The sequence below is a fragment of the Triticum urartu genome, chromosome 7A, assembly GCF_056163025.1.
Source record: "Triticum urartu cultivar PI428250 chromosome 7A, HENAU_Tu73, whole genome shotgun sequence".
Classification (NCBI taxonomy): Eukaryota; Viridiplantae; Streptophyta; class Magnoliopsida; order Poales; family Poaceae; genus Triticum; species Triticum urartu.
In genome coordinates, this window is record NC_141879.1 from 751,360,083 (window position 1) to 751,432,171 (window position 72,089).

The 72,089-nt window shown below is 46.6% G+C and overlaps 1 protein-coding gene and 2 pseudogenes across 1 annotated transcript; 1 reads left to right on the plus strand and 2 right to left on the minus strand.

Annotated features, from left to right (window-relative positions):
- The first annotated feature begins 8,365 nt into the window (after positions 1 to 8,365).
- LOC147962807 (uncharacterized) lies at positions 8,366 to 9,439 on the plus strand. The gene has a single exon (XM_087534315.1). It carries the CDS (start codon positions 8,366 to 8,368, stop codon positions 9,437 to 9,439), a length of 1,074 nt encoding a protein of 357 aa, XP_087390441.1.
- Positions 9,440 to 15,122: 5,683 nt separating this feature from the next.
- LOC147962808 (putative F-box protein At4g22165) lies at positions 15,123 to 16,665 on the minus strand (annotated as a pseudogene).
- A 1,112-nt stretch (positions 16,666 to 17,777) lies between these two features.
- LOC125525997 (disease resistance protein RPM1-like) lies at positions 17,778 to 20,262 on the minus strand (annotated as a pseudogene).
- Between the last annotated feature and the right edge of the window lie 51,827 nt (positions 20,263 to 72,089).

Consider the following 72,089-nt stretch of genomic DNA (forward strand, 5'->3'; position numbering starts at 1 on the left):
TGGAACGCAGGCAGACTTCGAAGGTTCTACGCCTAGTGCCAGACGCGGTGTTCGTCTCCTTACCTCTTTCAATTTTTTATATATTCGTTATCTGTCTTTTCTTTCTTTCTCTCTTTCTCCCCCTTTTTTCTGCAAGGCCTTCAAAGGCTAAAATGTGTCTTGACTACACAATCTTGACGCGCTAGCTACGCTCACGATACCTGGGGGTATACCTGGCCAAACCTCGGGCCGGGCCGGGCCTAGCCAAGCCCGACACAAAAAAACCCAGGCCTGGGCCCGGCCCGGCCCGGCCATCGGGCCTGTGTTTCTGGGCCCGAGCCCGGCCCGAGCACATAAAAGCCCGTCGAGCTTCGGGCCGGCCCAGCCCGACCTTCAGAAAAATGGAAAAACGACGGGCCCGGGCTCGGCCCGGCTCGGCCTTCGGGCTCAAAAACTAGGCCCGAGCCCGGCCCGGGGGCAGCATCGGGCCGGGCCGGGTCGGGCTTTTTCGGGTCAGGCCGGCCGGGCCGGGCTTCCCATTGCCAGGACTAACTGGGGGCTTCTTATACAGAAGCTTAATATAGCTACGTTCCGGGCTCTAGGCCCCACACATGTGTTACTTTTCACATGTACCTTTTTTCACCACCATATGCATTGATATGACTTAAGTTTTGGCCAAGCTGGGTTGCCTGGCTCTTGTGTTTATGCCCTACGTTCCCGTTAATTCGGCTAGGGCATAAGGGGAGCACCTCTGCGATTGTTACTGCCGGGTCAGCTGGATGTATATCTCAGACTGGGTGAAGCCGAAAGCTAGCGTTCTTAAGGGAATATTCGATCGGTGAACAAAATATGATTTCTATTTATTGTACTACATGCCCCCAGAAGTTTATATCCTGCGTCTCTTTTCGCAGTCCGGACATGCACATTAATGCATGCGTACCCAGGGAAAGGAACCCTTAACGGAACTATTCTCCCTGGAAGATGTTTCTTACTATCCATGTAATATAACATAGCTAGTTCGGTACTTGTTTGTTCAAGCACTTATGACCCCTACGCCTGGTTTCCGCGCATATCCCGGTTTTTACATAACTGAGCGGGTATTCAGATACACTCCAGACCGTCGGGGCCGGAGGTTGAAGCGAAAGGGTCCGCCATAACAAATGATTTACAATCTGGCTAGGGACAATATATGTCACTTGAAGTACACAGTCACTTAGACTGACTAAATTCTTCTTCTATACCATCCAACAGGCTGTCTAGCCTACAGTCCTGTTGATAATACTTTGCGGCTAATTCTACCTAGTCATAAACCAAACTGACGGGGATCTCTTTCCCGTCAGGCCCCATGGGTCCGACCTCGGCCATGTGGTTCGGGTCAGCCTTGGTATATCGCGTCTTCACCATGGCCCAGGCTTCCCTTGCACCTTGTCGGCAGGCTGATATCTTCCATAATCTGAAGCGCCGCCGCGCTCCCTTAAGCTTTTCTACAAGCCCTCTCATGCCTCCTGGCAGGGAGGCGGATGGCCACAAGGCTTGGGTAACGCCCTGCATCACCTGTCGTACTTGTTCGTGCAGTTGTGAGAGCTCTGGCATAAGATCGCTTGTAGACCCGGGCATCTCCTTCGCGGGACGACCCGTCAGCATACCTACAGATATAACTCTGTCAGCCGGTTTCTTCGCCAAACTATTTAAAAGTTCGTTCAAGCACATACTGAAAAATGCCGCGTTGAAGCCTCTTATTCTCCTTTACGGAGTCAGCGAGCTGGGCTCGAACATCTTTAAGTTCAACGCCCAGCCGGGTATTGGCGTCCAGGAGATCGTTTTTCTCCCGCCTAACCCGTGTAAGCAGGCGCTCGCCAGCCTTTAGCTGTCGGTTAGCATGTTGCTCATCCCCTCGCATGACCTCCGGATTCACTCAAGAGTCATCTGCAGAATCTACTGTTAGATTTGCACGCATGCCGCATACTACCTGATACACAACATTCTTTGCAATGAAAACAAGTGTTACCTGATGGGGCCTTCTCGGACTCCTTCACTGCGGCAACTGCGGCCTGAAGCTGGGTTGCACTCCTCCAGCTCTAGAGACAACTGGGTATTCTTATCCGTAAGAACCTATGCAAACAATGATCCTTAAATCAGTTGTGCCAACTGTTTCAAGTCTCAGGGGCTACTGATATACATAATTATTAGATTTCCTTACCCGTATATCCTTTACATACTGGTCCGTGGCTCTCGCAAGACCATTTTGAGCAGCTCGGATGTACGCGTCTCCTGAGTTGAAGGCATCGAACGCCTCTTGGGAGAAACAAGCGTCACGGAGTACGGCCCGGCGACGCCTGTGATTCATGGTGCTCTCCACTTTGGAATTTGTAGCGGATAGCCTATCTGCATCCTCTGTAGGAGGAACATCCAGTTTTCGCCCCATGTTAGCGTCCGCCTATATGTCCGGCTCTGGAGCCCGACTGGTGGAGGCGTGACCGGCAACCTCTCCGGATATAGTCCGGCGAGCGGTTTTCCTACTAGGAAACATGGGTGTTATTATGTTTTAAAAGACGACCACCACGGAGCAGGGTTCTCTTTCATACCTCTGCGATGGCGTCTCAGTCTTGACCGCCTTCCTTTTAAGCCTACCCGGCTTCGGTGCCCCTTGTTGGTGAGTCACTGCGGGTTCGGCACGGCGTCCCGAGGGCCTTCCCTATAAAACATCATATGTGTGCGGTAGGTGAAGTGCAGAAAAAGGGATCCTTCTAGGAAGTTAGGACTCCGGTTTTACTTACATGCGATGCAGGGAGTAGTCCCAGATAATCGGCTATGATGGCCACCATGGCACCGTCGCAGCTTAATTGATAGAACTTCCTGTCAATAAGCTCCAGAAATGTGTCTGGATCTTCTTCAAGTCCTGGGTCGAGGACCCGGTCAGGGTCCTCCGGTTGTGGAGGCGGGCTGTGGACCTCCCTTACAGCTTTTCGCAGTTCCTGCTAGGAAACAACAAGGTAAATACTTATGAACAAGAATGCGGGAAGGTTGGGAGTAAAAAGTGGCAGCTCACCCAGCTTGGAGGGTTGTACATGGAGAATTCATCCCGTGGCTTGATGCGGATGAACTCCTCTTCCTCTCCTTTGTACAAATCGGACATAATTTTTGCTAGAGCAGCGACTGAGTCCGGTCCCTTGAGGAATGAGAGTGACGCCATTGATTTGTCAAGTGACGAAGATCTTGCTGATGACGCTCTTGAGCAGCTGATAAAGAGCAAGCAAGAAGCGGAAATCTTCAATGACTTGCCTCTCTTTGATGTGGAAGTATTGAACAACTTCATTGATGAGTGGTTTGACACCCCCAATCTCAGCTTTGACGATCTACAACTTCCCATTGGCCTCAACGTCTCCTTCCATGGAGCATTGCTTCTGAGCTGGCTCTAGCTCAGAAAATTGTTGAGCTGAAGCATAAGATCGATTTTGAAAAGGCTCAATTCAAGAAGCACATGGCCAAGCTCAGCGTACAAGACGTCTAGAACTTCAAGGTCATGTTGCATGAGCTCAAGGAAGCCTTTCACAAGAAGCGTGAAGAAGCTAAAGGTTCTCATGAGCACATGAAGATTTTGGCTGCCAAGTGTGTTCAAGCTTACAATGAAGCTGAGAAGCGCAAGGCACTTGGGCGTCCTGGCATCGACCCCAAGATGGCTACCAAGAAGCAGAAGTCAACTGTGGCCCCAGCTGAAGCATCTAGGCAGGAAGAACCTCGCATTGTCTTCCCTGCCAGCATGACAGGCTCGAAGCCTAAGGTCCCCACAGTTGCTTCAGAACTCAAGAAGACAAGGGCAGCCGAAGCTGAAGCCCGAAAGCGCAAGACCAAGAACACCACTGATGATGCTCCACCCACCAAGAAGCGCAAGACCAAGAAAAATTGGGCTGCTCCCACAGAGCCCCTCGTTGTCGAGCCAATTTCTGTTGCTCGTCCTGCATCTACACAACAAGAACGTCGCCTGATTGTTCATGAGCCTGCTACCACAGAGGCTCCTGAAGGCATTCCAGCTGTCAACCCCACCGCAGCTGAAGACATTGGTCCCCATGACAATGTTGACGATGATGAAGTCCTTCCTCAGATCGAACACAATGTGGTATCATCGCCTGTTCTCATGAACAGCGAACTCATCAGCATTGGTCGTCCTTTGACGCCAATTGCTCGGGATGATTCATGGGCTGATCACCCACAAGACTCCCCCCGTCAAGCAGAAACACCAGTAACTCCCCCAACTCAAGTCACCGGTCCGGTGATTGAAGATGAAGACTTTATGGCCCAACCAACTCCGTCTCCACAAGTGTCGCCAGCATTCCGCAGGCTTCGCAAAGAACCAAGGCCTCAAGTCAATCTATCAAGTGTTCTAGAAGGAGAAGAGCGCCAATCTGTCTCACGCCAAGTCTTTCCTGAAGCCTCTCCTGCTGCGAACATCCCTGAGTCTGAAGCCAAAGCGGCTGAAGATATTTCGGCTGCATCAGCCGATGAAGAAAAAGAAGAACCAAGAGAAGCACGTGTTGCTACACCCCCAACAAACCAAGTCGAGGAGAACGTGTCCGACCCTCCAGCTTCTGAAGTGGAGGTTACACATACTGAGGCGTCCACCAACACCAACACTGAAGCCAATGACGTTGTCATGGCTGAAGCTAATGTGGCGCCTGAAGTCAATGTGGTGGCCGAAGTGATAGCACCTGAAGTGAATGCTGCACCTGATGCAAATCTGCAGCCTGAAGTCACTGCCACTGCCACTGCCAATGTTACTGCTCCTGTACCGCCTCCCAGGCCACACACTATTGAGCAAGCATACAACTATGGTCAGCTGGTCACTGTCAGATGGCCTATTCTGGTGCCTCCTCCTGCTGTTGGTCCTCAATTTGACTATCATGTTCAGCACAGGCCACAGGTCCAGAAGCCAAAGCCAAGACTGCCCATGTTTCCAGGTACTGCCACTTCACCAGGGTCCTTCAACGCCAATGGCTTCATAGCGCACAACACTTTATTCGATAGCGCCAAGAACCCCTATTCAAGGCCAAGGATTTCATCAGATCGGTTCTGGAGCTATCAGCAGCGCAGTTATTATTCATGTGTTCTATATGATCAAGGGCGCATCTTCCCTCATATGCGTCTTAACTGCGATGCCATTGCTGGATTACCATGCCTTGAAGAAGCCCTTGATTGCTTCCGTGATGCTGGACTGCTGAACTTTGTAACTGATAAGGAGCATTGGAATGAAGAGATTCTGCTGCAATTCTATGCAACCCTCCACATTCGCGGCTACAACAGGGATCCGAAGACACGGGTCCTTTAGTGGATGACAGGAAATGTCCATCATGAAGCCAAAGCCTTTGACATCATTGAGCTAACTGGCCTGCCGACTACAGGAGAATTATATGAACCTGGTTGTCAGCTTCACCGCGATGCTTTGGAGAGTATCTTTCAGAAGTCAGAGCCCAACATGAGCCAAATGCTGAGCATGATGAAGCCCTTTCCACGCGACGCTGATTACCCAAAAGAGTTCTTTGTCGAAGACCTCGAGTATCTGCCCCGCACTATCTATCATATCATCAGGCGAACTCTATGGCCTGTCAAGGGACATTCTTCATCAGCCAAACTTGAAGGAGCAATGAAGACTTTGGTCTTTTATATCTTCAACGGCATCAGCTTCAATGCTCAAGATTTATTTATCAGGCAGTTGGCTGCATCAGGCTCAGATCTCTTTGGACTTAAGTTCTACGCTCCATGGGTCATGCACCTTATCAAGCTTCATTCTGCTATTAACTATCAGCCTTCTGCTCGCAACCATCTGATATTTCTGCCAGAGGTTGATATGTCAGTTGAAGCCATATACCCAGAGCCTGCCAAATAGCCTGTTTATCTTCACAACGTTGATCGCTAAAGCTTCACTCAGCCCATTTAAGGAGTTCAGGCCGTCACTCGTGTTTATCCTTTGGCTGGCAACACTCGTGCACCTCATCGTGCCCAAACTGAAGCCACTGAAAGCACTATTGCTCAAAGGCCTCGGAAGCGATCTCGTGTTCTCAATGACCGAGAGCTTCTGGTTGCTCTACATAAGAAACAGGATAAGCATCACTTCTGGCTGAAGCGCCAGATGCAAAGCCTCTTGGTGGACGTCAATCGCATTCGCAATCTTGCCACCAAGAATGCCTTTCTTGCACATGAAACCTGTCGGAGGTCTTGGAAGAGTTTGACATTGCTAAGTGCTGAAGCAGATCTTCAAGACGATAGCTTCACTGAGAGATTCAAGTTTGACTCCACTCCTCCAAGGAATGTTGTCTTGCGTCGAACTCCGTCTCTTGAAGACTCTGATTATTCCTCCTCTGCTGCAACGGTGAATGCCAGAGTGATCAATGATCAAGATGATGCTACTTCACCACCTCCAACGCGTATCGACACTGCACCAAGTTCGTCTACAGCGCCAAACACCAACGCCGACCCTGCATCTTCTCCTACTCCTTCTGGGAACGAGTAGAGGCTCTATGTCTTCAAACCTTTTTGGTCCTTACTAACAAAAGGGGGAGAAGCATATGAGTTGATAGTCTTCAAGCAGGTCCATATGGGCGGTTGCTTTATATTTTGCCTAGTGTTTACAACTCTCGCTTTTGATACATTTGGTTCTTTGAGTTGTAACACTTAAACTTGATGGCCGTCTGCTACTTTTTCTGATATTGTGTGATGCGATGATAAATTCCGCATGTGCAACAACAAATTCCGCACTTAGTCATTTTGCAGACGTCCATTTCTCATTATGCATATCATTATATTCGTCATATCAAATTATGCATGAGGAATTGTCTTTATAAGTTGAAGTGGATCTCCACAAGTACAAGCTGCCATGTGCATTTGCATTCCAGAAGCAAATTACTTATATGCACATCTTCAGGGGGAGCCTTTTGCTACTTATGATGACAATACCTTTATCCTTTACAATTTCACATACTTTTATCCCCGTTGAAAACTTCAACCAGTTTGTCATCAATCACCAAAAAGGGGGAGATTGTAAGTGCATCTAGTGCCACCCCTAGTTGGTTTTGTAGTATTGACGACAAACCTGGTTGAGGGACTAATGTGTTTGTGAGAATTGCAGGATAACACAGGTAGTAGTCCCTCATTGATTCGGTTTACCTACCGGAGATGACCCCTAAAAATGTATGAAGACATTGACGACAATGGTGGTATATGAAGATATTCATATTGAAGACTATGACAAGAGAAGACATTGTGTGAAGACTATGGAGCGCGAAGACTTAGTCATTTTGTTGTTTCCTTTTCTTCTTTGTTGAGTCATAGGAACCACCGTACTGTTAAGTAGGGTCCTAGTGAACAAAGTCAGAGTGACTGAAGTGATGCTCAACCAAATCCTATGTCTTCGAGCGAAGACAATGAGAGCAAATCTTATCCAGAGATGGATGAGTCAGCTTTACTTGTAGCCCAAGTAAAGTTGCCGCGTGTGTTTGAAATCTGACCGTTGGAACACGTGTCAGTTCCTTAGTGACCCAGGGTCATTTCGGACAAATCAGGTCGGGTTGCCTAGTGGCTATAAATAGCCCACCCCCTACACCATAAATTGGGGGCTACTCAGAGTTAGTGCACGGCTTTTGTCGTTTGAGAGCAACCCACCTCCGAAGCATTTGAGAGAGAGAGATCCTTGCGAGGACAAAGCCCAAACACCCAGAGCCAAAGAGTGTTAGGCATCACTAAAGTCTTTCTGTCCGCGTGACCTGAAGACTTGTTACACTTGAGGACTGTGAATCCTCCAGCCGGTTAGGCGTCACGTTCTGAGCATCCAAGAGTCATTGTGGATCACCGGTGAATGAAGTCTGTGAAGGTTTGGAAGTCTACCTTGAAGACTTACCAGAGTGATTGGGCGAGGACTGGGTGTCCTTAGCTCAAGGGGAATAAGGTGAAGACGCGGTCTTCTGAGTTAAATCTCAGCCTCCCTAACCAGACATACAGTTGTCACAGCAACTAGAACTGGTCGAACAAATCACTGTCTTCCCCAAGCTACTGGTTCTATCCTTTCCTTCTCTTTCCTTACTGTTTTTCTTCGTGAAGTCATTGCCTGCTTGCCTTATCTGTTTGACTTCACTGTGTGACTACTTGTTCTGACTGGCTTCATACTATCTTCCATCCTGATCCATACTGCCTAGCTGCTATTAGTCTTTGTGCTCACTTCATTGAATACTTGACTATGGCTTGTCTAGTGTAGTCTACCTTCCGCTGCATATTAATAGGATCGGTTCTATCGTTTGTCTTTGAAACTTCATGTTTTGTAGACTTTCATAAAAATCGCCTATTCACCCCCCCTCTAGTCGATATATAGCTCTTTCAGTCGGAATTTTCTGGTCAGGCTATGGACGTGGTGATGGCGCTGGCCAATGCTAAGGTACCTGGGACTATGGCTACAGCGCCGACTTCGGTCGAGGCGACAGACAGGGCAGACTCGGATAGAGCATCCAATTGGGCGCGTAAGAAGGAGAAGATGATGTGTTATCGTTGTGGTGAGAAGGGCCACTTTATTGCTGAATGCGTGGCGGAGCTTTGTGATTCGTGTGGTAAGCCAACACATAATACGGGGGAATGCCCGATATTGAGTGATCAGATGCTGACTCTTACAATTTATGGAGTATATTGTGCTGAGTTGATGTTCTTTGAGTCTCCGGCTGCGAGAGAGATCCCTGAGGAGACAAAGAGTTTGACCACTGGGGTTGTGAAAGTTACCCAAGGAGATGTCTCTGAGACTCAAATTGTGCAGAGGCTTAAGGAGTTAGCTCCAGGTGACTTCCAGTGGGAGCTTGTCAGGCTTGAGGCCAGCATGTTCAAGGTTGACTTCCCTTCTGTGGAGGATTTGCAGAGACTTTTGAGTTTTGGGTCGTGCAGAGTACCTGGCACAAAATGCATCCTGGAGTTCCACGATTGGAAGAAGGTTGAGCCACAGGGCAAGCCGCTTAATCAGGTATGGTTACGATTTTCCGGGGCTCCCTCGAAGCCGATGCAGGATGCTCGAGTCGTGGCTAGCTTGGGTATCATGGTCGGAAGAACTGAGAGAGTGGATATGGCCTTAACCCGAGCTCACGGTGTGGCCCGACTGCTGGTGAGTGTTCTGGATATTGAGTTTGTCCCTGATATGGTTAAGTGGACATATAGGGGACATATTTTCAACCTCGAGATTGAGTTTGAGGATGCCGATCTCTTCGCTGAGGCTAACAATGGGACTGATGTAGATATGCACGAGGGTGATGACAGCTCGGGTGCCAAGGAGGCACCAGTTGATGATGCTGGACGAGAGTTGTCCAACGGATCGGGCCCCGTTACTCAGACGCCCGGGGAAGGGCCCGGGGATGGGACGGCACCATCCTCTTTGGTGCCTATGAGTTCTCTGAGGTTTGGGTCGTTTGAGCCAGCTTCTGCTCCTCCCAGACTCTAGAGTGACCGGGTGGAGTCCGATGACGTGTTTGAGGCGCACGCTACCTAACTTGTAGGTTGATGGCGTTGATAGCCCTGTGCTCGGAGGCTTGGAGGGGAGTATCTCGGTGACGACTTCGGTCGGGGGAGGGGAGGAGAAGTTTGGGCAGGTGGCTCCTCTTTCTCCCGCTCTCCCCACGGTCTCACTTCAGGTGATGGAATCGACTTTGGAGGCTGTCCCTAGGGGAGGGTGTCCGGGGCAGGTGGCCTCGGCTCTTTCTCCCACCCTCGTGGTGCCAGAGCAGCGGATGGCGGCTGTGCTTAGGGGAGGCGGTCCGGGGCAGGCGGCCTCGACCCCCTCTTCCCCTCTGGCGGCTAGGGAGGCCGCATCCCCTGTGGCGCCGGTGACCCCCTCTCGCCAGAGGGCTGGGCGGGAGGAGTGTACGGGCAGGCAACCCTCACGGTTCACTCTCTCGGCGCGCCGGTGTCCCAGGGCCTCGGTTCGAGGCAGACGTTAGTGGTGCCGGGGAGATCCCTGCCGCTTCCCCCGGCAAGTCCTGCCGACTCTTCGAGGGGTGCAACTTTGCGGTGTGCTGGGGGTGAGGCCGGTGGCTTTATTCCGAGTGGGGTCACTCGGGAGGAGGTCATCGCCTTTGGAGGGATTCCGGATCCGGTCTCTGCGGGGTGACGGATGAGCTGCCGTCTCCAGGATCATCCGGAGGTTAATGACATGCAGCAGCGGTGCGCCATGAGGGCGGCCAAGCTTCGTGACATTGAGGTCACCACTCGGTCAACACTTCTAATTCCATTCTGCATTTTTCTAATAATGATATTATTAATAATGCATATCAATTAGGATTTTCACTAGGTAGTTATGATAGTGAAATTTCCAACTCTGTTAATGATCTCATAGATTTGGAAGTGGAACGCGCTTTAGAAACGATTCGAAACTTAGCAGCGGTAAAAGCCATGAATGATGCTGATATCGATGCGTTGGGGGTCAGGGTGCTCGATAATTTTTGTGCGGATCTTGCACCATCCATTCCTGAGTCAGAGGAAGAGGATGACACTTTTGAGGCTGCAGTAGTTCGATCCACTGAGCCCGGTTGTGAGGACCGGGTGGAGGATCAAAACAAACCTAAACGCAAGTGGAAGCGGAAGATCTACCCTGCTTCAGCGGTGCGTAGGAGTGCTAGGATCCGTACTACTAAAAAATTTCATGATGAAATATGAAAGGAATCTTTTGGAATAGCAGAGGTCTGAAAGACTTGGCTAAAAGAAGGTTTCTTGCAGATGCGTCTATCGAGCATAAGTTGGATTTTATTGCTCTCACGGAAACTGATAGAGATAATTTTTCGTCCCAGTTTCTTAATACTTTATCGGGAGGTGTCGATTTCGATTGGCACTGCCTGCCTCCGAGAGGAAGATCGGGCGGGATCTTACTTGGAGTGAGATGCGATTCGCTGGAAGTCCGAAGTGTAGTGATGGGAGATTTCACAGTTAAGTTTCGGGTTAGGTCGAAAGCTGATGGGTTTAATTGGGCACTGGTGGCGGTTTATGGTGCCGCGCAGCCGGAGCTCAAACCAGAGTTCTTGGTAGATCTTGTTCAAATTTGCGGCTCTGAGCAGCTCCCAATTCTGGTTGGGGGTGATTTCAATATCATTAGGAGGAGAGAGGAAAAAACAATGATAACTTCGACGGCAGGTGGTCATTTATGTTTAATACTATTATTGAAAGCTTGGATCTGAGGGAGATAGAGCTTTTGGGTAGAAAATTTACCTGGGCTAATGCCTTGCCAAATCCGACGTTTGAGAAGCTGGACCGAGTCCTATCGAGCGTCGAATGGGAACAGAAATTTCCTTTGGTAACGGTCCAGACACTTTCGCGTGGAATTTCTGATGACACGCCTTTGTTTCTGGACTCGGGTGAGCCAACCTACATGGGGAACAAAAACTCCTTTTCATTAGAGCTGGCATGGTTTGGAAGAGAAGGCTTCTTGGATTTGATAGCCAGAGAATGGGCTAAGGATGCAGGATGTAGGACTTCGGTTGAGCGCTGGCAGAATAAGATAAGGCATTTGAGAAGTTTCTTGTGTGGGTGGGCTAAGCATCTTAGTGGGATTTATAAGGTCCAAAAGGAAAGCTTCTTACACTTATTCAGTCCCTAGATTTACAATCCGAGTCCACAATTTTTCAAGCCCCGGAGCTTCATGGTAAACTGGAGGCGGAGATGAGGTTGAAAGAGCTTCTCCGTGAAGAGAAATTAAAGTGGGCGCTACGGGCTAAGGTTCGCAAAGTTGTCCAGGGGGACGCGAACACTCAATTCATTCACATGATCGCTAATGGCAAGAACAAAAAGAAGAGAATCTTTGAGCTTGAACAAGATGAAGGAACGATTTTAGGATAGGAAAACCTAAAATTATACATAACCGAATACTGCAAGCAGTTGTTTGGGCCTCCAGAGGATAATTGTGTATCCCTGGATGTGTATAGGATTGAGGATGTGCCTCAATTTACTGCTGATGAGAATGCTATTTTGATTGCCCTGTTTTCGGAGAAAGGGGTGTTTGAAGCCATTACACAGATGAAAACAATAAGGCCCCAGGGCCGGATGGATTTCCGGCGGAATTCTATAAAAAGTGCTGGCATATTATTAAGGGGGATTTGCTACCAATGTTCCATGATTTATTCTCTGGACAGCTTCAGCTATTTCACTTGAATTTTGGAACAATAACATTGCTTCCTAAGAAAACAGAGGCTGCGAGAATTGAGCAGTTCAGGCCGATCTATCTTCTCAATGTTAGTTTCAACATTTTCACCAAGGTTGGGACTAATAGGCTCACGCAGATTGTGCATTCTATGGTGCAGCATTCCCAAACTGCTTTCATGCTGGATATGAACATCCTAGAAGGGGTTGTGGTCCTTCATGAAACGCTCCACGAAATCCACATGAAAAAACTAGATGGAGTTGTTTTTAAGGTGGATTTTGAGAAAGCGTACGATAAAGTCAAATGGCCTTTCCATCAACAGGCCTTGCGTATGAAAGGTTTTGATGAGGCCTGGTGACGCCAGGTAGAATTGTTCACGCAAAAAGGGAGTGTTGGAATTAAAGTGAATGACGACATAGGTCATTATTTCCAGACACATAAGGGCCTGAGACAAGGGGATCCGATATCTCCTATTTTGTTCAACATTGTAGTTCATATGTTGGCAATTCTAATAGGAAGGGCTAAGGAGGTTGGTCAGCTGGGTGGCTTGGTGCCTCATCTAGTTGATGGAGGTCTGTCTATCCTACAGTACGCCAATGATACGATCATCTTTATGGAGCATGACTTGGCAAAAGCGAGAAATATGAAGCTGGTGTTATGCTTATTTGAACAATTGTCCGGGTTAAATATTAACTTTCACGAAAGCGAATTGTTCTGTTTTGGAAGAGCCAATGAGGAACAAGAGGCTTATAGGCAATTGTTTGGGTGCGAATTGGGGACCTTACCTTTTATGTATTTAGGTATACCAATTCACCATCGTAAGCTGACAAACAGAGAATGGAAGTGTATCGCGGATCGCTTTGAAAAGAAACTAAGTTGATGGAAGGGCAAGCTCATGTCATACGGAGGCCGATTAATTCTGATTAATTTGGTTCTCACGGGTGTGCCTATGTTTCTCTTGTCTTTCTTGGAAGTCCCAGTTGGAGTTAGGAAAAGGCTGCACTTTTATCGATCCCTATTCTTCTGGCAGAGCGATGAACTAAAAAGAAAATACGGACTCGCCAAATGGGACATTCTCTGTCGACTGAAAGACCAAGGGGGTCTTGGCATTGAGAATCTTGAGGTCAAGAACAGATGTCTTCTCAGCAAGCGGCTGTCGAAGTTATCTGTCGAGACTGATGCCACTTGGGCGCAGATCCTCCGTAGTAAGTATCTTCACTTCAAAACTTTGTCCCAGGTGACAGCGAGGCCGACTGTCTCACCTTTTTGGGAAGGGCTTATGAGAGTCAAATTAGTCTTTTTTAATAGGACAAAGTTTATTATCGACAATGGTGCTAGCACACGATTCTGGAAGGATACTTGGCTCGGAGAGACCCCCCTTGCACTTCAATACCTGTCTCTGTATCATATTGTTCAACGCCGTGATACTTTCGTTGCAACGGTATTTCAATCAATTCCCCTTAATATCCAGTTCAGGAGGACGCTAGCCGGTAGTCGTTGGGAAGAGTGGCTCCATCTAGTGAGTAGACTGATGGAGGTTCGGCTATCTCAACAGCCCGATCAATTACGCTGGAAGCTTACTAGGTCTGCAGAATTTACAGTTAAATCAATGTATCTCGATGTTATCAATTCAAGCTCTATTCCAAGTTCCGAATATGTTTGCACAGTCAAAGTTCCTTTGAAAATTAAAGTGTTTATGTGGTTTGTATATAAACAAGTCATCTTAACGAAGGACAATTTGGCAAAGCGTAACTGGACAAGACCTACTAGGTGTAGATTCTGTGATCGGGATGAAACTATCAAACACCTTTTTCTTGGTTGCCCGTTAGCCAAAGTTCTATGACGGACGGTCCACATTGCTTTTAACATTACTTCTCCAAGTTCTGTGAGCACGTTATTTGGAACGTGGCTTAACGGGATAGAGTCCGAAACAGCGTGACACATTCGCGTAGGAGTATGTGCTTTATTTTGGGCAGTCTGGAACTGTAGAAATGATTTGGTTTTTAACAGAACAACAAATATTCATTTTTTACAGGTTATCTTCCGAGCCACTGCGTTGATCCGTATGTGGTCGCTACTCACTCCGACGAAGGACAGGGAGCGTTTGGTTACTGGATCTATCCGGTGGGAGATGGTAGCACGGGATATGTTCAACCGATTTGGATGGCGGTCATGTAATAGGATAGGCAATTAGTTTACCTGTCTTTCTTATGCCAGTCGGTTGTGGCTTTTTTGGCTAGTTTGTTATTGGCCTTTGGCTCTTTGTGAGTTTTCCTTTACTTTCGTTTGAGACTTTAAGACCTTATTGAAGCTATTTGCTTATTTACAAAGTTGGACGTATGCGTCGTTCTGATGCAGAGGCCGGGGAGCCCCCCTTTTCGAAACAAAAGCTATATTGCTGCCGTGTCATCTTCTGCAATCGTTCACTCTACGTGACCAACTCAGCGAATGGCGCAACCTTTCTTCCTGGCTCCTCGCTCTCACCCACTCATTTTCTCATCAACTTCACAAGCGCGAGCGGTTCCTTATCCATCCACTACACCCGCAAGATCCCACTCTCCACTATCCAGTGATTCTGGCCGAAGGGCGGCAGTGCAGCTGGTGGATCCCGGCGCGCGACCGGCGCATGGCTCAGCCGGTTGGCCCATTAGAATCGTTACCCAAAAAAGATTGAACATTTATGGGTGAAGTGCATCCGCTTAAAAATTAGAATACAAAACATTTGTCGAGCGTTAATTCCTAACGTACTGGATCAAAGGTTATGTATCACAAATATTGTTCATAATAATAGAGATAACATAAATAACTATAACCATACTGCACAATATTAAGTAATACTAACTATGTGATGAAACTGCAGGTAGGTATGAACAGGGAGGGGAAATCTACCTTTCATCAAGGTCTGATCGAATAGCTTCAGAATATTCTTAATTCATGAAACACCAAACTTTACAACGTCCTTGCCTTAGGTACATAAATTTATCTAAACACAAGAAAATTATGGCAGGATCCAAACCGGTGGGGGCCAATTCAATCTTGAAGAATGGGGAGCCAGTATATTCGTGAAACTATCTTCCATATTGAAGATGAAAACCTGCCGAAGGCCCTTGTCAATCAAAGCCCGTCTATCTGAAAATCTCTCGGGAAAGTATTATGATTCAAGTCATCTGTATGGTAGATGCTATTGGGTATTAATGTGGGGAAGTCATTCGCCGGAACTAAAAATGAAGTGTTGAAACCCGTGAACAGTGTGTGTTCTTTGAGATTGTGTACTTTGGTCAGCTTTTGTTTGACAAAGTCGATTTTGTAGACAACAAAGCGTGCCGTCACACGCTCTTTCTCATCGTCGTCCTCCATGGTCCGCTGCTCCACAAGAACATCTGCATTGTCCACCTCCACTAACACGTCAGCATTCTGCGCCACCTCCTCCTCCTGATCCTCATCCTCCTCCCTTTCCACTAACTCTTCCACACCCTCATCCACATCATTATCGTCGTTGTCCTCCGCCACGTCCTCGTCATCCTCAAGATATCGATCCCATCTCCATATCTGAAAGAAATCACCCCATGGCGCTTGTACAATATACTTACTGTTGGTGTGATAATCCACCTTGTGCTTGTAGACAATATTCACCAGTGGAGATGGTCCACGGAGATCAATGGTATGCACATCACCACAACCTCGAAGAGCATAGAACAAACCATCGCCGTTATCATAACAAACATCAACGTAGCTCTTGCATTCTTCGTGTGTATCAACCCAAGACCACTTGGTGTCCCCAACCCTAGCATAGGAGAGCAGGTTTTTAGGCTTGTGTACACGTACCACGACGCAATTTTTACTTGACGGGTCGCACGACATGGCTACAATCATGTAGAAGCAAAAGCGACCTTGCTCCATTGAAAGTCCATATGGCTCTATGTTCCGGTGCGGGACCGTGTCAACATAAATAAGATCGTAGGCATCCAAATTGCGGCCTTCCTCACCATAACAGAGCTCGACGTTGTGCATGGTTTCCGGTGGCGGCACGGTGACCTGAGCGCCAGTTATGGGGTTGACGAGCATGAGATGGGAGCGCTCGTCAGCGGTGATGAGCCAACCGTAGGAGGAACCCATGACGTAGCGGGATCGAAAGGAGGGCCCCAGGATGGTGACGTGGCAGAGCTTGCCGGTGCACAGGTGGTGCAGTGTGGCTGTGCCATCGTCGCGGTCCGCCGCGGAGTAGAGCAGGCAAGGGCTCTGGTGAGGCCGGGCGAGCACAGACGGAACCGGCGGGCTTCCAGGTGGCTAAGGCGCCATGAACAGCAGGCGCCGCCGGAGCGGAAGAGATCCGGGATCTGCAGGGTGCGGAAGATACGAACGAGCAGGTCCGCACGAAGCTCGGTCCTGTCGCAGTCCGTGCTTGAGGCTGGAGCTTCCCCGGCGACCACAACAGCAGTTTGCTCCACGTATGCAACATTCTCCGTGGCGACATTCTGTCGAACGGCCGTCGTGTGAGCGTGAGGCAGGTGGGAGCTGGCGACGACGACGAAGTGGGAGGTTCAGAAATGGAGGGGGCGTTGCGAGAGAAACCAGAGTGCAGGAGAGAGGGATACCGAGGTGGTGGCTGAAACCTGAAGCTGCATGTGTTGAAAATTCAGAATGTTCAAAGTTCAGTCGAGAAGCTACCTGCAAGTGTTAAGAATTCAGAATGCTCAGAACAAGGCAAAGCAGAGTAGAGGGGAGAAAGGAACCGCCAGGATGCAAGCTCAGTCCGATGGCCCACGATCCTGCTTACTCAATGTTCAGATTAAATGTACTTTTTTCCCACCAAAAGCATGTTGATTGTTCTACATTATTACAGACCGTAGGAAACAGATAAATTCAGGTTCATCGGTTCACACTATTACAATTCAGTAAATCAAATAATTCTTCATCATTGTCTCATTCTAGTTTGCCCAAAATAAGAAGGTACTGAACAACGGATGCACGGCAACAAATAAAGTGTAAAACCAAGCTACAGATTCAACACCGACATGGCCGGCTCTGTGCCACGTATCATGTTTCCAGCCTGCTTACATGCGCTGCAGTCTTCAGGCAACACCGACACAGCCGCCTGAACATGTTCAGATTATTCCACTGCTGGAACTACTCCTTGCTTTATTACAAACCACAGTGTCTTGCACACGGTGTATAGTCCACGTCTCAGGCAATGGAAACAAGCAATCAAAATAAATAAATACATAGCCTCCGAACAGCTATGACAACTAAATTCATAATAAAATGTCTTCGCTCGTACATTTGAAAACAACCACCTATCGTCAGTCCAATGTTGGATTTCAGATGATGATGTCTAACATTCACTCTTCATGCTCATTTGATTGGCTGTGATTATGAACACATCATCTTACTTGCAGCTATTGAACTCTGTTCTTCTTGCGGCCCTTGAGAAGATGTTGGGTTTCTGGAAGTGGAACAAAACTCCAGCTTCTGACAATCAAGAGGCCTGCAAATACAAGTCAGGGAAGTCAAAAATTAAAGCATGCTATTAGTAGTTTATGTTACTCGGTGAACAAAATGAACTTTTCAGGTAAACTCAGTGAACAGTGTAAGAAAGAAATGAATCTAATCCATCACTCGCAGCTTATTTAGCTTCGTATATGTACAGAACAGCCAATCCTTACCAGTAGTTATAGGTGGGACTGTAGCAAGTTTTCCAGTCACCGAATCCTTTCCTGCAAGCCATTCTTGGTTAGTACAACAGTAACTCTTTTGATGTGTCTAATCTTCCTAAGATAAGCAGTGCATTCCTTTGGTTCTCTCTTTTGCTGAAGCTTCTCTATGAGCTCTTCTGATGTGTCCCTCAGATATAATTCTTCAAGGGCTGCAAGATGCTCAACACCATGAGGAAGAAACTTCAGATCAGGGCAGGCTACCAACTTGAATTTAGCAAGGCTTGCCATTGCACCTTCTTCTATTTCAACTTGGTTGAGCTGTGGTGCATCCCTTATAGATAGATTCCGAAGCTTTGGAAAAGAACCTGCAGCGAAGTGCATCTTCTTCCCTTCAAAAGCCTTGAGAAGGGAAAGGTGACATAAACCATGTAGCATCAATAGACTGGAAAATGATTCCTCATCAATTTTGGAGAATGCCAGTTTCAGCCAAGTGAGGCTATTAAGGCGGGACCAAGATGAGATCACTTGAGGTATCGATGTCTTCTCGAGCTGCCCTTCTAGACCAACTACGTTAACAAGTCCCTCCAGCTGCAGCACCTCCTTCTCGCCCATAGCTGTGATCTGTAGATGCTGAAGATGTCTCATTTCTTTGATAGCATTTCTCAAGTCGGCAGAGTGCTTAGTTTCCACATTGCAGACAGCAAATGTTCTTAGCTGAGTTAAAGCTGCTACGCCCCGCAGAATTTCTGAGTTTGCTTCCACACATTGCAGAGCATGCAGTGAAGTCAAGTGCCTTATACCACTAGGCACCTTTACACCACTAAAAGGATTAAGTTCTCCTTGTTGGCCAACATTACATGCAAACAGGTATCTCAACCTCTGAAGTTTTACAATGTTGTTTGGTAAGCACGACAGTGCAGCATTGAAAGAATCCAAGACTACTAAGTTTTGCAGCCTTCCTATTTCTTCAGGTAAACTTTCTATATCAGTATTTCTAAGGCCCAAATACCGCAGATTAAACAAGTTGAATACCTCAGCTGGTAGCAGCTTGACATGAGTACCTTGCAGATCCAACGTTGACAGCAGATTTGAAGATTCTAAGATAGGCTTCAGTAAATCAATATCGAGATACCTGTTAAAAACATGGATTGCACGGACACGTGTAGCATCAGATTCACTTAGGCGCTCAAGGTTTCTGCTCTGGATTGATATGCGACGTGTGCGCTCTATACAGAATACTCCAGAGCCATCATACACTTTGCCAAAACATTCTTCACCAGCTTTATTGAGGGCAACAAGGCGTATGACATCATGCATCTGGCACCATTTCAACCGCCCAGTATAATTCCTCTTGACAACCTGTAGTAGGCTTCGGTTCACAAGTTCAGTCAAGTATCCCTCTGCCACTTCCTCCAGAGTTTTGTTCTCCTTTTCCTTGATGAACCCAGCAGCAATCCAATGCCTCATTATTGTCCTCCTCTTGATGGAATAATCTTCTGGGAATAATGCACAATGTAGGAGGCAATTCTTCAAATCATATGGAAGGTCCTCCAAACTGATTTTTAGAATTGTCTCAACACGAGGCATCACATTTTTTACCAACTGGAGCTCTAGCTCATCAAATACTTCTTTTCATTCTGCAACAGTTTGACCTTTTCCAGACAACAGGCTGCCTATGCATACTATAGCAATAGGAAAACCATCACACTTTTTGACAAATTTCCAAGCCAAGCTCTGTAATTCTGGTGGACACTTACTGTCAGCATCATTCCAAAAAACTGATTTGCAGAATAACTCCCAAGAATTATCTTCTTCAAGTGGTTCCAAATGAATTGAAGACATATTATTTGCCAACAATGAAACTTCATGTTTTCTTGATGTGATAACAAGTCGACCACTAGATGGAAAGACAGTCCTTATCTCTGACCACATATCAGTAGTCCAAACATCATCTAGAATTAAGATGTATCTTTTACCTTGGAGGTACTCATAGATGGCCTCGGCTAGGCTTCTGATCTGCATGTTAGGAACATCAACTGGTATGCCAAATTCTCTAGCAATCTTCTTCAGCAAGTCCTCAACATGTTAACTCTCTGACACAGTTACCCATGCAACGACATCGAAGGATACTTTTATAGTTTTGTACACATGAGCAACCAAATTTGTTTTCCCCATGCCTGGCATGCCCCACACAGTGGTAATCTTGCTTCTTTCCTCCTGCATATCACCTGTCAGCCATTGTATCAGCTGCTGCTTGTGCTCAGCAATCCCTACAAGGTCCTCGTCCCTTGTGAAATTAAGAACTTGGCTGGCATGAACAACATCATTTCTGCCGATTTCTGGCATGGCGTAGTGCTCCTTCCTCTGTTTTGCTGCTTGAAGCCTGCCATTGATATCTTTCAGCTTCTGAGCAAGTGTGCGCCAGATCTTGACATGCTTGATCCTCTTCTTCATCTTGGCAGCAAACCCTCCATGCTTATCCTCCAACTTAACACCTGTACACCATGGAGCACCGGGAAGGGCCTTAGTGCACGACGCAAAAGCTACTCGTAGATCTTTTTGCGTACTGAATCGTGTGCCCCTTAAGTTGATCGAAAACGTTTCCTCTTTGGCCAGCGACAACAAGCCTAGCCGCCGCCAAGAGAGTCGACCTTCCGGCGCCGTTTTCTGGCAGCTCCACTTCGCTGGCGACCTCTTGTTGTCGGTGGTGAGGGGGGTCGCGAGATCCCTTGTATGCGGATTGTTTTAGATTTAAGTTTTACAGCCCTAGTAGCTGAGGATTTTGGATCATCCGACGTCTTGGCTTCGGCGTCGGCGACGATGATGCTGAATAAAGAAGCTCCGGTTTTTTCTCCGGCGAGGCGATTGTCTCTATGGTCGGTGATGATTTTGGGATCCAGTCTATTCAAGCGGGGATATTGTGTCGGCGACGGTATTCTTGTGGTGAACTTGTGTCCTCGAGCTCCGCTGTTGCGACGGCGTCTGCTGCAGCATCGACGCGGATGCAGATTGTGGTCTGCATCAACGACATCTGAAAGAAGGAACGTGTGCTGAGCTCGTGGTTGATGGATGACATGTATGGTTTGCTCCTTCGGCGTTTGGTTGTGGTGGTTTGCCAGATTTAGAGGTTGACGGCGTGTTCAGGGTGTTACCCTGGTCTAATTCGTTCAACGTCGGAGTGGCATCGTCGACGATCAATGGTCCCTCCTCACTCTGGTTCACTCCCATCTTTCTCCAGGCTAATATTTTTTTCTTTCTTTCTCGGTTACCTGGACTTTTACCTACAGATCTACTGTATACAGCTGGCTTTCCATCAGCAAATCAATCCATCCATTTGTACAGACTGCAGAGTCGCACATGAAGAGTTGCTCAGTTCAGCCAAAGGTGAGCGAGGCATTCTAAGTAACATCGTTTTGCCTTCTATATATGCTGCCTTGATCTGCACTGTTAAGAATACTCATAATCAGGTTGCTTTCACAGATGCGTAAATTAATTAAAGAGAGCACGGCTAACATCTGCGTGCCGTAATATTGATTGGGTAGAACAGAGTAAATGAAGCTGCAGGTAAAATATAAACTCATTATCATTACAGTTCCAACTGCAGTTAATTACTGTAGTGGGTTACCAAAACCTTCCCTTTCCCTGCCTAGCAAGCTTCTGTTCAATCACTTGTAGAAATCAAGTACTAGTTCCGAACATTAAACTCATTATCATTACTGTAGTGGGTCTGGTGGATCAATATCCTTTATGGACTGGATTGGATTGGATTGGATTGGATTACTCTCGCGCGAGTTGTGTTAGCGTAATACTCCCTCCGTTCCTAAATGTAAGTCTTTATAGAGATTCCACTATAAACCGAATACGGATGTATATAGATGCATTTTAAGTTTAGATTCATTCAATTTGCTCCGTATGTAGTCTATCTAGTGGAATCTCTACAAAGACTTATATTTAGAAACGGAGGGAGTAGATCTGAACCCAATCCCTGGAGCTGTGCATCCCGGCGTTAATTAAGTCTTAATCCACCAGACCCCATGCTACTTTATTGGCTGTAGTGCCAGCTGTTGCACATGGACAAGGACGAGTACGACGAGTCTAATCCTTGCTTAATTTGGTTGGTGAGGTGATGGCACGCAGCTTTGGGCATCACGTTCAGATCGAGTTGCCTCATACCAACTTGATTCAAAGTATATTACAATACGTACAACCCCCTCCAAAATGTATAAGAGGCAATATAGTCTTTTTACTCATCGTATCATTTTCGTACGCATATTCTTTTTTAATGTTCAAAAATTACCACATTGTATTCAGACAGTGCGACTAATCAACTGGGAGAGCGTGTACTGGTGTACATGCTGCAACTTTTCTTTTTCTTATGCTAAAACACTCGTGAGCAACCTATGTACCCATGCGTTCTACAAAAAATGTTTCTCGGCTGCAGCCGTACCGTCAGAGCGTGAGGTAAACAAAAAAGGCACCGCCTTGTTTTTTTTTTCTGGTTTTGTCTAGCCAATTTTTCTACTGTTTTTTTCTCGATCTCCTCTTTTTATATTTTCATTTTAATTCCTTTCTAAAATTCACAATTTTTTTCTAAAATCATGAATTTTTCATAAATTCGTGAACTATGTTTCAAGTCCGTAACTAATTTCTTAAACTTGTGAACTTTTTTTTATCAAATCAGTGATTTTTTCAAATACATGAACGATTTTCAGATCCACGAACTTGTCTCAATTTTTACAAACTTTTTCTAGAACCCGTGATTTTTTTTTTCAAAAACTTGTGCGAACAATCTATGTCCGAGCGAGAGGAAAGACGAACGAGAAGAAAATAGCCATTTCCTCTGCTTGTCATAAGCACCGGTCATGCATGTACTTTTTGTGTAGGATATGGACTGCTACCATGAATATTCACTAGTTCCGAACTAGGAAGGTTCATACAAGTAGTTCATATTCTTCAAAATGAGAGCATTGAAGACTTTTGTATTGTTTTAAAATTAACTTTTTTTGGTTCTTGTATTATTCGTCCTGTGACATATTTTTTTGTCACGTAGCATTTTGCACATCCATCAAGTGGATCCATTTTTTCCGTAGTATTCTATCATCATGGCAAGCATCCATATCAAGTTTTATTATTTTTTATTGTTTTATGCATTTTCTAGGGTTTGCTCAGTGAAAAATCCCTACAATACTTACTGGACGTGACACAACGTATGTTTACTGTCCAAATTCGCTCAACTTTTGCGTGGAGTCCTAGTATGACCATGCCCAGCTGCCTGCAAAATTTGGGTGTATTTTGTGAAAGTCCACAAGTACATCATGTAGAAGGTAAGGGTTTCGGTTAAGTCAGAAGAGTCTGTCCCATAGCACTTTTTTTTAATCATTCATCAAATAGACCCAAAAAAATTCCACAACATTCTATCATCATGGCAACCATCCATGCCAAGTTTCATTGACTTTTGACATTTAATGCATTTTTTAGGGTTTTCCTGGTGAAAAATCCGTAAACTACTGAGCAGACCTGACCCAACTTGTGTTTGGTGTCTGAATTCATTCAAATTTTGCCTGAAGTACTAGGATGACCATGCCCAGCTACCTGCAAAATTTGGGTATATTTTATTAAAGTCCATAAGTACATCATATACAACATAGGGGTTTCGGTTAAGTTGGAAGAGTCCGTCCCGTAGCACTTTTTTTTTACATATTCATCAAATGGACCCAATTGTTTTCCACAGAATACTATAATCATGGCAAGCGTCCATGCCATGTTTCATCTATTGTCTAGAGAAAGAATTCCTTATTTAACACTATTTTAAATTTCGTTTCCTTATCGACACTGAAAAACTTTTTCTTCCCTATCTAACAACGAATCTAAATTTTATACCTTTTATGACACTTTTGTACATTTTCAGTCTAAATAACACCGGAAAAGACTCTTTTGTGCTTCATGTGATATGTTTGTGCGTGTAGCAGTAACACACACGCAACATCAGTGCGAGAGTAGTAGCACACACGTAGCAACTCACGCGCACGTGCACACACACAACAGCACACACGCACGCAGGACACTCACGGGCAGCAGCACACACGCCCGCAGGGGCGAAGCAAGCAATCTGGCAAGATTTGGTGCCCGCCATACCTAATATCTGGTGCACATACTTAGTTGTATGATATACTAGCATACTCCTGTATAGTACGTGTTTGATTTTAGCTTAGCCGGCCTGCTGGTCTGATTGCTGATAGCTAATGCATAATGGCTAATGGGCTGTGCTCCTTGATCAGCATGTGGCTTCAGTGCACTCCACACTTTTCCCCTTTAAAAAGAGTACACGCAGTTTGGTCGTATTTGTTGAACACAAAGTTATATGTACTATACTAGCGAGCTCTTGCGCAGTTATATTATATATGATTTTGCCCTTCATAAACTCTGCCACACCTGAAAAATATTCCTGTCTTCGTCACTGCACACACGCAGCAGCAGCACACACGCACGCAGCACACACATGCAGCACGGACGCACACAACACATATGCACGCAACAGCACGCGCGCGCACACACACATGCACGTACACACCCACTAGCAAACACACGTACACATGCAGTAGCAAACACACACGCACACACACAGACACTCAGTAGTAGCACGCACGTATGCGCGCACACACGCAACAGCACACACACGCACACAAACATACCACTTGAGGGCAAAAGGGTCTTTTCAGGTGTCATTTTGGCTCAAAATGAATAGAAGTGTTATAAAAGGCATAAAATTTAGACTTGTTGTTACATAGGGAAAAAATTATTTGTGAATGTCAACTATGACAGAAATATGCCCTACAGGCAATAATGAAGTTATTATTTATTTCCTTATTTTATGATAAATGTTTATTATTCATGCTAGAATTGTATTAACCGGAAACATAATACATGTGTGAATACATAGACAAACAGAGAGTCACTAGTATGCCTCTACTTGACTAGCTCGTTGATCAAAGATGCTTAAGTTTCCTAGCCATAGACATGAGTTGTCATTTGTTAAACGGGATCACGTCATTAGAGAATGATGTGATTGACTTGACCCATTCCATTAGCTTAGCACTTGATCGTTTAGTATGTTGCTATTGCTTTCTTCATGACTTATACATGTTCCTATTACTATGAGATTATGCAACTCGCGAATACCGTAGGAACACTTTGTGTCCTATCAAACGTTACAACGTAATTGGGTGATTATAAAGATGCTCTACAGGTGTCTCCGATGGTGTTTTGTTGAGTTGGCATAGATCGAGATTAGGATTTGTCACTCCGATTGTTGGAGAGGTATCTCTGGGCCCTCTCGGTAATGCACATCACTATAAGCCTTGTAAGCAATGTGACTAATGAGTTAGTTTCGGGATGATGCGCCGCTAGGAAACATCGCTATGTGACCAACACTCAAGGGATGATGCACAACTAACTCATTAGTTACAATACTTGCAAGGCTTATAGTGATGTGCATTACCGAGAGGGCACAGAGATACCTCTCCGACAATCGGAGTGACAAATCCTAATCTCGAAATACGCCAACCCAATAAGTACCTTCGGAGACACCTGTAGAGCACCTTTATAATCACCCAATTACGTTGTGACGTTTGGTAGAACACAAAGTGTTCCTCCGGTAAACGGGAGATGCATAATCTCATAGTCATAGGAACATGTATAAGTCATGAAGAAAGCAATAGCAGAATACTAAACGATCAAGTGCTAAGCTAACGGAATGGGTCAAGTTAATCACATTATTCTCCTAATGATGCGATCTCGTTAATCAAATGACAACTCATGTCTATGGCTAGGAAACATAACCATCTTTGATCAACGAGCTAGTCAAGTAGAGGCATACTAGTGACACTCTGTTTGTCTATGTATTCACACATGTATTATGTTTCCGGTTAATACAATTCTAGCATGAATAATAAACATTTATCATGAAATAAGGAAATAAATAATAACTTTATTATTGCCTCTAAGGCATATTTCCTTCAGTCTCCCACTTGCACTAGAGTCAATAATCTAGCTCACATCGCCATGTGAATTAACAACAATAGTTCACTTCACCATGTGATTAACACCCATAGTTCACATCGCTATGTGACCAACACTCAAGGGTTTACTAGAGTCAGTAATATAGTTCACATCGTTTATGTGATTTAACACCCAAAGAGTACTAAGGTGTGATCATGTTTTGCTTGTGAGAGAAGTTTAGTCAATGGGTCTGCCAAATTCAGATCCGTATGTATTTTGCAAATTTCTACGTCTATAATGCTCTGTACGGAGCTACTTTAGCTAATTGCTCCCACTTTCAATATTTATCCAGATTAAGACTTAGAGTCATCTGGATCAGTGCCAAAACTTGTATCGATGTAACCCTTTACGATGAACCTTTTGTCACCTCCATAATCGAGAAACATATCCTTATTCCACTAAGGATAATTTTGACCGCTGTTCATTGATCTACCCCTAGATCACTATTGTACTACCTTGCCAAAATCAGTGTAGGGTATACAATAGATCGGGTACACAGCATGGCATACTTTATAGAACCTATGGTTGAGGCATAGGGAATGACTTTCATTCTCTTTCTATCTTCTGCCGTGGTTGGGCTTTGAGTCTCACTCAATTTCACACCTTGTAACACAGGCAATAACTCTTTCTTTGACTGTTCCATTTTGAACTACTTCAAAATCTTGTTAAGGTATGTACTCATTGAAAAAACTTATCAAGCGTCTTGATCTATCTCTATAGATCTTGATGCTCAATATGTAAGCAGCTTCACCGAGGTCTTTCTTTGAAAAACTCCTTTCAAACACTCCTTTATGCTTGGCAGAATAATTCTACATTATTTCCGATCAACAATATTTCATTCACATATACTTATCAGAAATGTTGTAGTGCTCCCACTCACTTTCTTGTAAATACAGGCTTCACCGCAAATCTGTATTAAAACTATATGCTTTGATCAACTTATCAAAGCGTATATTCCAACTCCGAAATGCTTGCACCAGTCCATAGATGGATCGCTAGAGCTTGCATATTTTGTTAGCACCTTTAGGATTGACAAAACCTTATGGTTGTATCATATACAACTCTTTTTTAATAAATCCATTAAGGAATGCAGTTTTGTTTATCCATTTGCCAGATTTCATAAAATGCGGCAATTTGCTAACATGATTGGGACAGACTTAAGCATCGCTACGAGTGAGGAAATTTCATCGTAGTCAACACCTTGAACTTGTCGAAAACCTTTTTGCGACAATTCGAGCTTCGTAGATAGTAACACTACTATCATTGTCCGTCTTCCTCTTGAAGATCCATTTATTCTCAATGGCTTGCCGATCATCAGGCAAGTTAACCAAAGTCCACACTTTGTTCTCATACATGGATCCCATCTCAGATTTCATGGCCTCAAGCCATTTCGCGGAATTTGGGCTCACCATCGCTTCTTCATAGTTCGTAGGTTCGTCATGGTCTAGTAACATAACTTCCAGAAAAGGATTATCGTACCACTCTGGTGCGGATCTTACTCTGGTTGACCTACGAGGTTCAGTAATAACTTGATCTGAAGTTTCATGATCATCATCATTAACTTCCTCACTAATTGGTGTAGGTGTCACAGGAACTAGTTTCTGTGATGAACTACTTTCCAATAAGGGAGCAGGTACAGTTACCTCATCAAGTTCTACTTTCGTCCCACTCACTTCTTTCGAGAGAAACTCCTTATCTAGAAAGGATCCAAATTTAGCAAGAAAAGTCTTGCCTTCAGATCTGTGATAGAAGGTGTACCCAACAGTTTCCTTTGGTTATCCTATGATTTCACATTTCTCCGATTTGGGTTCGAGCTTATCAGGCATAAGCATCGCAGCCCCAAACTTTAAGAAACGACAACTTTGGTTTCTTGCCAAACCACAGTTCATAAGGCGTTGTCTCAACAGATTTTGATGGTTCCCTATTTAACGTGAATGCAGCCGTCTCTAAAGTATAACCCCAAAAAGATAGCGGTAAATCAGTACGATTACGATGTTCGGACACACCATTATGCTGTGGTGTTCCAGGTGGCGTGAGTTGCGAAACTATTTCATATTGTTTCAAATGAAGACCAAACTTGTAACTCAAATATTCGTCTCCACGATCAGATCGTAGAAACTTTATTTTCTTGTTACGATGATTTTACACTTCACTCTGAAATTCTTTTGAACTTTTCAAATGTTTCAGACTTATGTTTCATCAGGAAGATATACCCATATCTTCTCAAATCATCTGTCAAGGTCAGAAAATAATGATACCCGCCGCGAGCCTCAACACTCATCAGATCACATACATCAATATGTATTGTTTCCAATAAGTCAGTAGCTCGCTCCATTGTTCCGGAGAACGGAGTCTTAGTCATCTTGCACATGAGGCATGGTTTGCAAGCATCAACTGATTCATAATCAAGTGATTTCAAAAGCCCATCTGCATGGATTTTCTTCATGCGCTTTACACCAATATGACCTAAACGCCAGTACCACAAATAAGTTGCACTATCATTACTAACTTTGCATCTTTTGGCTTCAATATTATGAATATGTGTATCACTACAATCGAGATTCAAGAAACCATTCACCTTGGGTGTATGACCATTGAAGGTTTTATTCATGTAAACATAACAACAATTATTCTTTGACTTTAAATGAATAACCGTATTGCAATAAACATGATCAAATCATATTCATGCTTAACGCAAGCACCAAATAACATTTATTTAGGTTCAACACTAATCCCAAAAGTATAGGGAGTGTGCGATGATGATCATATCAATCTTGGGACTACTTCCAACACACATCGTGACTTCACCCTTAACTAGTTTCTATTCATTCTGCAACTTCCGTTTTGAGTTACTACTTTTAGCAACCGAACCAGTATCAAATACCGAGGGGTTGCTATAAACACTAGTAAAGTACACATCAATAACATGTATATCAAATATACCTTTGTTCACTTTTCCATCCTTCTTATCCGCCAATTACTTGGGGTAGTTTCCGCTTTCAGTGACCAGTCCCTTTGCAGTAGAAGCACTTAGTCTCAGGCTTAGGTCCAGACTTGGGCTTCTTCACTTGAGTAGCAACTTACTTGCCGTTCTTCTTGAAGTTCCCTTTTTTCCCTTTACCCTTTTTCTTGAAACTAGTGGTCTTGTCAACCATCAACACTTGATATTTTTCTTGATTTCTACCTTCGCCGATTTTAGCATCGCGAAGAGCTTGGGAATTGTTTTCGTCATCCCTTGCATATTATAGTTCATCACTAAGTTCTAGTAACTTGGTGATAGTGACAAGAGAACTTTGTCAATTACTATCTTATCTGGAAGATTAACTCCCACTTGATTCAAGCAATTGTAGTACCCAAACAATCTGAGCACATGCTCACTGGTTGAGCTATTCTCCTCCATCTTGTAGGTAAAGTACTGTGAGAGGTCTCATACTTCTCCACATGGGCATGAGTATGAAATACCAATTTTAACTCTTAGAACATCTCATATGCTCCGTGGTGTTTCAAAAAAACGTCTTTGAAGCCCTGATTCTAAGCCGCAAAGCATGCTGCACTAAAATATCAAGTAGTCATCATACCGAGCTTTTGTCAAACGTTCATAACGTCTGCATCTGCTACTGCAATAGTTCTGTCACCTAGCGGTGCATTAAGGACATAATACTTCTGTGCAGCAATGAGGTTAATCCTCAGATCACGGACCAAGTCCGCATCATTGCTACTAACATCTTTCAACATATTTTTCTCTAGGAACATATCAAAAATAATAAACGAGGAGCAACATCGCGAGCTATTGATCTACAACATAGTTATGCAAATACTATCAGAACTAAGTTCATGATAAATTAAAGTTCAGTTAATCATATGACTTAAGAACTCCCACTTAGATAGACATCCCTCTTGTCATCTAAATGATCACGTGATTCAAATCAACTAAACCATGTCCGATCATCACGTGAGATGGAGTAATTTTCAATGGTGAACATCACTATGTTGATCATATCTACTATATGATTCACGCTCGACCTTTCGGTCTCCAGTGTTCCGAGGCCATATCTGCATATGCTAGGCTCGTCAAGTTTAACCCGAGTATTTTGCGTGTGCAAAACTTTCTTACACCCGTTGTATTTGAACGTAGAGCCTATCACACCCGATCATCACGTGGTGTCTCAACACGAAGAACTTTCGCAACGGTGCATATTTAGGGAGAACACTTATACCTTGATAATTTAATGAGAGATCATCTTATAATGCTACCGTCAATCAAAGCAAGATAATATGCATAAAAGATAAACATCACATGCAATCAATATAAGTGATATGATATGGCCATCATCATCTTGTGCTTGTGATCTCCATCTCCGAAGCATCGTCATGATCACCATCGTCACCGGCGCGACACCTTGATATCCATCGTAGCATTGTTGTCGTCTCACCAACTTATGCTTCTACGACTATCGCTACCGCTTAGTGATAAAGTAAAGCATTACAGGGCGATTGCATTGAATACAATATAGCGACAGCCATATGGCTCCTGCCAATTGCCGATAACTCGGTTACAAAACATGATCATCTCATACAATAAAATATAGCATCATGCCTTGACGATATCACATCACAACATGCCCTGCAAAAACAAGTTAGACGTCCTCTACTTTGTTGTTGCAAGTTTTACATGGCTGCTACGGGCTGAGCAAGAACCGTTCTTACCTACGCATCAAAACCACAACGATAGTTCATCAAGTTAGTGCTGTTTTAACCTTCTCAAGGACCGGGCGTAGCCACACTCGGTTCAACTAAAGTTGGAGAAACTGACACCCGCCAGCCACCTGTGTGCAAAGCACGTCGGTAGAACCAGTCTCGCGTAAGCGTATGCGTAATGTCGGTCCGGGCCGCTTCATCCAACAATACCGCCGAACCAAAGTATGACATGCTGGTAAGCAGTGTGACTTGTATCGCCCACAACTCACTTGTGTTCTACTCGTGCAAATCACATCTACGCATAAAACCAGGCTTGGATGCCACTGTTGGGGAACGTAGTAATTTCAAAAAATTCCTACGCACACACAGGATCATGGTGATGCATAGCAACGAGAGGGGAGAGTGTGTCCACGTATCCTCGTAGACCAAAAGCGGAAGCGTTAGCACAACACGGTTGATGTAGTCGTACGTCTTCACGATCCGACTGATCCAAGTACCGAACGTACGGCACCTCCGAGTTCAGCACACGTTCAGCTCGATTACGTCGCTCGAACTCCGATCCAGCCGAGCTTTGAGGGAATTTCCGTCAGCACGACGGTGTGGTGACGATGATGATGTTCTACCGACGCAGGGCTTCGCTTAAGCACCGCTACAATATTATCGAGGTGGATTATGGTGGAGGGGGGCACTGCACACGGCTAAGAGATCCAAGGGATCAATTGTTGTGTCTCCAAGGGGTGCCCCCCTCCCCGTATATAAAGGAGTGAAGGAGGGGGAGGGCCGGCCCTCTCTATGGCGCGCCCTAGGGGAGTCCTACTCCCACTGGGAGTAGGATTCCCCCTTTCCTAGTAGAACTAGGGGCCCTTCCAAGTAGTAGGAGTAGGAGAGAAGGAGAGGGAAAAGAGAAGAGAAGGAAGGAGGGGGCGCCACCTCTCCCCTTAGTCCAATTCGGACTAAGTCTTAGGGGGCGCGTAGCCTCCCCTCTCTCTTTCCCTTAAAGCCCAACTAGGCCCATATACTCCCCGGCGAATTCCCGTAACTCTCCGGTACTCCAAAAAATACCCAAATCACTCGGAACCTTTCCGATGTCCGAATATAGTCGTCCAATATATCGATCTTTATGTCTCGACCATTTCGAGACTCCTCGTCATGTCCCCGATCTCATCCAGGACTCCGAACTACCTTTGGTACATCAAATCACATAACTCATAATACAAGTCGTCACCGAACTTTAAGCGTGAGGACCCTATGGGTTCGAGAAATATGTAGACATGACCGAGACACGTCTCCGGTCAATAACCAGTAGCGGAACCTGGATGCTCATATTGGCTCGTACATATTCTACGAAGATCTTTATCGGTCAAACCGCATAACAACATACGTTGTTCCCTTTGTCATCGGTATTGAAAGAACATGCGATGCCCCCATGTTTGGTTTTGGTAATTGATGACAATCTCTATGGACTAATGGTTGCCTTGAGTTATATTTGAAGGTTTTGTCCATAGGCTTTTCTTGAAGTCCATGTGTTGGTTTCAAGGAGTTTATGAGTTGACCAAGGTGCTATTAAGGAATTATCCAAAGATTGGTCATGTGAGTGTTGAGCTTATTGCAAGCATGTCTTGAAGAAGAAGATTGTGTGATCATTCATGTTTACCTTCAAGACATCATCCAAATGAAGAGAGTTGGAAAGATTCAAGGTTGATCAAGACTAAGTCAAGAGTGAATCAATTTGATCAACTCACAAAGCGTAGAAGATGTACCGAGAGGGATCAAGTGATCCCATGGTATGGTAAGCATTGTCCATTGCACTTTGTGTACTAACCCATGTTCTATGTGAGAGTCTATGTGGGGTTAGGTACGTGTCCATGGGCTTGCGTCAAGAGGAAGATTTCATATAACCCATGGAAAGGATGACATCAAGTGGTGATCATCATCAAGATTGTTGTGTGCAAGTTCAAGTGGAGCATCACGAAGAGATCAAGTGCTTGAAGCTTGCCATCCATTGTGGTTTCAATGGACTTGTGAAGATGTGCCGAAGAGTGGCTCACCCATAGTGGAGTATGGGGGAGCAATCATCTAGTCTCCATCGACCCAACGCAATCAAGAAAGGTGGTCCATCTTGAGGAGGACAAGATCGTCATCATCTATCTCAAGTGGATCATGTGCAAGGCAAAGGTTTGCCCTTGATAGGTTTTCTATTTTACCGGTCTCATGGTGGTAGTTGGGAGACCGGGTTATAGGATCGATAGCCGTACTATCAAGGGGGGCTCTCAAGTGAGTAGCTTGATCGTATCGTTCGTCGAGAGCTCAAACCATTGCATCCTTGCATCATGTTTCTTGGTTCTTGTTTAGTTCTCTTTTTGAGTCTTAGAGCTTATGGTCATCTTGATGACAAGCTTTAGTTCATCGAAAACGGAGTTCGCATGCGTCTTCTATGATGTTTTCGGTGTTGGAGGTTTTACCGGTCTTATCCGATGAAGGGTTCTCACCATTTTCTTATGGGACTTTTCTCATTTTCTTATTCTTGATATTTCTATCAATATTGTGTTAGCCCATGTCGTTAGCTTTCCAACAAACTTGGTTTTGTTGAATTCGGAGTCCGTTTGCAAAAGTTGTGGCTGTTTTGGTAAAGGCTGCAGCGGTACTACCGCGACTAGAGCGGATGTAATTTTTTACTACCGCTCCAGAGCGGTACTACCGCGGCTCCTGAGCGGTAGTACCGCTCCAGAGCAGTACTACCATGGCTCCTAAGCGGTAGTACCGCTCCGGACGAAAAACTCGTGTTTTCTCTCTCGTTGGGGTGTTTTGACCGTGCTAAGCGGTAGTACCGCTCCTCCAAGCGGTAGTACCGCTTGTGCATGACCTGAGCACATAACGGTTGGATTCGGGAGGTCCTATAAAAGGGGGTCTTCTTCCCCAATGAACCTAATCCTTTGATCTCGTGTTCTTCCCCCATTGTTGACCTTCTTTGAGCTTGCTAACTCTCAATCCCTCCATGGATTCTTGCTAGTTTTTGAGGGAAAAGAGAGAGGAGATCTAGATCCACACTTCCACCAATCACTTTCTCCTCTATGTGAGGGGAACCCCTTGGATCTAGATCTTGGAGTTCTTTGTGTTCTCCTTCTTGTTCTTCCTCTCACTTTCCTCCCTAGCATTAGTTGCTTTGGTATGATTTGAGAGAGAAGGACTTGGGCACTCCGTATGCCCTTGCCATTGCATTTGTGCATCGGTTTGAGTTCTCCACGGTGATACATGGAAGTTTCAAGTTGAGAAGCTTATTACTCTTGGGTGCTTCGTACCCTTGAGCTTGTTCCTCTTGGGTGCTTGGGCGCCCTAGACGGTTGGTGGTGTTCGGAGCTCAATCATTGTGGTGTAAAGCTCCGGGCAAACGTCGGGGTCTCCAATTAGGTTGTGGAGATCGCCCCGAGCAATTTGACGGGTACCGGTGACCGCCCCAAGGGTTGCCAAAGTGTACGGGTTCGGTGACCGCCCCCAAGGGTCGCCATTTGTACGGGTTCGGTGACCGCCCTCAAGGGTCCCTTAGTGGAATCACGACATCTTGCATTGTGCGAGGGCGTGAGGAGATTACGGTGGCCCTAGTGGCTTCTTGGGGAGCATTGTGCCTCCACACCGCTCCAAACGGAGATTAGCATCCGCAAGGGTGTGAACTTCGGGATACATCGTCGTCTCCGAGTGCCTCGGTTATCTCTGACACGAGCCCTTTACTTATGCACTTTACTTTGTGATAGCCATATTGTTCTTTGTCATATATCTTGCTATCACATAGTTGCTTATCTTGCTTAGCATAAGTTGTTGGTGCACATAGGTGAGCCTAGTTGTTGTAGGTTTTGTGCTTGACAAATTAACCGTTAGGTTTATTCCGCATGTGTTCAAGCCTCTACCGTAATTATTTTAAAACGCCTATTCACCCCCCCCTCTAGGCGACATCCACGATCTTTCAGGTATGTTACTTGCCTAAGATTCGATCGTCGGTATCTCAATACCTAGTTCAATCTCGTTACCGGCAAGTCTCTTTACTCGTTCCGTAATACACCATCCCGCAACTAACTCATTAGTTACAATGCTTGCAAGGCTTATAGTGATGTGCATTACCGAGAGGGCCCAGAGATACCTCTCTGACAATCGGAGTGACAAATCCTAATATCGAAATACGCCAACCCAACAAGTACCTTCGGAGACACCTGTAGAGCACCTTTATAATCACCCAGTTACGTTGTGACGTTTGGTAGCACACAAAGTGTTCCTCCGGTAAATGGGAGTTGCATAATCTCATAGTCATAGGGACATGTATAAGTCATGAAGAAAGTAATAGCAGAATACTAAATGATCAAGTGCTAAGCTAACAGAATGGGTCAAGTCAATCACATCATTCTCCTAATGATGTGATCTCGTTAATCAAATGACAACTCATGTCTATGGCTAGGAAACATAACCGTCTTTGATCAACGAGCTAGTCAAGTAGAGGCATACTAGTGACACTCTGTTTGTCTATGTATTCACACATGTATTATGTTTCTGGCTAATACAATTCTAGCATGAACAATAAACATTTATCATGAAATAACACTACTAGGGAAAAGCCTATACACAGAGGTATAGCAGTAGCGCTGGTTAAAATAGGGCGCTACTACTAATTTGTAGTAGCGCGTTCGAAGAAAGCGCGCTATAGCTTCAACTATAGCAGTAGCGCTTGTTTAGAAACAAGCGCTACCACTATAATTCCCACCATGTTGGCGGTAGGCTAGGAGTAGTAGTAGCGATTCTGCGCAAAGCGCGCTACCACTACGGTCATTGTTGCAGCGCGTTTCCTGCGTAGAGCGCTACTGCTAAGAAAGAAAAGAAAAATGAAAAAAATTAGAAAAGTAAATGAAAATGATAGAAGTAGGAAACAGAGAAATGAAAAAAAGAAAATATAAGCATAAACAAAAGAAATTACTGCTTCCTATAGCAGCAGCGTGTTTTGCTAAAACGCGTTGTAGCTAACTTAGCTATAGCGCGTTTCTGACACAGCGCTACTGCTAGTTCGACTTAACCACACGCGGGCTCAAAATTTTGCTAAGTCCTCCTTTCCCCCACTCCCCCGGCCCTGTTCCCCCAACTCCTCTGTCGCCGCCACCCGAGCCTGCCCTCACCGCCGCCGCCCGCCCTCAACCTCATCGCCGCCGCCCGCCGCCGCTCTTGACCTCACCGTCGCCCTCCTCGACCTCACCGCCGCCGCCCTCGACCTCACCGCCTCCTCCCGGCCCCAAGCCCGCCCTCGCCGCCCCTACCTCTCCGTCGCCGAGCACCTCCCCGCCACCATCTCTCCCCTCTCTGTAAGTCCCCCACCCCTCCCCCACCCCCTTTCTCTCTGCTTAGTTAGTACTAGATGTTTTTTAGTAGTAGTAGATTTTACTTTAGGGTTCATAGATAATGATTTTTAGTAGTAGTAGATGTTAATTAGTAGTAGTGATGGTACTAGTTAACAAGGGCAGTATGGTTAATAGTAGATGATTTTTACTATTGTATAATGTAGTTTATTTTTACTGTTTTTAGTAAGTGTTTAAAATAATTAGTAAGTAAATTAATAAACTAGTTGAACTAGTTTAGTTTTAGTTAAACTAGTTTAGTAAGTAAATTAATAAACTAGTTGAACTAGTTGAATTAATAGAACTAATGTATTTTTAGTAAGATAATTAATATGACTAGTTGAACTACTTTATTTTTAGAAAGAACTAGTTTTTTTCTATTTATAGTAAGTTTATATTTAGTAAGAACTAGTTGAATTAATAGAACTAGTTGAACATGTAATATTTGTTGTTATTTTTTTAGTTAAGCAATTATTCGGGATGTATTAGTGATAATTTGTAGGGTTTCTGCTTTTGCAGAAATCAAGGATCCCCTCTGAGGGAGTCCTGGATTAGGGGGTGTCCAGATGGCCGAACTATCACCGTTGGCCGGACTCCTAGACTATGAAGATACAAGATTGAAGGCTTCATCCCGTGTCCGGATGGGACTTTCCTTGGCGTGGAGGGCAAGCTTGGCGATACGGATATGTAGATCTCCTACCATTGTAACCGACTCTGTGTAACCCTAGCCCTCTCCGGTGTCTATATAAACCGGAGGGTTTTAGTCCATAGGACGAACAACAATCATACCATAGGCTAGCTTCTAGGGTTTAGCCTCTTTGATCTCGTGGTAGATCTACTCTTGTACTACCCATATCATCAATATTAATCAAGCAGGAGTAGGGTTTTACCTCCACCGAGAGGGCCCGAACCTGGGTAAAAACATCGTGTCCCTTGTCTCCTGTTACCATCCGCCTAGACGCACAGTTCGGGACCCCCTACCCGAGATCCGCCGGTTTTGACACCGACATCGGTGCTTTCATTGAGAGTTCCTCTGTGTCGTCACCTTTAGGCCCGATGGCTCCTTCGATCATCAACAGCGACGCGATCCAGGGTGAGTCTTTTCTCCCCGGACAGATCTTCGTATTCGGCGGCTTTGCACTGCGGGCCAACTCGCTTGGCCATCTGGAGCAGATTGAAAGCTACGCCCCTGGCCATCAGGTCAGATTCGGAAGTTTGAACTATACGGCTGACGTCCGCGGAGACTTGATCTACGACGGGTTCGAGCCACAGCCAAGCGCGCCGCACTGTCACAATGGGCATGATCTAGCTCTGCCACCGGACAGTGCCCTGGAGACCGCACAAGTGTCCGCTCCGACCCTTAGCTCGGAGCCGACTGAGCCGATCGAGGACGGGTGGCTGGACACCGCCTCGGGGGCTGCTACCTCTACGGCGATAGAGCCGAATACCAACCCTGTCCTTTGTGAAGCTCGTGACTCCAAGGTGCCGGACTCCTCTCCGGACTCCGAACCTTCGGTGCCCCTGCCAATCGAATCCGATTGGGCGCCGATCATGGAGTTCACCGCTGCGGACATCTTTCAACACTCGCCCTTTGGCGACATCCTGAATTCGCTAAAGTGCCTCTCTTTATCAGGAGAGCCCTGGCCGGATTATGGTCAGGACGGTTGGCATGCAGACGACGAAGAAATTCAAAGCCCACCCACCACCCACTTCGTAGCCACTGTCGATGACTTAACCGACATGCTAGACTTCGACTCCGAAGACATCAACGGTATGGACGACGATGCAGGAGACGACCAAGAACCAGCGCCTACAGGGCACTGGAAGGCCACCTCGTCATACGGCATTTACATGGTGGACATCTCAAAGGATGGGAATGGCGATGGAACAACGGAGGACGACCCCTCCAAGAAATAGCCTAAGCGCCGGCGTCAGCGGCGCCGCTCTAAATCCCGCCATAGCAAAAATGGACATTCCGGCACCGAAGACAATAACACCCCGGACAGTGCCGAAGACAACCCCCTCCAGCAGGATTCAGCGCAGGAGGATGGAGAAGCCAGCCCTCATGAGAGAGCGGCAGACAGAGAGGTAGAGGACGATAATTATATGCCTCCCTCCGAAGACGAGGCAAGCCTCGACGACGACGAATTTGTCGTGCCTGAGGATCCCGTCGAACAAGAGTGTTTCAAACGCAGGCTTATGGCCACGGCAAGCAGCCTCAAGAAAAAGCAGCAACAGCTTAGAGCTGACCAAGACTTGCTAGCTGACAGATGGACTGAAGTCCTTGCGTCCGAAGAGTATGAACTCGAGTGCCCCTCCAAGAGCTACCCAAAACGCAGACTGCTACCCCGATTAGAGGAGGAAGCACCTAAACCTACATCACCAGCGCATAATACGGCCGACCGGCCACCTCATGGCCGCGACAGAGAGGCCTCTCGGCCCTACACTCAAGCCGCACCCCGGCGCCGCTCAAAAAATACCAAGGCGCGGGAAAATGCGCCAGACCTGCGGGATATACTCGAGGATAAGGCAAGGCAAACAAGATCGATCTACGGATCGCGTGGGCGCCCCATGATACACGATGACAACCGTCACGCCGGATACAGCAATTCCGGCCGGGCCGAACACAGTAGACAAAGCTCGTTTGAGCTGCGTCGTGATATAGCCCAATACAGAGGTGCCGCACACCCACTATGCTTCATAGACAAAGTGATGGATCATCAAATCCCCGAGGGTTTCAAACCCGTAAACATTGAATCATACGATGGCACAACTGATCCGGCGGTCTGGATCGAGGACTATCTTCTCCATATCCACATGGCCCGCGGTGATGATCTACACACCATCAAATACCTCCAACTCAAGCTTAAAGGACCAGCGCGGCATTGGCTTAACAGCTTGCTAGCAGAGTCAATCAGTTGTTGGGAAGACCTGGAAGCCGCATTCCTCGACAACTTCCAGGGCACTTATGTGCGACCACCAGACGCCGATGACCTAAGCCACATAATTCAGCAGCCAGATGAATCGGCCAGACAATTCTGGACATGGTTCTTAACCAAGAAAAATCAAATTTTCGACTGTCCGGATGCAGAGGCCCTTGCAGCCTTCAAACATAACATCCGCGACGAGTGGCTTGCCCGGCACCTGGGACAGGAAAAGCCGAAATCCATGGCAGCCCTCACATCACTCATGACCCTCTTCTGCGCGGGAGAGGACAGCTGGCTAGCTCAAAGTAACAACCTGACCAAGAGCCCTGGTAATTCGGATACCAAGGACACCAACGGTAGGTCGCGTCGCAACAAGCACAAGCGCCGCATTAATGGCGACAATACTGAGGATACGGCAGTCAATGCCGGATTCAGAGGCTCTAAACCCGGTCAGCGGAAAAAGCCATTCAAAAGAAATACTCCGGCCCGTCCAATTTGGACCGAATACTCGATCGCTTGTGCCAGATACACGGCACCCCCGAAAAGCCAGCCAATCACACCAACAGGGATTGTTGGCTGTTCAAGCAGGCAGGCAAGTTAACTGCCGAAAACAATGACAAGGGGCTGCATAGCGATGACGAGGAGGAGACCTGGCCGCCGAACAATAGAGGACAGAAGGGTTTCCCCCCACAAGTGCGGACGGTGAACATGATATACGCAACCCACATACCCAAAAGGGAGCGGAAGCGTGCACTCAGGGACGTATATGCGATGGAGCCAGTCGCCCGAAAGTTCAATCCGTGGTCCTCCTGCCCGATCACTTTTGATCGAAGGGACCACCCCACTAGCATCCGCCATGGCGGATTCACCACATTGGTTCTAGACCCAATCATCGACGGATTTCACCTCACTAGAGTCTTGATGGACGGCGGCAGCAGCCTGAACCTGCTTTATCAGGATAAAGTGCGCAAGATGGGCATAGACACCTCAAGGATTAAACCCACAAAGACAACCTTCAAAGGCGTCATACCAGGTGTAGAGGCCAACTGTACAGGCTCAGTCACACTTGAAGTGGTCTTTGGATCCCCGGATAACTTCCGAAGCGAGGAGTTAATCTTCGACATAGTCCCGTTCCGCAGCGGCTATCATGCACTACTCGGACGAACCGCATTTGCAAAGTTCAATGCGGTGCCGCACTACGCATACCTCAAGCTCAAGATGCCAGGCCCTCGAGGAGTCATTACGATCAACGGAAACACCGAACGCTCTCTCCGAACGGAGGAGCATACAGCGGCTCTCGCGGCGGAAGTACAAAGCAGCCTCTTAAGGCAATTCTCGAGTCCGGCTGTTAAGCGGCCGGACACCGTCAGGCGCGCCCGGAGTAACCTACAACAAGACCACCTGGCACGTTCCGAGCACGCATAGCAATGCGGCCCCAACATGGGGCCCCAACCCCATGTTGGGGAACGTAGTAATTTCAAAAAAATTTCCTACGCACGCGCAAGATCATGGTCATGCATAGCAACGAGAGGGGAGAGTATGATCTACGTACCCTTGTAGATCAACAACGGAAGCGTTGACACAACGTAGAGGAAGTAGTCGTACGTCTTCCCGATCCGACCGATCCAAGCACCGTTACTCCGGCACCTCCGAGTTCTTAGCACACGTACAGCTCGATGACGATCCCCGGGCTCCGATCCAGCAAAGCTTCGGGGAGGAGTTCCGTCAGCACGACGGCGTGGTGACGATCTTGATGTTCTACCGTCGCAGAGCTTCGCCTAAGCACCGCTATGATATGACCGAGGTGGAATATGGTGGAAGGGGGCACCGCACATGGCTAAGGAACGATCACGAGGATCAACTTGTGTGTCTCTGGGGTGCCCCCTGCCCCTGTATATAAAGGATGGAGGAGGAGGAGGCCGGCCAAGGCTAGGTGCGGCCAGGATGTGGAGTCCTACCAAGAGGGGAGGAAGGGAGAAGGAAGTGGAGGAGAAGGAAAGGTGGCCGGCCCCCTTTTCCCTAGTCCAATTCGGACTAGAGGGGAGGGGGGGCGCAGCAGGCCTTTTCTCCTCTTCCCACTAAAGCCCATCAAGGCCCAATACTTCTCCCAGCGAATTCCCGTAACTCTCCGGTACTCCGAAAAATACCCGAATCACTCGGAACCTTTCCAAAGTCCGAATATAGTCGTCCAATATATCGATCTTTACGTCTCGACCATTTCGAGACTCTTCGTCATGTCCCCGATCTCATCCGGGACTCCGAACTCCTTCGGTACATCAAAACTCATAATATAACTGTCATCGAAACCTTAAGCGTGCGGACCCTACGGTTCGAGAACAATGTAGACATGACCGAGACACGTCTCCGGTCAATAACCAATACCGGGACCTGGATGCCCATATTGGCTCCTACATATTCTACGAAGATCTTTATCGGTCAGACCGCATAACAACATACGTTGTTCCCTTTGTCATCGGTATGTTACTTGCCCGAGATTCGATCGTCGGTATCCAATACCTAGTTCAATCTCGTTACCGGCAAGTCTCTTTACTCGTTCTGTAATACATCATCTCGCAACTAACTCATTAGTTGCAATGCTTGCAAGGCTTATGTGATGTGCATTACCGAGAGGGCCCAGAGATACCTCTCCGACAATCCGAGTGACAAATCCTAATCTCGAAATACGCCAACCCAACATTTACCTTTGGAGACACCTGTAGAGCTCCTTTATAATCACCCAGTTACGTTGTGACGTTTGGTAGCACACAAAGTGTTCCTCCGGCAAACGGGAGTTGCATAATCTCATAGTCATAGGAACATGTATAAGTCATGAAGGAAGCAATAGCAACATACTAAACGATCGGGTGCTATGCTAATGGAATGAGTCATGTCAATCAGATCATTCAACTAATGATGTGACCTTGTTAATCAAATAACAACACTTTGTTCATGGTTAGGAAACATAACCATCTTTGATTAACGAGCTAGTCAAGTAGAGGCATACTAGTGACACTCTGTTTGTCTATGTATTCACACATGTATTATGTTTCCGATTAATACAATTCTAGCATGAATAATAAACATTTATCATGAAATAAGGAAATAAATAATAACTTTATTATTGCCTCTAGGGCATATTTCCTTCACCCCAGCCCTCGCGAAATCGCGAGACCAGTACCACGCGTACATAACTATGCTCTGGAGATACCATGGGCATAGGGGTAGGGGCACGACCACGGCATGCCCGGAGAGCGGCTCAACCGCACCAGGGGCTCCCAATTGTATCATTCTTTTTTTTCTTATTCTCAGGACTCCGTTTTCGAGAAGCCCTGTCCGGCAGTAGAATTGCCGAACTCACGATGCAACAGCCAGGGAAGCAGAAAAGCTACGTCGAGTGTTCAGGTGGTCTCTATTACGAGCAGTATACCTGTTTTTACATACCATCCCGCAGCCTACCCCTGGAGGGGGACATGTTAAATAGCCCCATCCCTTGCTTATCGCACCATTTGCATCGTTCTGCTTTCATTGCAGTATTTTTGGATTAAACAATGCATCGCTTTTTGCCTATTATTGCATTCCTTTTTCTATCTATATATGTTCACTTATGACATGTTGCATCCGTATGCTTTGGTACGGCCAAATACACCAGAGGCTTAAGTTCCCCAATATATGGTGTGATAAGTCCGAACACTTTCACAAGTGAGGCACCCCGAACTTATAGCATTATATGCATCGGCTCTGAATCATGTCTTGGGTCAATAGTTGGGTTTGCCCGGCTCCCATGTTTTGGTACCTTACGTTCCGTTATATCGGCTAAGGTAGCGCTGGGAGAACCACTGCGATTGTGCCCCAGTTGAGCTGGGTTGAGCACCTCAGTGGAGAAAGCTAAAACCGATCGTCATGATAGGGCGAGAGCCGGTCGCTGTTCGAGAGGTTTTTTTGAGTCCCTAAAGACCTATGCCGCTTAGAGCAAGGAGCTGGCTTTGTCCGGCCCAGGCGTGGATAGCGCCCCAAATTCGGTCTTCCGAACACTAGGGGCTTCGCCGAAATTTAAAATTATAGAATTCTATGGCTAAGTGGGAGTGTTCAAGCATTATAAGTCCGGTTGCCTCGTTCGTTGTGTTGAGCGCCTCCCTTGAAGGACCCAAAAATGGGAACAAGAGCGCTCAAGTTTATCCCGAACACCCCAGCACTCGTGGCATGGGGGTTGAAGCCAACGACTTGCCATCTCCCAAATTTGATAAACGGCCGCACATAAGGTAATATTTTAAATTAACAAGCGTTGCTTAGCGCATATGAACAAAGTTTTCAGCGTACAAGATAACAAATGCGAGTCTACTCAAAAATTACATCTTTGGAGCACTCACCCGCTATAAGGCGGGCACCCTTCAGGACACCCTTATAGTACATCTTGGGCATGCGATACTCCTTGCCCGGCGGTGGTGCGTCCGTCATAAGCTTCTCGGCGTCCATCTTGCCCCAGTGCACTTTAGCGCGGGCAAGGGCCCGACAGGCACCTTCAATGCAGACGGAACGCTTGATGACTTCAATCCATGAACATGCGTCCACCAGCCGCCGCACCAGACCAAAGTAGCTCCTAGGCATGGCTTCTTTAGGCCACAGCCGAACTATGAGGCCTTTCATGGCCTGTTCGGCCACCTTGTGGAGCTCGACCAGCTGCTTCAGCTGGTCGCTCAGGGGCACCGGATGTCCGGCCTCAGCATATTGAGACCAGAACACCTTTTCCGTCGAGCTCTCTTCCTCGGCCCGGTAGAATGCGGCAGCGTCGGACACACTGCGGGGCAGATCTGCGAATGCTCCTAGAGAGCTCCGGATTCGGGTAAGTAACAAGTAATTCACTTTCACGTGCTTGCTTTGCATGAAGAATGCCTTACCCGCCGCTATCTTCTTTATTGCCTCATTTTCCTGGAGGGCTTTTTGGGCTTCGACCTTAGCGGCTTTGGCACTCTCAAGAGCTGAGGCGAGCTCGGACTCTCGAGTCTTCGAGTCACGCTCCAAACTCTCGTGTTTTTCCACGAGAGCCTGGAGCTCTTGCCGCAGCTCCGCCACCCGCACCTCCTGCTTCTCTCGCTCGGTGCGTTCTGCGACCGCATTGCTTTCGGCCTTGGACACCGCTTCCTTCAGGGTCGCCACCTCTTTCATGGCCCCTGCAATACTCACGTTATTCCTGTCATTTTTTGCAACCAAATCCTTTCTATAAGGTATTATTTTAACAAGGTATTACTTACCTTCCTTGTCCTCGAGCTGCTTCTTGGCACGGCCGAGCTCATTCTCGGACCGCTCGAGGCTCTCCTTCAATACATTGACCTCCGCAGTCAGTGCGGTAGAGGTCAGCAGCGCAACCTGCATTCCCATATTGACATGCTTATGTTAGACTCCTGCGTATATCTTTTTAGATCCTCAGTTCAACTTTTCTTTCCGAACACCAAACTGAGCATCAGGGGCTACTGTCTATGCGGTACTATTTTTACATATCTTAATTACATACCTCAAAGCCTGTTAGAAGGCTGGTACAGGCTTCAGTCAGCCCGCTCTTGGTGGAATGAACTTTCTGGATCACCGCACTCATAATAGTGCGGTGCTCCTCGTCGATAGAGGCACCGTTAAGCGCCTCCAGCAAATTATCCGGCGCCTCCGGTTGGACGGAGGTCACCGGCGTCGCAGTCTCGCCCTTCTTACGAAGGGGCCGCCCGCAGGACTCCAGAACCACTAAAGGTTCCGATGCGGAGTATGGCCCAGGGCCGAACTCAGAACCATTTAGGGGTTGATCCCCCTCGTGCCCAAATTCCGGGAGGTTGCCCTGCGGCACCTCCGGAGCCTCCTCCTCCTGGCTGGGCCCCTTTTGGGACCCCACCTCGGCGTCATCCGCAGCGCGAGGAGAGGAGACGGCCGGACGTGAAGTGCTATCCACGTCCGATGGCGCCAGGGAGCCGCTCGTTGAAGTGTCGAGCCCGTCCTTGGGCGGGCTGCAGGGTTATATTCGGCGTTAAGAGATTCTATGCAACAAACGAAACACCATGAGTTATTCTGGTATCCGGACACTTACGAAGTCGCCAAGGGCTTAGTCCTTGGTGGCCACTCCTCTTCATCGTCGTCTGCATTGGTGGAGTAGTCTGGGGGGAGGGTCCTTCCCTTCTTGGAACCGTCGGCCTCCCCCGTTGGGGACCTTCCTTTTCTTCTCTCCCCCCGCTGGGGGAGAGGCCTCTTTTTTCTCCTCCTCGTCTTCGCAGGAGGAGTCCGCCTCGGAGTGATCGGACGATGTGTCCGATAACACCTGGCGCCGGGAACTCCTCCGAGTCCCCGTGGCCTTCTTCTTGGCCTTCTTCTCCGGCACCACGTAAGGCGCCGGAGCCAGCAGCCCCGATAATTGGGCGTCCGCTGGGTCTTCTGGCAAGGGAGCCGGACAGTTAACCTGCTCGGACGTCTTTTGCCAGGCCTGTCAAATGTAAAGGGAGTTTAGATCCCGCATAGAGTCAAACTATGGAAAATAAGCATCCTGTGAAGGGTAAAATAGCTTACCTCATCGGCTTGACGGTGCGAGCTGAATCCGCGATCTTCGGTAGCGGATACGGGAGCCTCGGTGCCCTTGAATAGCACCTTCCAGGCATCTTCGTACGTTGTGTCGAATAGCCTGCTCAAGGTTTGGTGCTGTGCCGGATCAAACTCCCAAAAATTAAAGGCCCATTTCTGGCACGGGAGGATCCGGCGGATGAGCATGACCTGGACTACGTTGACAAGCTTGAGCTTCTTGTTCACCAAGGTTTGGACGCAGGATTGGAGTCCGGTCAGCTCCTCCGAATCACCCCACGATAGGCCCTTCTCTTTCCAGGAGGTGAGCCATGTGGGGATTCCAGATCTGAATTCGGGGGCCGCTGCCCATTCAGGGTCACGCGGCTCGGTGATGTAGAACCACCCCGATTGCCACCCCTTTATGGTCTCCACAAAGGAGCCCTCGAGCCATAGGACGTTGGGCATCTTGCCCACCATGGCGCCTCCGCACTCCGCTTGGCGGACGCCCACTACCTTTGGCTTGACATTGAAGGTCTTTAGCCATAAGCCGAAGTGGGGCTGGATGCAGAGGAAGGCCTCGCACACGGCGATGAACGCCGAGATGTTGAGGATGAAATTCGGGGCCAGATCATGGAAATCCAGGCCATAGTAGAACATGAGCCCCCGGACAAATGGGTGAAGTGGAAAACCTAGTCCACGGAGGAAGTGGGTGAGGAACACCACCCTCTCATGGGGCCCGGGGGTGGGGATGAGCTGCTCCTTGTTGGGGAGCCGATGCGCGATGTCGCTGGACAAGTATCCGGCCTTTCGCAGCCTCTTGATGTGCCCCTCCGTGACGGAGGAGGCCATCCAGTTGCCTCCCGCTCTGGACATGGCCGGGGAAGGTTGAGGCGAGATGTGCGGACTTGGGCGCTGGAGCTCGAGTACGCGGAAATGGATAAGCAAAGGAGGAAGAAGGCGTAGGTAAAAAGGTGGATCCTATCCCCTTATATGGACGGACGAAACTATGCGTCCCCACCAGCCTGGTAAAACCCGCTTATCTCCCAAGCGCCGTAATCAATGGCGCGGTTGGGTTACCCACGCCCGTATTGATGAGAATCCTGGAATAAGGGGACACGATCTCTGCTTTGACAAGACGTGCCAAGGAAACCGCTTCGCTAAACGCGCTGAGGGGGAATAGTAAAAACGATTCAAATAAAGGCTTGGCCATGGTGTGATGTCACGCCACGAAATACGTCAGCAGATTGAACTTGTGTAAATATTATTCTCTCTACGGTGGTATGTGGAACTTATTTTGCAGAGCCGGACACTATCCTTGTGTTCAAAATCTTCTATGAAGTATTCGGAGGAGGAACCCGCCTTGCAATGCCGAAGACAATATATATGCGCGCCGGACTCGTCATCATTGAAGCCTGGTTCAGGGGCTACTGAGGGAGTCCTGGATTAGGGGGTGTCCGGATGGCCGAACTATCACCGTTGGCTGGACTCCTAGACTATGAAGATACAAGATTGAAGACTTCGTCCCGTGTCCGGACGGGACTTTCCTTGGCGTGGAGGGCAAGCTTGGCGATACGGATATGTAGATCTCCTACCATTGTAACCGACTCTGTGTAACCCTAGCCCTCTCCGGTGTCTATATAAACCGGAGGGTTTTAGTCCGTAGGACGAACAACAATCATACCATAGGCTAGCTTCTAGGGTTTAGCCTCTTTGATCTCGTGGTCGATCTACTCTTGTACTACCCATATCATCAATATTAATCAAGCAGGAGTAGGGTTTTACCTCCACCGAGAGGGCCCGAACCTGGGTAAAAACATCGTGTCCCTTGTCTCCTGTTACCATCCGCCTAGACACACAGTTCGGGACCCCCTACCCGAGATCCGCCAGTTTTGACACCGACACCCTCCATCATCCCCGCCATTGTCCCCGTCACCGACCCCCTCCGACCTCGAGGTGAGACCAGCCAAATCTCCATGTATATCTTGTGTTGCTCAAATAGGATATGTGGTTTCCCAAGTGGCCGGTCATGTTCAGGTTACACCTCCGAGTGGCCTATGTTTTGCCGGAGTGTTGATTAATATCCGTTCTTGCAAATTTCACGCGCTCGATATGTTGTTTTTTAGCAAAGGTCATGCTGGATTTTTCCGTGAATTCTGGCATGACTTGTGCTAGAATATGTAGGAAATATCGAGTGGCCTGGATTTTCTCGAAAAATAATGATCTAATTTAGGTTTTTTAGTACATATATTTAATTGTACAAGTTTAATCTTTGAATTATGAACGTAGGAAATGTCGTACTCGGACGACGACAGTCTCCTGGGGGAGTGCAGCTGGTGCCACGACGATCGAGGTATGTGCGACAGGTTCGTTAAGCTGGACGAAGATCGGCGCTTCAGCATTAAGCTCGAGGAGACCTTCGATGTTGAGACGGTACGCAACAACGACAAGTGTTTTTTTCGTAATTAAGCATGACTTCAACTATTTCAACGTCTAATTTTCATCTTTTACAATTCGACTAGCTTATCCCATGCCATGTAAGACGCTATGTCTTGGAGAGGATGGGTTTTGAAGACCATGAAAATTTTGAAACAAAGAAAATACACCTAAGGACCCATCATGATATGGATTTTGAAGTAAATCTGTACAATTCTCAGAGCGTAACCCATTTTGGTTGCCAAAATTGGGAAGCACTTTGCAAAATGTATGGTTTTTATGAGGGTATGATTGTCACCATGGATCTTGGTGATCCTGACATCGAGCAAGACAATATGGACATTTGGGTCCTTGTTGATACGCTTCCGATTCTACAGGAATGTAAGTTTCTCAAATATAGTTATTAACTAATTTATATTGTTTATTTCAAAATAGTTGACAGCTTATTTCCATTGACAGCTTATTTTGATTGTTCAAAGAATGTGTGGAAGATGGTAGACAAAACCCACTACACTGATGGCTCCGAATTAACATATAAGGAGAAAAGTCATCTGATCGCTTATTGTACTTATCTTGAGAATTACAATACCTATTATCGAACTCCTCCAAATTATGGTGAATACGTGCCACTAGTGCACGTGTTGAACCACGGTAACTTCTATGGAGACACCCTGGTAAGATTTTTTAGTATTACGACATCCGTGCATCTTTTGCATTCTTCTAAAACTAGTACATCATTGCTAACTACGAAGTTATTACTATGTTTTTCAACAGAAAATCCAGATGGATTGTGTGCCTCATCTGATGTATCAGAATGGTCACCTTGCAGTTCTGAACATACAACCAGGTCTATCTAAGGAGCTCACCTGTGCATATCGGATTTCTAAAACCGGTGAACACATGCTAATCAAAGAATGGAAAAAATGTTTGGACATTCGCAAGGAGGTTCTTGGAAGTAACATTAAGCGAAAGGCAAGAATTGGAGACAGGATAATCTCCATTCTCCATAATGGAGTGTCTGGGGATATCTTGTTTTTTTCTATTTTACCTTAGAGAATATAGTAGGTCCTAAGAGAATGTAGTAGGTCCTATGAGGTACAATATGTTTATTATGTGGTACAATGTGTTAGAGTTGATGATGAAGAGTAGTTGTGATTGCGACTAGTGACCAATTTGCGATGTGATGTCTCATTGATGAAAACGATGATCTTGAGGAGGTGTTATATGACAATGATGTATTATGATGATAAGTTGTTAATGATATGATGATGATATTTAGTATATCATTGGGTGAAAGAACCGCAGACTAGTTTCAAGTAGATGGACATCCACTTGAAACTAGTCCACGGTTCTTTCACCCCGTGATGTAATAACTCATTATGATGTAAAAACAATCTCTAAATTCCTGTTGTATGAAAACCTATCTAAAGGTGTATGAATACAACATGAAATAAAAAAGAAATAAAATACAAAAAATAGTAGTAGCGCGGGCAGGGACAAGCGCTACTACTAATTACTAGTAGCGCTCCTCTGGGAAATCGCTACTACTAAGTCGATTTAGCAGTAGCGTGGGTTGAGGCACGCTACTACGAAGCTTTAGTTGTAGCGTCGTACCAGTAGCGCTCCAGCCCGCGCTACTGATAGGCCTAAAACCCGTGCTGCTGCTAGGCTTTTCCCTAGTAGTGTAAGGAAATAAATAATAACTTTATTATTGCCTCTAGGGCATATTTCCTTCAAATGGTTTGTTGGATCTCGATCGTCGTGATACACATATTCATAATATTGAAGCCAACAGATGCAAAGTTAATAATGATAGTGCAACTTATTTGTGGCACTGCCGTTTAGTTCATATTGGTGTAAAGCGCATGAAGAAACTCCATGCTAATGGGCTTTTGGAATCACTTGATTATGAATCATTTGATGCTTGCGAACCATGCCTCATGGGCAAGATGACTAAAACTTCGTTCTCCGGAACAATGGAGCGAGCAACTGACTTATTGGAAATAATACATACTGATGTATGCGGTCCGATGAGTGTTGAGGCTCGCGGTGGGTATCATTGTTTTCTGACCTTCACAGATGATTTGAAGCAGATATGTGTATATCTAGTTGATGAAACACAAGTCTGAACACTTGAAAATTTCAAAGGTTTTCAGAGTGAAGTAGAGAATCATCGTAACAAGAAAATAAAGTTTCTACGATCTGATCGCAGAGGAAAATATTTGAGTTACGAAGTTGGTCTTCAATTAAAACAATGTGGAACTGTTTCACAAACTCACGCCACCTGGAACACCACAGCGTAACGGTGTGTCCGGACGTCGTAACCGCACTTTATTTGATATGATGCGATCTATGATGTCTCTTACCGATTTACCACTATTGTTTTGGAGTTATGCATTAGAGACAGCTGCATTCACGTTAAATAGGGCACCATCCAAATCCGTTGAGACGACACCATATGAACTGTGGTTTGGCAAGAAACCTAAGTTGTCGTTTCTTAAAGTTTGGGGTTTGCGTTGCTTTTATGAAAAAGTTTCAGCCTGATAAGCTCGAACCCAAATCTGAGAAGTGCGTTTTCATAGGATACCCAAAAGAAAATGTTGGGTACACCTTCTATCACAGATCCGAAGGCAAGGTCTTTGTTGCTAAGAATGGATCCTTTCTAGAGAAGGAGTTTCTCTCGAAAGAAGTGAGTGGGAGGAAAGTAGAACTTGATGAGGTGCTACCTCTTGAGCACTGCGTTGGTTTTCCCTTGAAGAGGAAAGGGTGATGCAGTAAAGTAGCGTAAATATTTCCCTCAGTTTTGAGAACCAAGGTATCAATCCAGTAGGAGACCATGCTCAAGTCCCATGCACCTACACAAATAAATAAGATCCTTGCAACCAACGCGATAAAGGGGTTGTCAATCCCTTCACGGCCACTTGCAAAAGTAAGATATGATAGAGATAATAAGATAATATTTTTGGTATTTTTATGATATAGATTGAAAAGTAAAGATTGCAAAATAAAAGACGATAGAAATAGCAAGTTGACGGAAGATAAATATAATGGAAAATAGACCCGGGGGCCATAGGTTTCACTAGTGGCTTCTCTCAAGAGCATAAGTATTACGGTGGGTGAACGAATTACTGTCGAGCAATTGATAGAATTGAGCATAGTTATGACAATATCTAGGTATGATCATGTATATAGGCATCACGTCCATGACAAGTAGACTGACTCCTGCCTGCATCTACTACTATTACTCCACACATCGTCCGCTATCCAGCATGCATCTAGATTATTAAGTTCATAAGAACGGAATAACGCTTTAAGCAAGATGACATGATGTAGAGGGATAAACTCAAGAAATATGATATAAACCCCATCTTTTTATCCTTGATGGCAACAATACAATACGTGTCGTTTCCCCTACTGTCACTGGGATCGAGCACCGCAAGATTGAACCCAAAGCTAAGAACTTCTCCTATTGCAAGAAAGATCAATCTAGTAGGCCAAACCAAACTGATAATTCGAAGAGATTTGCAAAGATAACCATTCATACATAAAAGAATTCAGAGGAGATTCAAATATTGTTCATAGATAATCTTGATCATAAACCCATGATGTCTACTACACAACCTTTTTCTTGTAGATGTTGTTGGGCCTCCAAGTGCAGAGGTTTGTAGGACAGTAGCAAACTTCCCTCAAGTGGATGACCTACGGTTTATCAATCCATGGGAGGCGTAGGATGAAGATGGTCTCCCTCAAGCAACCCTGCAACCAAATAACAAAGAGTCTCTTGTGTTGCCAACACACCCAATACAATGGTAAATTGTATAGGTGCACTAGTTCGGCGACGAGATGGTGATACATGTGCAATATGGATGGTAGATATAGGTTTTTGTAATCTAAAAATATAAAAAAGCAAGGTAACTAATGTTAAAAGTGAGCGTAAACGGTATTGCAATGCTAGGAAACAAGGCCTAGGGTTCATACTTTCACTAGTGCAAGTTCTCTCCACAATAATAACATAACTAGATCATATAAGTATCCCTCAACATGCAACAAAGAGACAATCCAAAGTCACTAATAGCGGAGAACAAACGAAGAGATTATGGTAGGGTACGAAACCACCTCAAAGTTATTCTTTCTGCTCAATCTATTCAAGAGTCCGTAGTAAAATAACACGAAGCTATTCTTTCCGTTCAATCTATCATAGAGTTCATACTAGAATAACACCTTCAGACACAAATCAACCAAAACCCTAATGTCAACTAGATACTCCATTGTCACCTCAAGTATCCGTGGGCATGATTATACGATATGCATCACACAATCTCAGATTCATCTATTCAACCAACAAAAAGTACTTCAAAGAGTGCCCCAAAGTTTCTACCGGAGAGTCAAGGCGAAAACGTGTGCCAACCCCTATGCATGGGTTCATGGGCGGAACCCGCAAGTTGATCACCAAAACATACATCAAGTGGATCATGTGATATCCCATTGTCACCACAGATAAGCACATGCAAGACATACATAAAGTGTTCTCAAATCCTTAAAGACTCAATCCGATAAGATAACTTCAATGGGAAAACTCAATCCATTACAAGAGTAGAGGGGGGAGAAACATCATAAGATCCAACTATAATAGTAAAGCTCGCGATACATCAAGATCGTGCGAAGTCAAGAACACGAGAGAGAGAGAGAGAGAGAGAGAGAGAGAGTGATCAAACTGAAGGAAATATGCCCTAGAGGCAATAATAAAGTTATTATTTATTTCCTTATAATCATGATAAATGTTTATTATTCATGCTAGAATTGTATTAACCGGAAACATAATACATGTGTGACTACATATACAAACAAAGTGTCACTAGTATGCCTCTACTTGACTAGCTCGTTAATCAAAGATGGTTATGTTTCCTAACCATAGACAAAGGAGTTGTTATTTGATTAACGGGATCACATCATTAGTTGAATGATCTGATTGACATGACCCATTCCATTAGCTTAGCACCCGATCATTTAGTATGTTGCTATTGCTTTCTTCATGACTTATACATGTTCCTATGACTATGAGATTATGCAACTCCCGTTTGCCGGAGGAACACTTTGGGTGCTACCAAACGTCACAACGTAACTAGGTGATTATACAGGAGCATTACAGGTGTCTCCAAAGGTAGATGTTAGGTTGGCGTATTTCGAGATTAGGATTTGTCACTCCGATTGTCGGACAGGTATCTCTGGGCCCTCTCAGTAATGCACATCACTTAAGCCTTGCAAGCATTGCAACTAAATGAGTTAGTTGCGAGATGATGCATTATAGAAAGAGTAAAGAGACTTGCCGGTAACGAGATTGAACTAGGTATTGGAATACCGACGATCGAATCTCGGGCAAGTAACATACCGATGACAAAGGGAACGACGTATGTTGTTATGCGGTCTGACCGATAAAGATCTTCGTAGAATATGTAGGAGCCAATATGGGCATCCAGGTCCCGCTATTGGTTATTGACCGGAGGCGTGTCTCGGTCATGTCTACATTGTTCTCGAACCCATAGGGTCCGCATGCTAAAGGTTACGATGACAGTTATATTAGGAGTTTATGCATTTTGATGTACCGAAGTTAGTTCGGAGTCTCGGATGTGATCACGGACATGACGAGGAGTCTCGAAATGGTCGAGACATAAAGATTGATATATTGGAAGCCTATGTTTCGATATCAGAAGTGTTCCGGGTGAAATCGGGATTTTACCGGAGTACCGGGAGGTTACCGGAACCCCCCGGGAACCATATGGGCCTTAGTGGGCCTTAGTGGAAAGGAGAAAGGGGCAGCCCAAGGTGGCCGCGCGCCTCCCCCCTTCCCCTAGTCCTATTAGGACTAGGAGAGGTGGCCGGCCCCCTCTCTCTCTTCCCCCCCCCCAAGGAATCCTATTCCAACTAGGATTGGGGGGGGGAATCCTACTCCCGGAGGGAGTAGGACTCTCCTGGCGCGCCCCTTGTGGCCGGCCAGCCTCCCCCCTTTGGTCCTTTATATACTGAGGTAGAGGCACCCTAGAACACACAAGTTGATCCACGTGATCTATTCCTTAGCCGTGTGCGGTGCCCCCTGCCACCATAGTCCTCGATAATACTGTACCGGAGTTTAGGCGAAGCCCTGTTGTTGGAGTACATCAAGATCGTCACCACGCCGTCGTGCTGACGGAACTCTTCCCCGACACTTTGCTGGATCGGAGTCTGGGGATCGTCATCGAGCTGAACGTGTGCTCGAACTCGGAGGTGCCGTAGTTTCGGTGCTTGATCGGTTGGATCATGAAGACGTACGACTACTTCCTCTACGTTGTGTCATCGCTTCCGCAGTTGGTCTACGTGGGTACGTAGACAACACTCTCCCCTCTCGTTGCTATGCATCACATGATCTTGCGTGTGCGTAGGAAATTTTTTGAAATTACTACGAAACCCGACAGTGGCATCTGAGCCTAGGTTATTTATGTTGATGTTATATGCACGAGTAGAACACAAGTGAGTTGTGGGCGATATAAGTCATACTGCCTACCAGCATGTCATACTTTGGTTCGGCGGCATTGTTGGACGAGACGACCCGGACCAACCTTACGCGTACGCTTACGCGAGACCGGTTCCCCCGATGTGCTTTGCACATAGGTGGCTTGCGGGCGACTGTCTCTCCATCTTTAGTTGAACCGAGTATGGCTACGCCCGGTCCTTGCGAAGGTTAAAACGGAGTCTATTTGACAAACTATCGTTGTGGTTTTGATGCGTAGGTGAGATTGGTTCTTGCTTAAGCCCGTAGCAGCCACATAAAACTTGCAACAACAAAGTAGAGGATGTCTAACTTGTTTTTGCAGGGCATGTTGTGATGTGATATGGTCAAGGCATGATGCTGAATTTTATTGTATGAGATGATCATGTTTTGTAAACGAGTTATCGGCAACTGGCAGGAGCCATATGGTTGTCGCTTTATTGTATGCAATGAAATCGCGATGTAATGCTTTACTTTATTACTAAGCGGTAGTGATAGTCGTGGAAGCATATGATTGGCGAGACGACAACGATGCTGCGATGGAGATCAAGGTGTCGCGCCGGTGACGATGGTGATCATGACGGTGCTTCGGAGATGGAGATCACAAGCACAAGATGATGATGGCCATATCATATCACTTATATTGATTGCATGTGATGTTTATCCTTTTTATGCATCTTATCTTGCTTTGATTGACGGTAGCATTATAAGATGATCTCTCACTAAATTATCAAGAGGTGGTCTCCCTGAGTATGCACCATTGCCAAAGTTCGTCGTGCCCAAACACCACGTGATGATCGGGTGTGATAAGCTCTACGTCCATCTACAACGGGTGCAAGCCAGTTTTGCACACGCGGAATACTCAGTTTAAACTTGACGAGCCTAGCACATGTAGATATGGCCTTGGAACACGGAGACCGAAAGGTCAAGCGTGAATCATATAGTAGATATGATCAACATAACAATGTTCACCATTGAAAACTACTCCATCTCACGTGATGATCGGTTATGGTTTAGTTGATTTGGATCACGTAATCACTTAGAAGATTAGAGGGATGTCTATCTAAGTGGGAGTTCTTAAGTAATTTGATTAATTGAACTTAAACTTATCATGAACTTAGTACTTGATAGTATCTTGCTTGTTTATGTTGATTGTAGATAGATGGCTCGTGCTGTTGTTCCGTTGAATTTTAATGCGTTCCTTGAGAAAGCAAAGTTGAAAGATGATGGTAGCAATTATACGGACTGGGTCCGTAACTTGAGGATTATCCTCATTGCTGCTCAGAAGAATTACGTCCTGGAAGCACCGCTGGGTGCCAGGCCTGCTGCTGGAGCAACACCAGATGTTATGAACGTCTGGCAGAGCAAAGCTGATGACTACTCGATAGTTCAGTGTGCCATGCTTTACGGCTTAGAATCGGGATTTCAACGACGTTTTGAACGTCATGGAGCATATGAGATGTTCCAGGAGTTGAAGTTAATATTTCAAGCAAATGCCCGGATTGAGAGATATGAAGTCTCCAATAAGTTCTATAGCTGCAAGATGGAGGAGAACAGTTCTGTCAGTGAGCATATACTCAAAATGTCTGGGTATAATAATCACTTGATTCAATTGGGAGTTAATCTTCCGGATGATTGCGTCATTGACAGAATTCTCCAATCACTGCCACCAAGCTACAAGAGCTTCGTGATGAACTATAATATGCAAGGGATGAACAAGACTATTCCCGAGCTCTTCGCAATGCTGAAAGCTACGGAGGTAGAAATCAAGAAGGAGCATCAAGTGTTGATGGTTAACAAGACCACTAGTTTCAAGAAAAAGGGCAAAGGGAAGAAGAAGGGGAACTTCAAGAAGAATGGCAAGCAAGTTGCTGCTCAGGAGAAGAAACCCAAGTCTGGACCTAAGCCTGAAACTGAGTGCTTCTACTGCAAGCAGACTGGTCACTGGAAGCGGAACTGCCCCAAGTATTTGGCGGATAAGAAGGATGGCAAGGTGAACAAAGGTATATGTGATATACATGTTATTGATGTGTACCTTACTAGAGCTCGCAGTAGCACCTGGGTATTTGATACTGGTTCTGTCGCTAATATTTGCAACTCGAAATAGGGACTACGGAATAAGCGGACACTTGCAAAGGACGAGGTGACGATGCACGTGGGAAACGGTTCCAAAGTCGATGTGATCGCGGTCGGCACGCTACCTCTACATCTACCTTCGGGATTAATATTAGACCTAAATAATTGTTATTTGGTGCCTGCGTTGAGCATGAACATTATATCTGGATCTTGTTTGATGCGAGACGGTTATTCATTTAAATCAGAGAATAATGGTTGTTCTATTTATATGAGTAATATCTTTTATGGTCATACACCTTTGAAGAGTGGTCTATTTTTGATGAATCTCGACAGTACTGATACACATATTCATAATGTTGAAGCCAAAAGATGCAGAGTTGATAATGAAAGTGCAACTTATTTGTGGCACTGTCGTTTAGGTCATATCGGTGTAAAGCGCATGAAGAAACTCCATACTGATGGACTTTTGGAACCACTTGATTATGAATCACTTGGTACTTGCGAACCATGCCTCATGGGCAAGATGACCAAAACACCGTTCTCCGGTACTATGGAGAGAGCAACAGATTTGTTGTAAATCATACATATCGATGTATGTGGTCCGATGAATATTGGGGCTCATGGTGGATATCGTTATTTTCTCACCTTCACAGATGACTTAAGCGGATATGGATATATCTACTTAATGAAACATAAGTCTGAAACATTTGAAAAGTTCAAAGAATTTCAGAGTGAAGTGGAAAATCATCGTAACAAGAAAATAAAGTTTCTACGATCTGATCATGGAGGAGAATATTTGAGTTACGAGTTTGGTGTACATTTGAAAAATTGTGGAATAGTTTCGCAACTCACGCCACCCGGAACACCACAGCGTAATGGTGTGTCCGAACGTCGTAATCGTACTTTAGTAGATATGGTGCGATCTATGATGTCTCTTACTGATTTACCGCTATCGTTTTGGGGTTATGCTTTAGAGACGGCCGCATTCACGTTAAATAGGGCACCATCAAAATCCGTTGAGACGACGCCTTATGAACTATGGTTTGGCAAGAAACCAAAGTTGTCGTTTCTTAAAGTTTGGGGCTGCGATGCTTATGTGAAAAAGCTTCAACCGGATAAGCTTGAACCCAAATCGGTGAAATGTGTCTTCATAGGATACCCAAAGGAGACTGTTGGGTACACCTTCTATCACAGATCTGAAGGCAAGACATTCGTTGCTAAGAATGGATCCTTTCTAGAGAAGGAGTTTCTCTCGAAAGAAGTGAGTGGGAGGAAAGTAGAACTTGACGAGGTAACCGTACCTGCTCCCTTATTGGAAAATAGTACATCACAGAAAACTATTTCTGCGACATCTATACCAATTAGTGAGGAAGCTAATGATATTGATCATGAAACTTCAGGTCAAGATACTACTGAACCTCGTAGATCGACCAGAGCGAGATCCGCACCAGAGTGGTACGGTAATCCTGTTCTGGAAGTCATGCTACTAGATCATGATGAACCTATGAACTATGAAGAAGCGATGGTGAGCCCAGATTCCGCAAAGTGGCTTGAAGCCATGAAATCTGAGATGGGATCCATGTATGAGAACAAAGTATGGACTTTGGTTGACTTGCCCGATGATCGGCAAGCAATTGAGAATAAATGGATCTTCAAGAAGAAGACTGACGCTGATGGTAATGTTACTGTCTACAAAGCTCGACTTGTTGCAAAAGGTTTTCGATAAGTTTAAGGGGTTGACTACGATGAGACCTTCTCACCCGTAGCGATGCTTAAGTCTGTCCGAATCATGTTAGAAATTGCCGCATTTTATGATTATGAAATTTGGCAGATGGATGTCAAAACTGCATTCCTGAATGGATTTCTGGAAGAAGAGTTGTATATGATGCAACCGGAAGGTTTTGTCAATCCAAAGGGAGCTAACAAAGTGTGCAAGCTCCAGCGATCCATTTATGGACTGGTGCAAGCCTCTCGGAGTTGGAATAAACGTTTTGATATTGTGATCAAAGCATTTGGTTTTATACAGACTTTTGGAGAAGCCTGTATTTACAAGAAAGTGAGTGGGAGCTCTATAGCATTTCTGATATTATATGTGGATGACATATTGTTGATTGGAAATGATATAGAATTTCTGGATAGCATAAAAGGATACTTGAATAAGAGTTTTTCAATGAAAGACCTCGGTGAAGCTGCTTACATATTAGGCATTAAGATCTATAGAGATAGATCAAGACGCTTAATTGGACTTTCACAAACAACATACCTTGACAAAATTTTGAAGAAGTTCAAAATGGATCAAGCAAAGAAAGGATTCTTGCCTGTGTTACAAGGTGTGAAATTGAGTAAGACTCAATGCCCGACCACTGCAGAAGATAGAGAGAATATGAAAGATGTTCCCTATGCATCAGCAATAGGATCTATCATGTATGCAATGCTGTGTACCAGACCTGATGTGTGCCTTGCTATAAGTCTAGCAGGGAGGTACCAAAGTAATCCAGGAGTGGATCACTGGACAGCGGTCAAGAACATCCTGAAATACCTGAAAAGGACAAAGGATATGCTTCTCGTATATGGAGGTGACAAAGAGCTCGTCGTAAAAGGTTACGTTGATGCAAGCTTTGACACTGATCCGGACGATTCTAAATCGCAAACCGGATACGTGTTTACATTAAACGGTGGAGCTGTCAGTTGGTGCAGTTCTAAACAAAGCGTCGTAGCAGGATCTACATGTGAAGCGGAGTACATAGCTGCTTCAGAAGCAGCGAACGAAGGAGTCTGGATGAAGGAGTTCATATCCGATCTAGGTGTCATACCTAGTGCATCGGGTCCAATGAAAATCTTTTGTGACAATACTGGTGCAATTGCCTTGGCAAAGGAATCCAGATTTCACAAGAGAACCAAGCACATCAAGAGACGCTTCAATTCCATCCGGGATCTAGTCCATGTGGGAGACATAGAGATTTGCAAGATACATACGGATCTGAATGTTGCAGACCCGTTGACTAAGCCTCTTCCATGAGCAAAACATGATCAGCACCAAAGCTCCATGGGTGTTAGAATCATTACAGTGTAATCTAGATTATTGACTCTAGTGCAAGTGGGAGACTGAAGGAAATATGCCCTAGAGGCAATAATAAAGTTATTATTTATTTCCTTATAATCATGATAAATGTTTATTATTCATGCTAGAATTGTATTAACCGGAAACATAATACATGTGTGAATACATAGACAAACAAAGTGTCACTAGTATGCCTCTACTTGACTAGCTCGTTAATCAAAGATGGTTATGTTTCCTAACCATAGACAAAGGAGTTGTTATTTGATTAACGGGATCACATCATTAGTTGAATGATCTGATTGACATGACCCATTCCATTAGCTTAGCACCCGATCGTTTAGTATGTTGCTATTGCTTTCTTCATGACTTATACATGTTCCTATGACTATGAGATTATGCAACTCCCGTTTGCCGGAGGAACACTTTGGGTGCTACCAAACGTCACAACGTAACTGGCTGATTATAAAGGAGCATTACAGGTGTCTCCAAAGGTAGATGTTGGGTTGGCGTATTTCGAGATTAGGATTTGTCACTCCGATTGTCGGAGAGGTATCTCTGGGCCCTCTCGGTAATGCACATCACTTAAGCCTTGCAATCATTGCAACTAAATGAGTTAGTTGCGGGATGATGCATTACAGAACGAGTAAAGAGACTTGCCGGTAACGAGATTGAACTAGGTATTGGAATACCGACGATCGAATCTCGGGCAAGTAACATACCGATGACAAAGGGAACGACGTATGTTGTTATGCAGTCTGACCGATAAAGATCTTCGTAGAATATGTAGGAGCCAATATGGGCATCCAGGTCCCGCTATTGTTTATTGACCGTAGGCGTGTCTCGGTCATGTCTACATTGTTCTCGAACCCGTAGGGTCCGCACGCTTAAGGTTAAGATGACAGTTATATTATGAGTTTATGCATTTTGATGTACCGAAGTTAGTTCGGAGTCTCGGATGCGATCACGGACATGACGAGGAGTCTCGAAATGGTCGAGACATAAAGATTGATATATTGGAAGCCTATGTTTGGATATCGGAAGTGTTCCGGGTGAAATCAGGATTTTACCGGAGTACCGGGAGGTTACCGGAACCCCCCGGGAACCATATGGGCCTTAGTGGGCCTTAGTGGAAAGGAGAAAGGGCCAGCCCAAGGTGGCCGCGCGCCTCCCCCCTTCCCCTAGTCCTATTAGGACTAGGAGAGGGGGCCGGCCCCCTCTCTCTCTTCCCCCCCCCCCCAAGGAATCATATTCCAACTAGGATTGGGGGGGGGGGATCCTACTCCCGGAGGGAGTAGGACTCTCCTGGCGCGCCCCTTGTGGCCGGCCAGCCTCCCCACTTTGGTCCTTTATATACTGAGGTAGAGGCACCCTAGAACACACAAGTTGATCCACGTGATCTATTCCTTAGCCGTGTGCGGTGCCCCCTGCCACCATAGTCCTCGATAATACTGTAGCGGAGTTTAGGCGAAGCCCTGCTGCTGTAGTACATCAAGATCGTCACCACGCCGTCGTGCTGACGGAACTCTTCCCCGACACTTTGCTGGATTGGAGTCCGGGGATCGTCATCGAGCTGAACGTGTGCTCGAACTCGGAGGTGCCGTAGTTTCGGTGCTTGATCTGTTGGATCGTGAAGACGTACGACTACTTCCTCTACGTTGTGTCATCGCTTCCGCGGTCGGTCTGCGTGGGTACGTAGACAACACTCTCCCCTCTCGTTGCTATGCATCACATGATCTTGCGTGTGCGTAGGAATTTTTTTGAAATTACTATGAAACCCGACACAAACACATAGCTACTGGTACATACCCTCAGCCCCGAGGGTGAACTACTCCCTCCTCATCACGGAGAGCGCCGGGATGATGAAGATGGCCACCGGTGAGGGATCCCCCCTCCGGCAGGGTGCCGAAACAGGGTCCCGAGAGGTTTTTCGTGGCTAGAGAGGCTTGCGGCGGCGGAACTCCAGATCTATTCTTGTCCTCGATGTTTTAGGGTATATGGACTTATATAGGCGAAAGAAGTCGGTCAGGGGAGCCACGAGGGGCCCACGAGGGTGGAGGGCGCGCCCAGGGGGGTGGGCACGCCCCCTGCCTCGTGGCCTCCTCGAAGCTTCCCTGACTTCAGCTCCACGTCTCCTGGATCACGTTCGTTCGAAAAATCACGCTCCCGAAGGTTTCATTCCGTTTGGACTCCGTTTGATATTCCTTTTCTTCGAAACACTAAAATAGGCAAGAAAACAACAATATGGGCTGGGCCTCCGGTTAATAGGTTAGTCCCAAAAATAATATAAAAGTGTATAATAAAGCTCGTAAACATCCAAAACATATAATATAATAGCATGAATGCTTCATAAATTATAGATACGTTGGAGATGTATCAACCCACAATTCATCGGATCTCGACAAACACACCGCAAAAGAAGATTACAACGAATAGATCTCCAAGAGAAACGAGGAAAACTTTGTATTGAGATCCAAAGAGAAAGAAGAAGCCATCTAGCTAATAACTATGGACCCGAAGGTCTGAGGTAAACTACTCACACATCATCGGAGAGGCTATGGTGTTGATGTAGAAGCCCTCCGTGATCAATGCCCCCTCCAGCGGAGCACCGGAAAAGGCCCTGTCGGTGTCAAAACCGGCAGATCTCGGGTAGGGAGTCCCGAACTGTGAGCCTAGGCGGATGGTAACAGGAGACAAGGGACACGATGTTTTTACCCAGGTTCGGGCCCTCTCGGTCGAGGTAAAACCCTACTGCTGCTTGATTAATATTGATGATATGGGTAGTACAAGAGTAGATCTACCACGAGATCAAAGAGGCTAAACCCTCGAAGCTAGCCTATGGTATGATTGTTGTTCGTCCTACGGACTAAAACCCTCCGGTTTATATGGACACCGGACAGGGCTAGGGTTACACAGAGTCGGTTACAATGGTAGGAGATCTACATATCCGTATCGCCAAGCTTGCCTTCCACGCCAAGGAAAGTCCCATCCGGACACGCGACGGAGTCTTCAATCTTGTATCTTCATAGTCTTGGAGTCTGGCCAAAGATGATAGTTCGGCTATCCGGACACCCCCTAGTCCAGGACTCCCTCAGTAGCCCCTGAAGCAGGCTTCAATGATGACGAGTCCGGCACGCATGTTGTCTTCGGCATTGCAAGGCGGGTTCCTCCTCCGAATACTTCATAGAAGATTTTGAACACCAGGATAGTGTCCGGCTCTGCAAAATATGATCCACATGCCACCGTAGAGAGAATAATATTTACGCAAGTTCAATCTGTTGACGTATTTCGTGGCGTGACGTCACACCACGGCCAAGCCTTTATTCAAATCATTTTTACTGTTCCACCTCAGCGCGTTTAGCGAAGCGGTTTCCTTGGCACGTCTTGTCAAAGCAGAGATCGTATCCCCTTATTCCGGGATTCTCATCAATACGGGCGTGGGTAACCCAACCGTGCCCGTTGGCACGCCCCCTCTATTGAAGGCGAATCCCAAATGGCCACGGGGAGGGCTCTTGGTATTCAAACTCTTTATAACGAGACCAAGGCCCGCTCCTTTCTTTCAATCTCAATCGAATCCGCCCCTCGCCTCGAGTTCCAACACCCAAAGCTCCAGATTTAGGCGCTTCAGACCTTCGACGATGTCCGGCTCCGACCTGCAAGGTCGGTGGATGCCTTCCGTCACGGAAGAAGACGTGCTAAAGCTGAGAGACACCAGGTATCTAACCGGCGAAATTTCGCATAGGCTGCCTGCCCAAGGGCAGGTTATTCCTACTCCCGAGCCTGGCGAGAGTGTGGTGTTCGTGTCTCACTTCCTTCGGGGTTTAGGCCTCCCGATGGACCCCTTCGTGAGGGGGCTCATGTTTTATTATGGGCTGGAATTCCACGACTTGGATCCGAAGTCCATCCTCCACATCTCATCGTTCATTGTCGTATGTGAAGCCTTCCTCCGCATTACCCCTCACTTCGGATTGTGGCTCAAGACCTTCAAAGTAGAGCCGAAGATGATCAAGGGGCAGCAGACAGAGTGCGGAGGGGCTGTTGTAAGCAAAAATGCTGACGCTCCATGGCCCGAGGGCTCTTTTCAAGAGGTGCTTGGTCTAGGGCAACAGGAGTGGTTGTACATCACCGCTCCCAGGGGCACCAAATGGGTGGCGCCACCTGCCTTCCGCCCAGGTCCTCCACAGCGGCTGGCGTCATGGGTCAACAAAGGGCTCGACTGGGGGCCGTCCAAGGACGTTCCTCTGCTGCAGGGCTGTATTCGAGACCTCCAAGAGAGAGAGATCAATCTAGTTGTAGTGGCGCAGGTCATGCTGATTCGGCGCCTTCTGCCCTGCAAACGTCGCCCCCTCCGCCTATGGGAATTTAACCCGGAGGGACCACGAGCTCTCCAACACTCCATGGGCGCAACGCCCGTGGAGATGTATAAACTGTTCTTTGGATCACAAGAGATGTGTCCGTAATGGACCGAGGACGCAGGTTTGAGCTGCAATCGCCCAGATACTCAAGTAAGTAGCCCCGTGCTTGGACACGCTATCCGTACATTTATCATAAACTTGCCCTTTAAAGAGTTGTCCCTTAAACATGAGTGGATAGCGAAAGCAAAACTAATAAGGTGTACGGCCCCCCTCCCTGAGACCATGCCGGATCCGGTGTTAACCAAGATGCTGGAGGCTGCGCCTTTGGAAGAGGGAAAAGGGGGGAACAGGGAAGCTACTGCCTCCGCGAAGGAGGCTTTCAAGGAAGGGGGGATCGAGGATCCCTCCCTCCAGGGGGAGAAGAGGACCGCTTCTGAGGATCCGGAAGCCAAGGCCTCAAAGCAGGGGAAGAAATCCTCACCAGAGGGTCTTGTGCCAGGAGAAGCCCCGGCCGCACTATTTCCCCAAGGGAATCAGCCCTCCAGCGAGCCATAAGTAGAAAGGGGAGTTTTGTAATAAGGGACATCGCTGTTTTTATTTCAGAAGATAACCAAAGTTTTACCTTGTAGTTCGGATCTCAGCCCTTCTCAGCAGAGCTCATCTTCGGGGGATCTTCGTCCGGAGATGATGGAGAGCGAAACGCCTCCATCTGCCGCACCGTCATGCGGGGCGGACGACCCTGAGGTGTCATCGTGGAGGGTTTACCCGAGTCCGGCAGGGCCGGGAGGTCCGACACCAGCTGGTGTTCGGTCGGAGGAGCTGAAGGATCTGCTCGGGCGAGCGTCTATCTCAGAAGATCACCATGCGTTAATGGGTACGGTGATTGAAAGGATTTCATCCGCTGAGAGTGGATTGCATGAAGCCGTCAGAAGTTTACTGACGGGGTTTGAGGTACGCGAAAATGATATACCTTCTGACAGTTTTGCATATAGAATGCGCCCTGTATAGATAGTAGCCCCTGAGACTCGGCACGTTGTCGAGAGTGATAGCGCACCGAGGATCATAATCTCAGTTTTAAGATGTCGCCTATCCTATATAGGTGGCGGAGCGTCCGGTGGCTAGCCGGACTGGTCAATTTGCCGAACTGATGCGGCAACTTGACGTGGCGGATGCAGACATCGCGCTTGTCAATAAGCGGCTTGACGAGTCACAAGGTATGCAACTTCTTCGCGGACACCTGGTAAGGGAGCTTGACGCCCATGCCTTACAACATGTGTGCTTTATGCAGATGGTGCCGCTGCTATGGAGAACCTTCGGGCGGAGCTAGCCTGAGTCAAGGAGCAAGCCAGAAAAAGTGATGCGGCTGCCTTGAGGGCGGCCGAGGAGCTAAGAGCCAAACAGGCTGCTCACTGCCGAAGCAGGGAGGAAATGGCCGAGATGCCCGGGAAGTTGAAGAATGCCACCGACCGCTACGAGTTTCTTGAAAAAGAACGCCGAGCGGAGCAAGAGGACCTGAAGAAGGCCACCGCCGAAGCCAAGGATGCCCGCTCCGCTATGTGAGCTATAAAGGAGGAGCTATGTCAAGCCGGGGATATCGCGGCTGGAAAGCCCTTTCTGCTGCGTAGGAAGTTCACGGATCCGAAGTATGCTTAGTTGGGCTAGCTTTAGTGTGCGAAGGATGCTTATCTGGATTTGGCGGCGAGTGCCGCAGACGCGGTCGCACACTTCCGAGGCCAAAAGGATCACGGAATGGAAGAGCTTTTTTGGTCGCAGTTCCATAGTCCAGAGCGTCCACTTCCATTAACTGATCGGTTAGTTAAATGGGCTGAGCTGAATAGGTTGTCCGGACTTGCCATGAAGGATGTCGTGACTCATTTGTGGCCGAAAGGGCCCGAGCCGAAGAGTTATTTTGGCTTGGTGCAGCAGTTCCTTGGTGCGGTGCCGCATATCAATGCAATGAAGCGGTCGGCATGCATAGAGGGTGCGCGGATGGCTCTTGCCCGTGTCAAAACATACTGGGTAGAAATGAAGGCCACCGACGTTGCAGCCCAGGATTCGGACAGAAGCCGAGTACCTGCCGAGCACTATTTTGAGGAAGTCTTGCAGGGCGCTCGTTTAATAGAGACGCAATGCTCGAAGGATATTATGTTCAAATGACATGTATGATTTGTGAAACAATGTTTCAATATAATATAAGGGCCTTTTATACTTGTGCGTTCAAGTATTGAAATACTTCCTGTGTGGCCGTTAATGTATATGTGTATATAACCTGAAAGATGGCAGTCTTCGGCTTCAGCCCCCACGCACATAGTGCGGGGGTGTTTGCAAAAAAAAGCGCATTTTCACACTTAATCCAACGTCTTGGTCCTGTGAAGGAGGTGATAGCGTAGCAAACTAGGCAACCGGACTATAATGCTTTATCACTTTCACTTAGCCATAGGAGTTCGATGGTGGGGCTACTATATAGCCCCTAGGGGCACCGCGCTCTCCGAATTCGGGGCGTGTATGTGCCTGACCGAGAAATGGTCCTTCTTAAAGCGGAGGAATTCTAAACATTCCAGTGGGTCATCGAGGGGTTGACCAGTCTCACGCTATATCATGACAGTCAGTTTTCGGCTTTCTCTAGTGAGGTGCCCACCCGGCCGAACCGGGGCACAATCGCAGTAGTTCTCCTGGTGCCGCGTTAGCCGATAGAGCGGAATGTAAGGCAACAAAACACAGGAGCCGGGCAAACCCAACATTTGACCAAAGACATGATTCGGAGCTGATGCATATAAGGCCTAACTCGAGATGCCGAACACTCCCTAAGGTATTCGGTCTTTATGAAAACGGGCAGAACAATGTCCTAAGCCCCTAGTGTCCAGGTACGCGCAAAAATTTCTGACACGGCCGATGCCAAAACGCCAGCCTCCTCCTCGGTTATAGCAAGAAACCGGGGGATGTGTATCAACAAGAGACAGTAAAAAAGGTTTACGCAGGGTCTTAATCTGACAAGAATCCTTGCAACGGGTCCCTACTGCACGTCTGCGCCTGTGTCTCCGTTGTGCCGTATCCTGGATGGGTGTAGCACGATGTTCATCTGTAAAAGAGAAGAACTTAGTTGGGAAAAAATAGATTGTGCAAAAAATGTATTTTAATATAAACAGAGTATGATTCAAAAAATGAATAAAATTGAGCTTTATTATCTCTTGTTGTACATGCGTGGAGCCCCTTGTAAGGGGGTACGCGGCTAGTAAGCCCCTTGTTTATTTATACCGGACTCGCCTAACCGTGTCCGGGGTCTGAAAGACCTGTTTAGGTGCTTTGATCAGCAAAGCCGGATTAGTGTGTGGCTGTCAAGGCAGTCTCACGTTCTTCCGTATTCGAGGAACACTCAAAGTTTCCCTTTAATGAGATGATGCCTCGTGGACCGGGCATTTTAAGTGTAAGAGATGCGTAATGCGGTATTGCGTTAAAGCGGGCGAAAGCTCCGCGTCCCAGTAGTGCTTGATAGCTACTTTTAAATGGGGCGATGTGGAAGACTAACTTTTCACGACGGAAGTTGTCGGATGAGCCGAACACAACTTCTAGTAGTAGAGAGCCCGTACAATGGGCATATGGGCCTGGCATCGCTCCTTTAAAGGAAGTGTTGCTATGGCAAATTTTGGTTGGGTCTATCCCCATTCTGCGGATTGTGTCCTGATATAGCAGGTTTAGATCACTGCCGCTGTCCATTAGGACTTGAGTAAATTGTAGTCCGTCGATTATAGGATCTAATATCAAGGCATCAGTCCATCCTGTAGTCCAGATACTTCTGGAGTAGTCCTGATGGTCGAAGGTGATTGGTTTTGACAACCAGTGTTCGGACTCCGCTGGGGTAGACCGTGCGGCGCGTATTTCAATGGGCGCCGCTCTATTTTTCCCCGTTGTCACTTGAAGCAAGTTTACTGTTTTGACCTCTTGTGGGAAATTCCTTTGTTTTCCGGTGCTCTGCTTGAGGGGTTCGTCATTGTCCTCACTTGGTGTGTCGAGCCCCTTGTGTTCGGCGTTAAGTCGGCCGGACTGTTTGAAGACCCAACAATCTCTGTGGGTATGGTTTGCAGGCTTCCCGGGGGTACTGTGGATTTGGCATATCTTGTCCAAGATTTTGTTTAGGTTGGATAGCTCGTCGCTGTTGTCCTTAAGAGGCAGTTTTTTGTTGTTCTGCCGAGAGCTTTTGAATCCGGCTTTGACTGCCGTGCTCTTCGGACTATTTCCCTTACTCCGGCGCTGGTCCTTGCTGCGTCGTGGTTTCCCATTTCCATCCCTGACTTCGGACGTACTTGGGTCACTGGTACTGCATCTTGCCAGCCAACTATCCTCTCCCGCACAAAAGCGGGTCATGAGGCTTGTTAATGCGGCCATTGTTCTTGGCTTTTCCTGGCCGAGATGTCTGGCAAGCCATTCGTCTCGGACGTTATGTTTGAAAGCTGCTAAGGCTTCGGCGTCCGGACAGTCGACTATTTGGTTCTTTTTGGTGAGGAACCTATTCCAGAATTTGCAGGCTGACTCTCCGGGATGTTGAATTATGTTACTTAAATTGTCTGCATCCGGAGGGCGGACATAAGTCCCTTGAAAATTTGCCCGAAACGCGTCCTCGAGCTCTTCCCAACTTCCAATGGTATTTTCTGCGAGGCTTTTGAGCCAATGCCGGGCTGGACCTTTGAGCTTGAGGGGTAAGTATTTTATGGCGTGGAGATCATCTCCTCTAGCCATATGTATGTGTAGGATGTAATCCACAATCCAGACTCCAGGGTCTATTGTTCCATCGTATGCCTCTATGTTTACGGGCTTGAATCCCACTGGAAATTCATGATCCAGCACCTCATCGGTGAAACATAGGGGGTGTGCGGCACCCCTGTATTTGGGTGTGCCGTGATGTTCGTATACTCGACGCGTTGCATTGCTTTCTAGAGCTTGCTTTCTTGGCCCATAGATAGACCTAACTGGGCCATCCTTTTGGGGCGAATCCTTATGCGGATCGTGTGCCGGCTTATGTGCGGCACCATTTGCCGCTCTGTGTCTGTTGTGTGGTCGTCTATCTGACCGGGCAGCCTTTTTGTTCTTTGATTGTGGGGGCTCTACGGCCTCTTCGCCAAATTCGGGCAGTAGTTTGCGCTTCGGGTAGCTCTTTGTTTGGCGACTATCGCCATATTTGTCTGCGGTGTTGAGTACTTTGCTCCATCTCATTCTGAGTGCGTCTTCCACTGTTTTGAGCTTCCGTTTCTGCTTCTTCAGACTACGTGCAATGGCGACAAGCCTTTGGTGGAGGTTCTTCTGCTCCAACGATGTGTCCGGTGTGAGATCGTCCGGACTGTTATCTTCGCCGGTGACGGATTGTTTATCCAAGTTATCCTGTTCGGATGGTTGCTCGGGGGCTTGTTCGTTGTCCACCGGTTCGCCCTGCTCTATGGCTGGGTCTGTATGGGTGCTATCTTTGTCGAGGCGGGACTTTGAGCGGCACTTACGTCACCGTTTTGACTGCTTTTCGAGGGAATTATCCTTAGCGGCGTCCCGTTGTTCCTCGTTATCGCTTCATTTAGGTGTATCCACCATATATACACCGTGAGTTGAGGTGGCCTTTCAGTGCCCTGTAGGCGCTGGTTCTTGGTCGTCTCCGGCATTGTCATCCATACCGTCGATGTCTTCGGAGTCAACGTCGAGCATGTCGGTTAAATCATTGACAGTGGCTACCAAGTGGGTGGTGGGTGGGCGTTGAATTTCTTCGTCGTCCGCACCCCAACCTTCCTGACCATAGTCCGGCCAGGGCTCTCCTGATAAAGAGGGAGACTTTAGTGAATTCAAGATGTCGCCAAAGGGCGAGTGCTGAAAGATGTCCGCGGCAGTGAACTCCATAACCGGCGCCCGATCGGATTTGATTGGTAGGGGCGTGGGAGGTTCGGAGTCCGGAGAGGAGTCCGGCACCTCGGAGTCACAGGCTTTGCGAAGGACAGGGATGGTGTTCGGCTCAATCGCCGCAGCCCCCGAGGCGGTGTCTAGCCACCCATCCTCGATTGGCAAAGTCGGCTCCGAGCTAAGGGTCGAAGCGGACACTTGTGCGGCCTCCAGGGCACTGTCCGGCAACAGAGCTAGATCATGCCCATCGTGACAGTGCGGCGCGCTTGGCTGTGACTCGAACCCATCGAAGATCAAGTCTCCGTGGACGTCAGCAGTATAGTTCAAACTTCCAAATCTGACCTGATGGCCAGGGGCGTAGCTTTCAATCTGCTTCAGATGGCCAAGCGAGTTGGCCCACAGTGCAAAGCTGCCGAATACGAAGATCTGTCTGGGGAGAAAAGTCTCGCCCTAGACCGCGTCGTTGTTGATGATCGATGGAGCCATCGGGCCTAAAGGTGAAGACACAGAGGAACTCTCAACGAAAGCACCAATGTCGGTGTCAAAACTGGCGGATCTCGGGTAGGGAGTCCCAAACTGTACGTCTAGGCGGATGGTAACAGGAGACAAGGGACATGATGTTTTTACCCAGGTTCGGGCCCTCTCGGTGGAGGTAAAACCCTACTCCTGCTTGATTAATATTGATGATATGGGTAGTACAAGAGTAGATCTACCACGAGATCAAAGAGGCTAAACCCTAGAAGCTAGCCTATGGTATGATTGTTGTTTGTCCTATGGACTAAAACCCTCCGGTTTATATAGACACCGGACAGGGCTAGGATTACACAGAGTCGGTTACAATGGTAGGAGATCTACATATCCGTATCGCCAAGCTTGCCTTCCTCGCCAAGGAAAGTCCCATCCGGACACGGGACGGAGTCTTCAATCTTGTATCTTCATAGTCTTGGAGTCCGGCCAAAGATGATAGTTCGGCTATCCGGACACCCCCTAGTCCAGGACTCCCTCAGGCCCCAAGATGGGATCTCACAGGTACAGAAGGTTGCGGTGGTGGAAAAATGGTTTCGTGGTGCTCCTGGATGTTTTCGGTGTACGTAGGTATATATAGGAGGAAGAAGTAGGTCGGTGGAGCTGCGAGGGGCCACGAGCGGGGAGGGCGCGCCTAGGGGGGGCAGGCGCGCCTCCCTGCCTCGTGGACTCCTTGCTTCTTTCTTGACGTCCACTCCAAGTCCCCTGGATTGCGTTTGTTCCAAAAATAACTCTCCCGAAGGTTTCATTTCGTTTGGATTCCGTTTGATATTCCTTTTCTGCGAAACACTGAAATAGGCAAAAAAACAGCAATCTGGCATGGGCCTCCGGTTAGTAGGTTAGTCCCAAAATAATATAAAAGTGTATAATAAAGCCCATTAAACATCCCAAATAGATAACATAATAGCATAGAACAATCAAAAATTATAGATACGTTGGAGACGTATTAAGCATCCCCAAGCTTAATTCCTGCTCGTCCTCGAGTAGGTAAATGATAAAAACAGAATTTTTGATGTGGAATGCTACCTAACATAATTCTCAATATAATCTCTTTATTGTGGCATGAATGTTCAGATCTGAAAGATTCAAGATAAAAGTTTAATATTGACATAAGGATAATAATACTTCAAGCATACTAATAAAGTAATCATGTCTTCTCAAAATAACATGGATAAAGAAAGTTATCCCTACAAAATCATATGATTTGGCTATGCTCTATCTTCATCACACAAAATATTTAAATCATGCACAACCCCGGTTTAGCCAAGCAATGGTTTCATAATTTTGTATTCTCAAACTTTTTCGACTTTCATGCAATACATGAGCGTGAGCCATGGACATAGCACTATACGTGGAATAGAATGGTGGTTGTGGAGAAGACAAATGGGAGAAGATAGTCTCACATCAACTAGGCGTATCAATAGGCTATGGAGATGCCCATTAATAGATATCAATGTGAGTGAGTAGGGATTGCCATGCAACGGATGCACTAGAGCTATAAGTGTATGGCAGCTCAACAAAAGAAACTTAGTGGGTGTGCATCCAACTTGCTTGCTCACGAAGACCTAGGGCAATTTGAGGAAGCCCATCATTGGAATATACAAGACAAGTTCTACAATGAAAAATTCCCACTAGTATATGAAAGTGACAACATAGGAGACTTCTATCATGAAGATCATGGTGCTACTTTGAAGCACAAGTGTGGTAAAGGATAGTAGCATTGCCCCTTCTCTCTTTTTCTCTCATTTTTTTGGGCCTTCTCTTTTTTTGGCCTCTTTTTTTATAATATTTTTTATTTTTCGTCCGGAGTCTCATCCCGACTTGTGGGGGAATCATAGTCTCCATCATCCTTTCCTCACTGGGACAATGCTCTATTAATGAAGA

Bases quoted from the DNA above. Each gene is read 5' to 3' on its own strand.
- LOC147962807 (XM_087534315.1), top strand. From the start codon at position 8,366: ATGGACGTGGTGATGGCGCTGGCCAATGCTAAGGTACCTGGGACTATG.